At 34.2% G+C, this 72,089-nt stretch overlaps 5 protein-coding genes and 2 non-coding genes across 14 annotated transcripts in view; 4 read left to right on the top strand and 3 right to left on the bottom strand.

The window, feature by feature from the left end:
• The window catches only part of MS2 (Jojoba acyl CoA reductase-related male sterility protein), a 4,594-nt gene extending 1,398 nt beyond the window's left edge, over positions 1–3,196 (bottom strand). The window contains exons 1-8 of one of the 2 annotated variants that reach the window (XM_020373752.3): positions 2,914–3,196; positions 2,385–2,783; positions 2,057–2,160; positions 1,552–1,751; positions 1,368–1,468; positions 1,054–1,267; positions 707–868; positions 141–222 (exon numbers count right to left, since the gene is read on the bottom strand). In XM_020373752.3, the coding sequence (XP_020229341.1) occupies positions 141–222; positions 707–868; positions 1,054–1,267; positions 1,368–1,468; positions 1,552–1,751; positions 2,057–2,160; positions 2,385–2,781 (1,260 nt within the window). In that variant the 5' untranslated portion in view covers positions 2,782–2,783; positions 2,914–3,196. Of the gene's footprint in view, positions 1–140; positions 223–706; positions 869–1,053; positions 1,268–1,367; positions 1,469–1,551; positions 1,752–2,056; positions 2,161–2,384 lie in introns of both variants that reach the window. The other variant, XM_083059414.1, reaches the window with a different exon arrangement.
• A 4,103-nt stretch (positions 3,197–7,299) lies between these two features.
• Positions 7,300–7,371, top strand: TRNAG-UCC (transfer RNA glycine (anticodon UCC)). The gene has a single exon. It is a non-coding gene; the product is annotated as a tRNA-Gly (tRNA).
• Positions 7,372–44,350: 36,979 nt separating this feature from the next.
• Positions 44,351–44,854, top strand: LOC145949881 (uncharacterized). Its single transcript, XM_083060783.1, has one exon. It carries the CDS (start codon positions 44,351–44,353, stop codon positions 44,852–44,854), a length of 504 nt encoding a protein of 167 aa, XP_082916909.1.
• Positions 44,855–45,070: 216 nt separating this feature from the next.
• Positions 45,071–53,233, bottom strand: SDG38 (SET domain protein 38). Of its 4 annotated transcripts, XM_083059419.1 has the most exons (8): positions 52,820–53,233; positions 51,227–51,282; positions 50,526–50,652; positions 49,273–49,342; positions 49,001–49,180; positions 48,657–48,728; positions 46,031–46,133; positions 45,071–45,362 (listed from the first exon to the last, which is right to left on the bottom strand). In XM_083059419.1, exons 1-7 carry the CDS (start codon positions 53,123–53,125, stop codon positions 46,072–46,074), a joined length of 873 nt encoding a protein of 290 aa, XP_082915545.1. In that variant the 5' UTR covers positions 53,126–53,233; the 3' UTR covers positions 45,071–45,362; positions 46,031–46,071. The 4 variants fall into 4 exon arrangements, 2 of the variants coding, with proteins under 2 accessions (XP_082915545.1, XP_082915544.1); XM_083059418.1 differs by lacking the exon at positions 46,031–46,133 and having other exon boundaries at positions 52,820–53,227; XR_014427677.1 differs by lacking the exon at positions 46,031–46,133 and having other exon boundaries at positions 45,284–45,362; positions 48,657–48,914.
• Positions 53,234–53,290: 57 nt separating this feature from the next.
• Positions 53,291–57,689, top strand: LOC145949471 (serine/threonine-protein phosphatase 7 long form homolog). Of its 3 annotated transcripts, XM_083059416.1 has the most exons (3): positions 53,291–54,142; positions 54,457–54,624; positions 54,870–57,689. In XM_083059416.1, exons 1-3 carry the CDS (start codon positions 53,855–53,857, stop codon positions 55,503–55,505), a joined length of 1,092 nt encoding a protein of 363 aa, XP_082915542.1. In that variant the 5' UTR covers positions 53,291–53,854; the 3' UTR covers positions 55,506–57,689. The 3 variants fall into 3 exon arrangements, 2 of the variants coding, with proteins under 2 accessions (XP_082915542.1, XP_082915541.1); XR_014427676.1 differs by having other exon boundaries at positions 53,291–54,624; positions 54,736–57,689; XM_083059415.1 differs by having other exon boundaries at positions 53,291–54,624.
• Positions 57,690–62,561: 4,872 nt separating this feature from the next.
• Positions 62,562–62,633, top strand: TRNAG-UCC (transfer RNA glycine (anticodon UCC)). The gene has a single exon. It is a non-coding gene; the product is annotated as a tRNA-Gly (tRNA).
• A 3,354-nt stretch (positions 62,634–65,987) lies between these two features.
• On the bottom strand, positions 65,988–69,459 carry LOC109810282 (lipase (DUF620)). 2 transcript variants are annotated; one of them, XM_020373707.3, is made up of 3 exons: positions 68,944–69,459; positions 67,990–68,301; positions 65,988–66,744 (listed from the first exon to the last, which is right to left on the bottom strand). In XM_020373707.3, the coding sequence occupies exons 1-3, from the start codon at positions 69,163–69,165 to the stop codon at positions 66,202–66,204; spliced, it is 1,077 nt and encodes a 358-aa protein (XP_020229296.1). In that variant the 5' UTR covers positions 69,166–69,459; the 3' UTR covers positions 65,988–66,201. The 2 variants fall into 2 exon arrangements, with proteins under 2 accessions (XP_020229296.1, XP_020229295.1); XM_020373706.3 differs by having other exon boundaries at positions 67,990–68,319; positions 68,944–69,455.
• Positions 69,460–72,089: the final 2,630 nt, after the last annotated feature.

Here is a 72,089-nt window from a genome sequence, read left to right as displayed (position 1 = left end):
ATGATGAGGCAAATGAGCAACTGTTTAGTGTGAGAAATGAGAATTATTAACTAATCCATGGAGTTGAAGAATTGTTTAATTCTCTTATGCTTTTCAGGTAATGGATTGTGTGAAAAATCTAATACTTTAATGTCACTTACCACATCTAGTACCCCATTTGGGTCTACCAAGAAACCAGTTAGCTGCCCTTTCCCATAGCATAGAACTATTGGATCCATCATCCTGGTAAAAGAAAAACTTTTAGTTCTATCATACAAATTTACAGTGCAAGTTGTTTAAGATTTTTTTTCCCAAAAAAAGAATTTTTTTTTTGCTATAAGAGATTAAGAGACACTTTTGAAATATGTTAATGTATTTGGTAAGCATTTAAAATATAGTTCAGTAGACATGCCCTTTTCGAAAAAAAAATTACATTTTCAATTAATCAGAAATTATTTTTAATATGATTTTTAAAGTGGTTATATAAAAGTTAAAAAACTTATTATATGGTTTTACATTATCAATGTACATATTATTTATTCTTTAAAGTAAATTAGAATTTGAAAAAAAAAATCAGATCTTTGATTATTTTGAGAGGTAATAACTAATAACTTCTGAAAAGTATGTAAAATAAAATTACTTTTTGTTCTATCTTAAAATCATATTTTTTAAGCTTAAACAAATGTTCCTAAGTTCTTTTCCTTTTGAGAAAGAAGTGCTAAGTTACCTATTTCCTTCCATCCACCCAGGAAATGGTTCACTGAAAGTGCTCTCAATAACACTTGGTCTCATTACAACAACTGGAATATCCCCTCTCAATTTGTCAATCATCATTTCTCCCATAGCCTTTGTGAACACATAAGTATCCTGCCACCCATATCTTCTGGCCCTGTATAAGAAGAAATAACTCAACAATCAAATTAGATAATGAATTTTAAGATCAAAATCTAAATAGGAGGGTGAATCTTTGTGTTTCTACAGTTTTCTTGATCTTTTTACCAAAAGAAGAAAATCGATATTAAGGATTGCGATATGGTAACCACAATTTAAAACCTTAATAAAGACACTCAATACCTCTCTAGACCAATCTCCTTCATCTTCTGAGCTAGTAAGTTGTCTTCAATGTTCCCTTTGTAATTTGAAACAAGATTTATTTCTCCTTCAATATCCAATGTAGGAAGGTATTTTTTTGGTGAAACTTCAGATATAAACTTTTCTTTTGCTATGCAATCTCCAATGCTAAATGGTCTTTCCATGATCCTACCTTGCCTTTGTCCATTGACATATGCTGCACACATTACATGCAAGGATTTTTTCATTTTGGTATACAATGTAAATCACACTTGGCACATTGAATTGAGTTTTTAAACCCATTCTTGCATTTTTACCTGTGGAAACATGCAGAAAGAGCTTAAGCATCTTGCACTTTTTGGCAATGTTCATAAGGTGGCAAGGCCCTATGGTGTTTATGTTGATAGCAGTATCATATCTGATCACATTAGTCAAATGATTACACAGAAAAAATGGGAACTTATCATTGATGGAGAAGCTTTTGGAGAGTTAGAAGCTAACCTTTCATCAAATGTTGTATTAGCTGCAGAATTTACAATGACATCTACCTCATCTGCAATAACATTAGATATATCTTCATCTAGTCCAAGGTTGTGTTCACAAACATTGCCTACAACAGGAACTAGTTTGCTCAACATAAAGGCTTGGTATGATTTTCCATGGATTTGTTGAAGGCATCTGAAAAGTTCTGTGTCTATGATCTAGAGCACACACAAAATTTTAATGAGATCAAGAAATAAAGCCATGAACCTTCACGAATTCAAACTGAAGAAATAAGGGTTTGTTAGCGTGAGAAAACATTTCCTATTAATTTCTATTTCCAAAATTACAAAAATATCATCTTATCTTCACTTTGCTTTGTATTTTCAAAGATTCGTATAAAAACAGTGCAAACAAAAGAAATCATGAAGAAAGTGAAACTAATGTGCCACTTTTGTGATTATATGTGGAAATATAAAAAAATTTCTCAAACCAAATAAGCTCTAAAATTTCATAAAAACCATACTTCATTTTGCAATCTCTCCATTGCAGTTTGCTTATTCTCTGCCTTGATCAAAAGGTACATTTTCCCCACATCTGGTTCTGTCCTTAGAATCTTCTCAATAAAAACTGAATTAATAGCAAATAAATGTCACTATATATCATAGTCAAAACCAATTAAACCGTTGAGATGCTTAGAACCTGTTTGGATACATATTTAAAAGTTCATATACAAAAAATAGAGAGTATTTTTTAAGTAAAGAAATTCTCAAAAATTCTTTTAAGTTTGTATCCAAACATACTCTTGGCATATTATCTCCATTCTCCACAAAATGACTGTATTATCTAGATACCTTTAGCTAGAAAGCCAGTTGCCCCGGTAATGAAAAACTTTTTCCCTCTCAGAAATTTAACAATGCCTATTCCATCTTCCAAGCCTATCAATGTAGAAGATGTTGGTCCACCATAAGGCACCAAATCCTTCACCACAATCTCAGCCTGGCTTTTCCCATTTGGTGACAAGACCAAGCTTCCAGAATCCATTTGAGTTGCAGCTGCATGATCTGTGCCAACCAACGATGATCTTTCTGTCAACACAGAAGACAAGCTTGAGGACTTGATCACATTACCACCCCCTTGGCAGAACACAACATTGGTATTCCTCCTTGCAAGGTGCCACTCATTGTTTTGTTGCACTCCAATGAGTTTACTAAGCAAACTTGAGGAATGGCCTATGGACAAGACCCCCATGACTAGCAGGAAAAATGAGAAACAAAGTTAAGAGAAAAAGGGTAGTGCTAACTAAAGGTGGTGCAGTTAAAATTGGTTGACTTAGCTAACTTCTAGATGAACAAAAAAGAAAAGCAAGTAAACAAACTCAACTCTATAAGATAAGAGGAGGGTGTGGTTGGTTTGGTGCACAAAGAGAATGAATGAGGAGAGGAGTATGAAGGGGAAAAGAAGGGTAGGGTGGATTTAAGGGTGAAGGAGATGAGGGTTAGGTGCTTATAATATTGTTTTTGTGAAATGTGAGAGTATATCTCATGACAAACTCTCTTTTTGCCACATTTGTCACACCTCACATGAAAGCATGCACCTTAAGCTTAGATAGCGGGAGCTCTCTTTCTTTCTCTTGTTTGATTATTCTCTTCTTGTTGAGTGGTGGTTTCCATGTTCTATTCTTTGCTAGAAAATATAGGGGAAGAAAGGGTGTGAGAAACTGGTTGGTTTTGGTTTTCCTTGAGATGCAACTTTGGTTTAGCCACCTCTGATATTAAGGTTAGTCAACTCAAATTACAATCTTTTATTATTACTAATAAAAAAAGTACTCGGTGTTTGCACTGTATCAAAAGAAAAAAAATTAATCATTTTTATGAGTAGTTATTTGAGTATAGTTTCACAATAAAATTAAAAAAAAAAAAAACTGAGTAGTTATTTGTGAGTGATTTCAAAATAAAATAAGAAAAAAAATATTAACATAGAAAAAGGTAGTTTTAAGATGTTGTAGAAAATAAATAAGAGATGAAATGGTCATATAAAAATGAAAATTAAAAATAATTATAAAAGGGATATTTTTTATATAATGGTATAAATTATTTTACAAATTTGGTCGTCTATTTTTTTTTCTTTTCATAAATTTTATTTAATTATGTAATTTTAATTTATTATCTATTAACTTAACAGTTGACAATGTTATTTAACACAGCAAAGATATTGACGTGGCATGTTGATGTGATAGTGTATAATATTATAAGAGTATTATCACACTAAAATTTCTTAGATGACAGATAAGAAGCTTCAAATGCGATAATCATAAATATCAAATGATACATTCTTTTTAGTGCATGATAACTATGTGACATTCACATGTATCATGTCACATGCATACATGTGATATCCACATGTATTATATGACATCCATTTAATGTGTTTAAGTGTATTTTTATAGTTTAAATTCATTATTGTTATTTTTTCAGCAAAAAAATTATTATTATTTTTAATTTATAATAAAAAATTGATTTTAAAAAATTTATAAATTAATACATACGATAACGAATTTAATATATTTATTGACTTTATTTTTTGTTTTAATACAATTATTTATCTTATAACTAATGTAAATGATATTTGAGGTAATTACATATTATTATTTTTTTGTCTTATTGACTAATGCTAATATATAATATTTTTCTATTAAAAATTTATTATTTATTATAATTTTAAATTATTTTCATTAAATAATTTCATGTAATTTTATTCAAAATAATGTTATTGTAATAATTGGTTTATAATATATAGTGTGATAATTGACTGGTATTTTATTTTTACTCCACTATTTATCTAAATTAACTCATTAAAATGTTGGTAGAAAGATATAAAAAAGATAAATGAATATATTTGTTCAATTTGTTTGGATGAAGTTTTGTCCAAATTTCCAATTGTAAGAAAATTGTAAAGGAAAAAAAATAGTAAAATGTATAAATATTAATTAGCAATGTGAATTAAGGTATGCCAATAAAGTGTACACGAATGATGAAGAAAAAAATTTAACTAGTCAATAAATATGTGATAGGAAAGATGAATCTAAAAGGGAGTGGCAAGAGTGACTAAGAAGAAAATTTTGTAAAGGATTTTTAGTAATTATCTGTTGTTAGGGATGACAATGGGCGCCCATGGGGTGAGTAATAGTAAACCCCCCCCACCCCGCTGAATGAAAATTGGCCCCATACTCACCCCATATCCGCGCGGATATCCATTAAGCGGATATCCATGAATTTCTTGAATACCCACGAATATCCACGGATATCCATGGATATGTATAAAATTTTTAAGAAATTAAAAAAATTATATTACAAATAATTTTAAGTTTATATTTTAATGTCATTGAAATATTAAAAATAAAAATTCAATGTTAATTTTGAACTTTTATTTAACGTTAATTTTGTTGAAATAATAATAAAAATTCAAGATAATCAATAACTTAAAATATATCAATCTCACAAGTAAGTTAAAGTCTCATCACAAAGCTACAATAATTCAATCTCATAATTCCAAATGAAAGTAAATAACTTAAAATACATAAATCTTATTGGTCCAATCAAAGCTAGAAAATTAATCAAATTACATCCAACATAATTCTATAACATGCTTAACACATGTCGGTAACTTCATTAACCTCACTTTTGTAAGAAAATAAGATGAGAGAGTGTAGTTTTAGGGTTATGTGGTACAAGGATAATTAGGATATTTAAGAAATAATATTAATCGGGTACCCGCGGGTATGGATATCATCATACCCGCCCCTGCCCCATTTATAAACGGGTAAAAAATTATCCGTCCCCATTATTTGCGGGTACCCAATTAGCCTATCCATTTATTATCCGTAGCGGGTTTTATCCACAGATACCCGCGAGTGCGGGTATTTTTGCCATCCCTATCTGTTGTCATTAAAGAAATGTAAGAGAAGAAGAAATAAAAGAGTGAGAGAAAAAGTAATTCATTATATCATATATGAAAATAAAAACAAATAATGTGTATAGCCAATATTTTTTTACAGCATAATAGTATTAAATGTGTTATTTAATTGTGACCTACAATAATATTGTAATTCTAAGAGATTATTCATAGATAATAATATATAGATATAGCCATATAGGTAGGAAGTATACGAATTTTAAAGATTTGAAAATTTTTGGAAAAAAAATGGGCCAAGATTATTTAATTTTGAGAGAAAAAAATCAATCTATTTAATTTTGAGTGGAAATTTTTTCAGCACTATTCTAACTTTAATATAGATATATAGATATAAATAGAAAGCGTTTGAATTTTAAAAAATTGAAAAGTTTTAGATAAAAAAAAAAAAAAAAAAGTAGGTCCAAACTATCTAATTTTGAGTGAGAAAATTTTTTAAGAGACTATTCCAGTGTAGATATACGTATAGATATATAGATAGGAAGCATTTGAATTTTAAAAGTCTAAAATATTTTAAAAAGAAATAGGTCTATAATTTGAGAAAAATTTGTAAGAGATTATTTTATTTTTAATTTATTAATTACTAAGAAATTTGTTTTATAATTAATAGGAAACGTTACACTTTTAAAATCCTGAAAAGTTTTTAAAAAATTGACCTAAAATATTAAATTTTGAGTGAAAAAAAGTTTAAAAAACTATATTCTAATTTTAATAAGAGTTAATCACCTATAAATTACCAGTGTAAAGTTTTTTTACACTGACAACCAATTGTATCATTTAATTGTGTTATGTCACTGTAAACACATTTACTTTTAACAGTGACATGACACAATTCAAAAAATATAAGGGAACTGTTACGGTAACCATGAAAACTGAAGGATTTTGGTATATCACATTATGTGAACAAATAAATTTTAAAAAATAAATTTAAAATAACATAAATTTTAAATTAAAAAATTGTATAAAATAAATCAATTAAAAAGACTAATTCAAAACAAAATAATCAAAAGGTCAATTTTCATAACAAATTTTATCTATATGTGACCAAATTAAAAAATTAAAAACAAAAAATTATAATAATATTATAAAAACATTAAAATAAAAAAATAAATAATATAACTGAAAAACTAATTTATACTATAAATTTAAAAAAGTTATCATCAAAGAAAAACTAAAACATATCATCAAAGAAAAACTAAAACATATTAACAAAATATTAATATTAAATTTTTTAATTATAATAAATGCTATATTAAGATATAAATTAAAAAATATAAAAATAATATAAAGATATGGATAAATTATTAAAAATATTAAATTAAAATAAAAATAAAACAAGTAATTACAAAAATAAAAATAAAAATAAAACGACTGTTCCGGTACCCCATAATTATAGTGGGTACCATAGAATTTCTCAAAATATAATTGGTTGTCAGTGTAAAAAAACTTTACACTAGTAGTGTATAGATGATTAACTCTTTTAATAATATGTAGATATATAAGATGAAGTCAAATAATTACATAAGAATTAAGAAAATTTAAGTAACATTTGACATAAGAATAGTTTAATATGTTTTGTTCTCTTTGATTTCATCCTTTTAATGAGAACTAAGATACACCATTTTTTTTTAAATCTTTCATCCTGTTCCTCACCATTTACCAAATGCAACCTTAGCATCACAACACAATCACATGTTTGAACGCAAGTAAGTGCATCTTTATATTTTAGCAGAATTAGAACAAAAACGTTAATTTTTATTTATAACTATAATAACGTATAAATTGAGTTAAGAGCTCGCGTTTGTAGTCCAACGGTTAGGATAATTGCCTTCCAAGCAATAGACCCGGGTTCGACTCCCGGCAAACGCACTTTTATTTTGATTTTTAACTTTTTATGCTATTTTGTAATTTCATGTATGGTTCTTAGAGCAACTCCCAATCAATATTTGCTCCAATGGAAATTGCTTCCCCTCTCTCTCTCCATTGGAGGTGCTCTAAGAGCACTACCAATGGGGATACTTATTGTGTATCTTAAGAATAAGCAACAATGCTTACAAAAAACTCCCATTAGAGTGATCCTACGTGGCAAGACAATTTCTTAAATTTTTAGCTCTATTGCTTGGAGAAGCAACGGTGCTTAGCACTCAGAAATTTGAATTAGAGAGGTTCAATTGGTTGACGTTGATCCAAGGTGGAACATGGACAAAGGTTTTGGAAACCAGAAAAATAGATAAATCTTCCTTCACCTAGTTCTCCCTCTGGTGGCCATGTTCTCAGTCGCCAACGCACGTCCAGGCGGAGGGTTTTCGACGCCGGCCGCGCGAAGTCGACCGGGCACACGATGGTGGTGGCGATAACTGTCTGCGTCGCGAGCATCTCCGGGAACCTCTGTCGCGCGTCTACATGGTCATCTTTCGCGCGCATCTCCGAGAAGATCTCCTCAGTCATGCATCTATGGCCGACCAGACCCACTTAGTCGCGCGCGCATCCCAGGCCCACTAGACCCCCATTGACGCGCGCGGCTCTGCCGACCAGACCCTTTCTAGCGTGAGCGACACCACTGACCAGACCCCTTCCGTCGCACGCGCGTCTCCGTCGAGACCTCCTCTAGCACGTGCGCGTCTCCACCGACCAAACCCCCACTGGCGCGCGGCTTCGCCGTCCAAACCACCACCAGCACGTGCACGTCCATCGAGACCCTTCAGTCGCCCGCATCTCCCCCGACCAGACCCCTTTTGCACTGAACTTCGGCTGACCAAACCTCAACCATCTCCAGGGTCACTCATGGTGAAACTTTGAGAGAAAGAGAGAGTGAAGAGAAAGAGAAAGATACGTGAGAGATGTGAGAGACAAGAGAAAGAGAAAGAAACGTGAGAGATGTGAGAAAAGTGAGACTTGAATGAAAAATAAAAAGAGACGTTGATGTTAAAAAATTATCATAAAATGTAGTGTGAGGTGTCAAAAAGTGTAGTATGAGTTGTAAAAAAGTAGGGGTGCTTATAAGCAATTTTCATTGAAGCAAAAATTGTAAAATTATAGTATGAGTTGCTTATGAATGACGTGACACAGTAGGACCCATTTAAAGTGGTTGGGAGTTGCTTATACGCAATTCCCATTGTAGATGCTCTTATAGTGTAGCTTAAAAATAAGAATCGGTGCTTACAAGAAACTCCCAATGGAGTTATCCTACCTGGCAAGAGAAGATCCAAAATTTTTGGCAGAGTTGCTTGTAGAAGGGAGGGAGCTTAACACTATGAAATGTAAAAATGAAGAGTTTTGATTGGTTTTTCCAGATCCAAGGGGGAAACAACATATTCATAAAAAGTAAAAATAAAAAACTCTGTTTCTCACCCGCGCGCACGACTACGCGACCGGACCCCCTCCCCCGCGCCGCAACCAAACCCCCCACGTGTCGCCTCCACAACCAGAAACCCCCTCCCCACGCGCACCTTCGCGTCTGGACCACCCCTGCGCGCAAGCCTCCATAGCCAGACAGCCCCCCACCCGCGTGAGCGCCTCTGCGACTGAACCACCCTCGCGCATAAGCCTCAACAGCCAACCCCCTCGCAGGCGTGCCTCTACGGCCGGAACCCCCTCCCTGCACACTCCTCCGCGGCCGGACCACCCTGCACGCACAAGCCTCCACGACTAGACCCCACCCCCTCACGCGCGCGTGCCTCCATGGCCAAAACCACCTCCCCGCGCGCGCCTCCTTGGCTGGACCCCCACTGGCGCGCACACCACCGTGACCAGATACCCTCCCCCCCACGCGCGCTTCCATGACTAGACACCCCCCCCGCGCGCCCAGACCTCCATTCCGGGTGGCCATGGTGAGAGAGAGGGGAAGAGAAAGTGAGAGAAGAGAGAATGAGACGTAGAGTGAGAGAAGAAAAAGTGAGAGAAGAGAAAGTGAAGGAAGAGAGAGTGAAACTTCCGAAAAACAAAAAAAAAGACGTTGAAATTTTGTCCATAATAATTAATTTTATAAAAAATTATCATAAAGTGTAGTGTGAGGTGTCAAAAAGTGTAGTATGAGTTGTAAAAAAGTAGGGGTGCTTATAAGCAATTTCCATTGAAGCAAAAATTGTAAAAATATAGTATGAATTGCTTATGAGTGACGTGGCACAGTGGGACCCATTTAAAGTGGTTGGGAGTTGCATATAAGCAACTCCCATTCTAGATGCTCTTAGTTCTTAGTTCTCACTAATCTGGTTTTATATTTATCTTCATACATGATGTTTATGAAATTTGTGTATTATACTTGTATCTGTTTAAAAAAATTAATAAAATATTTTTTAAAAAATAAAAATATTAAAAGAGTAAGAATTTTAGTATAAAATAATAATTATAAAATTATATTAATTAAATTTTATTTGACATAATTTTAAATAGAGTAATAATTATATAAATATTGAGTCAATTTTTTAAAAAAATTGTTTTTAGAAATTTAAAGTAGGTAAGAGTACAAATTTTCTTGCTTTTAGAATAAGATACTATCAATATTTGATTTTGTATCATAACTTTTTCCTATAAATAGAGATCTCATGAATAAAATTAAATTATGCTCCTTTGTGAAAAATATAGCTTTACAAAATACAAATACAAAATAATTCATCATTAGTATCTAGAAAAGGTTCTTACCAATTATAGATATGGAAGTCAAAACAAACTTTTTACAAATTTTCCCTCTTATTATCTTTGATGAGGCAAACTATAATCTTTAGGCAGTGAGAATAAAGACATATGTAGAAACTTTAAATCTCTGGAGAGCCAAGGAAGAAAATGGTGATGTTTTTGCATTGTCAAACAATTCCCTATAATCCAAATGAAAATTTACAAAGAGAGGAACATCAAGAAGGCAAAGGCAAATAGTTTTCTCTTTGCCTATGTCTCACAAAATGTTTTCACCAAAATCATGACTATCAAACTTCTATTAAAAGAATTTTGGGATTATATGAAGGAAGAATATGTTAGAAAGAATGAAGGAGTCTGAGAGAATCAAACAATACTCAAACAAATTGTTTAGCATTACTCATAAGGTACAATTACTAGAAATACAATTTCTTGATTATAGAATTGTTGAAAAACTTATAGTAACTATACCTAAAAGATACGAAGCTTTAATAACATCCTTGGAGAACATAAAAGATCTTAATAAGATGACATTGGTAGAGGTATTACATGCATTGCAAGCATTAGAATAAAGGAGGTTTATGAAACAAAAAAGAATTGTATATTTAGTCAAATAGAAGAACAACAATGGTGGAAAAAGCAAGAATAAGGAATTATTCCAAGAAAACGACCAAAATAATAACACTTAATTTTTCATCATGTTCTTATTATAAAAAGACTAATCATCCACAACAGAGATCTTAGCGGAGGTCTGACGCAAAATGTTACATGTGTGGGCATTTATGACACATGAAAAATATATGCAAATCTCACGAACAATTAGAAGAAATCAATATTGTTGAAAATCAACAAGAAAAGTAGGAAGAACAACTACTCTCAATATCATGCTTTATGACCAATAAATCAACAAACTGATATCTCTAAAGTTCAAATGGGGAATGGATCATACCTTGAGGTAAAAGGCAAAAGAACAATTGCTTTTATAAAAGTCATTTAGGTTCAAAATTAATATATGATATTTTATACATTTCTGGTATTAATCAAAATTTGTTGAGTATTTCTCAATTATTGGAAAAGGATACAAAATGTTATTTTGTATTTGTATTTTTTAAAATTATATTTTTATCAAATGAGTATAATCTAATTTTATTAATGAGGTCTCTATTTATAAAAAAATAAAAAAAAATAAAAAAAAAAAGTTGTGATACAAAATCAAAATTTGTTGAATGCTTCCGATATTAATCAAAATTTGTTAAGTGTTACTCAGTTGTTTTTGTAGGTTCCTTTTTCTCTCATTGTTCTATGCATTTTTTAGTTTCAAATTTTGGATTTTGTTTCGTGTTGAATGCACAATGAGAAGGATATAGGACAAGAGGCAAAGAAGAATTTGGAGTAAGAATTGATGCATAGTAAAACCTTTTCATACAGAATGGGATGCTTCCGTTCCAACATGTTGCAACTTGCAACCCTTCAATAATCTTCATTTTGACTTTGATTTTTTTATTATTGTTTTATGATTTTTAATTATATGAATTTAAGTGTAGTTGTTTTGATGGCTAACAAGATATTGTGACACCTTTAAGTTATTAAAATCATTCCTTTCTATGTGTAACCTAACAAAATGTAGTTATTATTTATATAATATTATAAAATATAATAATTTCTGTTCCTGCTAAGAACACTCCTTCTTTCCATCCTCTTGACTAGTCTCTTAAGTTTCAAGTGCTGACTGAGTCCTGTCTTCGAGTGGTGGGGAGGGTACCTGCAATGGCATTCCGATGCTCAAGTGAGTATTCGGTACAGAGAAATAAAGGTTATTGTATTAAATAATCATATATGTCCCATCAGTCCCATCAATAACATATTTATAGTGACGTTCTTGGGCCTGGTCAGCTTTTTGGATTATTAGGCTGGTGCACAAGGTTTTGCACACTGATTATAGCTGACATGGATGTGTTTAATGTAATTAAAACTTGCTTTACTTTACCTCATGGATATTTGTTATAGTCGAATACCCATTCGGTATATTCTTCGGCTAAAGGGGTATTCGGCATGTTCATTGGTTGAGGGGGTGCTCGGCCTGTTCATTGGCCGAAGGGGTGTTTGGCCTATTCATTGGCCTGAGGGGTGTTCGGCCTGAGGGGGTACTCGGTCTATTCATTGACCTAAGAGGTGTTCGGCCTGAGGGGGTACTCAGCTTATTCATTAGCTTGAGAGGTATTCGGCCTGAAGGGGTACTCGGCCTATTCATTGGCCTTAGGGGGCACTCGATCTATTCATTAGCCTGAGGGGTGTTCGGCCTGAGGGGGTATTCGGGTATGTTTTGCGTTTTGGGTACTTCTCGGTCTTTTCCAAGGCCAAAGGGGTGTGTTCGGTATTGGTTTTGATCGGGTGGTGTATTCCCAGTACAATTTCGATATTACTAATACTAACCTGATCAAAAGATTTGGCAAGTCACGGAGTTGCAAGAGATTTGGGGGAGAAGTGAGGATAGAATAGCAAATTGGTAAAAAAAAAAGAAAAAAAAAGGAAAAGATAGATAAAAGAAAAAAAGAAATAAAAAAAAATATGTTGGATCTTTGATTAAAAATATAATATATCTAACTGTTGTGTTTTCTTTCTCACGGTGGGAGACTCATCAAAGGCTCTCACCCTAAAACCCATCTATGTTTAATATCATTTTGGCATTCAAGTGTTTCTTGTGTGTGATACTGTTTTGACAATTAGTAATTTGGTTGTGTTACCAAATCCAAATCCTACAAGTATCATTTATTTTGCATAAGAATGCACAAATAAATTTAACTTTTAGTTATATATGAGTTGGGGTTATGAGTGTTAACAATCCTATAAAATTGATGATACAAATTAAATTAAATTAATTAGGTTAGTTGTTTTTTTATATCAAATCAAATGCGAATCTTAAATTGGTTTGAATCACGGATTTACATTTTATAAATTTGATGATCCAACAATAGAATCAATTAAAATTAAAATTATTATTAGTATTATTATAAAATTAAAATACTTTTTTAATCTCTATAATTTTATTAACTTTATCTTTTAGTTCATATAGTTTAAAATAGATATTTTTATACCTATATTTATTTATTTTTTTAATTATCTTTAATTTTTTCTATAAATTTCTTTACAACTTTGTTTTTGTGTAAGTGGTGTGAACTAATTAAATTCACGTGATAGTAATGTATTTGATTTTGTAGATGATAATATGTCACTTAATGGTTTAGGAGGGAAAAATGAAGAATTTAAATGGTTTTATGGACAATCAATATTTATTATGATTGAATGTGATCTAGATGAACAATCAAATTGTTGCTGATTACATAATAAACATTAAATGACACATTATTATCCAAAAATCCAAATACATTATCTTTACACATATTTAATAAGCCCACGTTATTCACACCAAAGTGACACTATAAATAAATTAATGGTAGAGACTAAATTAGTCCTTCTAATATTTATTTTCATATAATATATTGTTTGCATATTGACATACAAATTGAGAAGAAAAAAAATGCATAAAGGTTACCTTAGTTTTAAATGTTATACTACTTTAATTTTAAATTTTAACTATATTTAAATACTTTAATCTCGTATTTTTTATATTTCTGTTTATTTATTATTGATTGTTGTTTAAACACCTAAAAAAATAGGTTTTGATTTAAATTTAAATTTGAGATAAAATAATGTCCCATTAACACAATAAATAATAAATTATAATATGATAAAATAATTATCTTATATTATTATATCATATTTTGACTCATTACTATTTTCCTACGAAGTTTTCCAAAAAAAAATATTCTCAAGAATTGTTTTGCAATTTTTTTTTTGCAATAATAAATTCACTGAAATTTTTTGCAAATTTATTTGCAAAAAATAATTTACAGAAATTTGCTACAAATTTTTTTATGAAGAATAATCTATAAGAAATTTTTGCAAATTTTTCTACAATTTTGATGATCATAAAAAAATTCATGATAAAAATTCATAGAAAATGCGGTAAGAACTTTCTCTTATTTCTTGCAAAAATAAATTCGCAGATAATATTCATTGGTATTATAATAAATGGTAGAAGAATTTCATAAGTAATTTTTCCTGGTAATTTTAATCCACAAGAAAAATAAAAAAATATTTAAATTTATGTTTAATAATTAGAAGTTTTAAATAAATAATATTATTTTACTAAATTGTTTATAGATATATCATTATAATTAATTTTAATTTTAAATTAAGTTAAATATATAAAATTTTGTAAATATGATAAATTAATGATAAGAAGTTTTAATTCAATGATAATTTATAAAATTTTAAAATTAAAAGTATTTACTTAACAAAATATTATTTTACTGAATTATTCATAAATATTTCATTGAAATTAATTTTAATATAAAATATTAATAAATTTAACATTTATTTTAATTAAATATATAAATCAATAATAATGAATTTTAATTTAATGATAGTTTTTAAAATAAAATTATTTAATAAAAAAATTATTTTTAAAACTAAATATTTTAAGAGTTAATATAATTTTGTAGTTCAAAATGATTGAATTTTTTTTTTCTAAGGACGTGATCTAATTAATATTTAAAGAAAATCTTAAGTCCTACATTGATTAGAAATAAGATAATTAAAAGTATATAAGTAGAAACAATACTCACCTTCCAAGTTAATTTTGTATGTTGAGTTAGATCTATAACCTTGCCATTTAATTTTGAGGCCTTGCTTGGTTGTTGAACTTTTTACGAGTGTTTCGTCCTGATGATTCCCTCTTACTGTAGCAAGTAGACACAAAGAATGCAAAAGAAAATGCAAGGTAGGAATGGATTGGATTTCCTTTTTTTCTTTTTGTTTTCTTTTTTTTTTTAATGGAACTTATACCCTCTTGTGCATACTTGTGCCATATGCATGTTATTGAATGAAGCTTTTATGTCAATGCTTAAAATGTAGATTAATTTTACTATCAAAAAATTAATCTATGCGCATTAATTATAGGCGTGGATTGTTAGCCTTTATAGCCATGTCGAATTTATTCTAGCTTTTGTTGTTTGAACTTGAGGTTTGTGTATTTTTCCCCTCTTGTCTGTATCGGATATGACATATTAGCCCTTAGATCAAGTGTACCTAGACTCTATTCTAGGACACCTCCGACTTCTTCCTGTGAGTGTTCACAGTGCATACTCCATATATCTCTTAACATTACCTCAATGTCATATGGATCAAAATAAAAGAAAGGAAGGGGATATATATTTTTTCTTTGCAAAAGTTTTGTTTGAAGAGATTTTTCAAAAATGGTTTGGCGTCTTGATCATTAAACATTTTGGCATTCCTCGCTCTTTACCCACTTGGATTGTAATTGGTTTAACCATGCCCCGCTCCATAATCCAGACTTGATTACTAGTGTCTTACTTTTCATAATTAACGCGCATAGGTCAATTTTCCTTTTTATTCTTTATTTATTTAACAAGAAGGAATTAATGCTCTAGATGAATGTAGGGGTGGCAAAATGGGCCGTGGCTCGCTGGCCCGCCAAAAATTGGCGGGTCGGACCCATCATTTCAGCCCGCCAAGCCCGCCCCGCCAAGCCCGCCAACCCGGCGGGCCAAATAGCGGGCTGGCCCGTCCAACCCGCCAAGCCCGCATAAGTAATAGGCTTAATATAAAAAAAAAAAAAAAAAAAAAAAAAGCAGGCCCAACAAAGCCCATTTCCAGCCACCAAAGAGCAAAACCTAAATCAATTTACTAAAATGAGACTTTACCCATTTGACAACACAATCTGCAATTGGAAACAATCATAAAATTTACTTTAATCAAAACGTGCAAAATAAATAATTGGTTTTTGAGATTGTTTTTGACATATCCAGTATAATTCTCTATATTATTAATTCATTTAATATCATTTTAAGAATAGCTATTAATTAAATTAATTTTTATTATACAAATTAATTATTTTTATCATATGATACTAGCGTAAAAAAAAAAAGAAGAAGACATTCTGTATTTTTATAAAAAAAAATTTCATTTTTTTTATTTAAACATAAAATATATATATATATATATATTTTTTTTTCAAAATATTTTTTGGGTAAACGGGCCGGCCCGCCGGCCCGCCAACCCATCCTTAGGCGGGGCGGGCTAGCATTTTTAGCCCGTTTTTCATTGGCGGGCCAAAACGGGGCGGGCTGGCCCGTTTTGCCACCCCTAGATGAATGTCATGCAAAGAGAGTTAAAATTTAATAAATATCAATCTCATTGATTTGTTTATCGATGAATGCTTAAATAGATTTTGACGGTATTGAGTACTAATCTATAGAAATTTTAAGGTGACTGATGTTTGTGTAAAACATGCCTTATTAATGCTCAAGTATATACTGTATTTTTTGTTCAAGACTTTCGTCTTAGTGCACTCATAATTTGTCCCAAAAAACTTTTATTAATAAAACATTTTTTGTCATAATAGGCTTTTTGTAAACAATGCATATTAGATTCGAAGAAGACTTGTTTTAACAAATGTATCAAAGTAAGGGTTCAACCATAATATTTCTTAAAATCGATTTGGACCTTTCTTTAGAGCCCAGGTACTGTCGTATATTAATTGAAGAAATTAATGGTGATTTAACACTCACAATTATGATAGAATTTCTTGTAAATTTAAAATTTGTAAGAAATTCAACAAAAAGATTTACATAAAAATTACTCTTGAATTATAAATTTGCAAGAAACTTTCTGTAACAATTTCTTTAAATTTTTTTATAATTTTTTTTTACATAATTTCTTGCGAAAAAATTCATAAGAAACTTTCTTGCGAATTTTTTCACAAGAAAATCTGCAGGAAAATTTTTTGCGAATTTTAAAATTTGCAAAAATATATTATCCACGAAAATATTATATGGAGAAAATTTTGCATAAAAATTTGTAAGAATCATGTTTGCTGCAAATTTTTATGTAAAATTCGCATAAAAAATCACATTTAATAAGAAAAATTCTAATAATCTAAGCAAACAATTAAGAAAAAGAATTAAGTCAAAACCTTGTTCACTCTGACCCAATTCTTTTTGAAAAAAAAAATTCATCAGCTCAATCTCTTTATTTTTGAAGCATCTATTTTTCATCTCTTTTAACATTCAAAATACTCTATTATTTAATTCAAAACCGTAAAATAATATTTAATAAATACTAATACACAATTTTATTTTATTTTTTAAGAATTAGAGTGTTACGGCAAGAGTTTTTTTTAACTTATTCTTACCTGCTGAAATTAAAAGAACATTGGTAACAAAAATTGAAGGAATTTGACATATATCAAGCCACATGTTTCAGCATAATTAAGATGTTTTTCATAGTAACATAATTTTCATGTTACTCCCTTCATTTTAAAATCAAGATTAAACGATACTCTCTCCATGTGTTTCGTATGCACAGTAAAAAATCGAATCTCTGTTAGTATTCCTCGAGAACTCCGTTACCTACTAATTATATTAGATCATGTTGATATAATAAACTATTTATTTTTATGTTGTAATAAATTCTAATTTAATGTATTAAAGAAATATTTAAAATTATTTAATATATCTTAACGCTTAAGCTTTAATTTGCTCTTAAATTATTATTAATTTTGTTTGACTAAGATAAAATAATTACAAACAATAAAAATTTAAAACATATAATAATAATAATAATAATTTATAACATCTATAACATATAATAAAGGAGATTATTTCATTTGGTGTATATATTTTTTAGATAATTTTACCTTTAAACATTTAAATAATTAAAAAATAATATTAAAAATTAATCATTCTTACAAGAATAAGACTTGAACTTAAAACATTTAGATTTAAAGATCAAATATAACACTAATTAATCTATAAATATTGATTATTTTAAATATTTTATTAAATAAAATATAGAGACACTAAGCACTTTCACCCGTTAATAATAATAATAATTTGAAGTTACATTGTGTGCATAATAAATTCATGTGAAGTCACGTATAACAAAAGAGAAAAGAAAGTATAATAAAGACTCAAATTTTACCAAAAAAAATAAAATAAAGATTCAAATATATGTAATACAAGAATTGATACACTAATATCATGATATAATAAAATCAAATAAAAAAACAAATACACTCTGCATGAATCATAATTTTAAAAATTAGACCAGTCATCAAATTGATTAAAGTATTAGATCAATGAGTCGAGGGTTGAATCGTGGATCATTAATTAAATCGTAAGATCTGATTTTTATTGATTTTTTTTAAAAAAATATTCATGTTATAAATATTTTATAATTATAAATTTTAATAAGTTCATATTGAATCTTAAATCTCAATTGTTATCTTATTTAAAATTATCTTTATTTTTAATCTATATAGAAAAATACATAAATAAGTTACATGTTGAATTATATAAATTAATATTAATTAAAAATATAAATAATATGTATAATAAAAAAATCTAAATCCAAGCCAAACTATGTAACATCCCGGAATTTCTACTATTACAATATCAATTATTATCTATTTTTATATATTTATGAAGATTATTTTTATAGTTAATTTTAGTTAATTAAAGAGGTTTTAATAGAATATTTTAGAGGTTTGTAACAATTTAAATTATTTGTGAAAGTTTTTATAAAATCCCGTTTCTTTTTACGCCGGAACGGGCTGTTCCAAAAGTGGAACGGGCCGTTCCAAACGAAATAAATAAGTTGTTTTTAAGGTCGCAGAACGGGCTGTTCCAAAAGTGGAACGCGCCGTTCCAAATATGTAAAAAGATTCATTTTTGTTTTCCCAGAACGGGTCGTTCCCAAAGGGAAACGGGCTGTTCCGAGATTCTAAAAGTGCCTAAAAAGTTTAGTTAGAAACGGGTCGTTCTAGTAAAGGTCAATGTGTGTAAAATGAACTTTAGAACGGGTCATTCTGATTTTAGAACGGGCGTTCTGCTTTTTGGAAACGGGCCGTTCTGCTTTTAGAACGGGCCGTTCTAGTTAAAAAATTTACGTATATTTGATGGCTCCGGTACGGGCCGTTCTGGATTCAGTACGGGCCGTTCCGGGAACCCCTGGTTGCCTATAAATAGGAGGAAGGAGGGGTGAAAAATTTATACGGACTAAGAAGGTAAAATCTTAGAGAGAGAAAGAGAAAGAAAGACATAGAGAAAGAAAGAGGCAATCCAGAAGAGGAGGTCATGCTCAAGTTTCAGCTCCTGCTTATCCAGGTAAGGGGGGAGTGGAAAACCTCGCTCGGGGGTTTGGAGATAATTGTTGGATAGTTTGATTGTCGGATTGGCCCCCAATCCCTTGCCTGTTGTTTTGTTTTACTTTCTGTTTGCTCTGCCTTGTTCCTTGTTGGAAGTAATAATGAATATGAAATTAATGTTAAAAATAAATGAGTTTTAATATGAATAAGAATGCTTTTTGTGGATCTCTGTGGATTCCTATGCGAACCTTATGAGGAGTATTTATGACATGACCATGTGAAATATGCACAAATGACATGAGAATAGACTATTGAGTCATGGACTATTGAGACAACTTGTGATTATGAGAATATGAAAAATAATTACATGATGTACTTAATGAAATTCTGTAATAAGTCAAATGTTGAGTCAATGAAATAATGAATGTATGACATGCATCATATGCATATATTACTCCAGGTGTGCCGTTGAGGCCGCATACCAGTGATGCTAACAAGGTGTACCTTAGGGTCACCAGTGATGTAACCAGGTGTACCTTAGGGTCACCAGTGATGATATGTGAAACTTCCTTATGGCGCCACATGCATGCATTTATGAGTCGAGTCCATGACATCATTGCATGATAAATGAGTATATATGTGATATTGATTATTTATGTGTATTATTTACATGTGACTTATATTTGTTGTGCGTGTGTGTGCTATCTAACCTTTATTTCTTCACCTGAAACTGAGTGAGATGTTTCTCACTCCCTTGTTCTTGTATATGTTTAAATTATGTTGCAGGAGATCAGCATCATGAGGATGTTGGTGATGACGCTTAAGGCTTCAGTTGGGCATGCTCTGATAGGATGTGACATCGGGCATAGCTAGGCTTATTTTTGGGATGTTATTGTTTTAAAAGCTTTAATTTCCTCTTCTTTTGTAATTTTGAACGTTCTTGAGAAAAGACCAAAATGTACATCTTTGTCATACTATTTTATTACATGATTTAAAAGTTATAAATTAATTCCTAACTAGGAGGCACTGTCACCTTTGCTGGAATTAATTTATATTTTCCTTTATATGATTTCTTGAGTTTTGATACTTACGTGTTGACCTTTTTATGATTTATGAGTTACGAATGTGAATCTTCTACCTTATGATAATTGAGACAATTATTTTATCCATGAAAGAGGTTGTCAACTATGAAAGATTTTATTTACTCAAAAAGGAAAAGAAAAAAAATTATTGTTTACATTTATTGTGCATTAATGTTGGGGTAGAGGGTGTCACAAACTAAAAAGAATGCAAAATGTTTTCTAGTCCCGAAACAATTAAGTGTAGACCTTTACACAGAAAAAATGAAATAAATTTTTACAATTGTTGCTCTTTTTTTCTTTCTAAGTCTTCAACCTTCTTTCTATAGGTGTTTAATAAAGATGATCGTTACAAATCTTGAATGTCACTCATGAGTTTGTTTCATCTTTCTTCATCTTCCTTTCTTATAGAATAAGATATTTGTTAATGTATTAAATGTGTTTCACCAAAATGTCACTTTTTATCTGTTCAAGGAAATTGCTTATCACTTTTGAGATACAAAACAGGAGGAATTATTGAGTGTGCTAGTTAAAAATGACTTTATCTATAACTTTGCACACTTTGAAATATTTGTTTATCCTTTATCTGACAAAAAACATATCTTCAATCCTCCTTTTTGAAGTTTAAGTACCAAAGAAGTTTTTTTTCCTTCAATTTATCTAGAAATAACACAGACATAGAAGATATGATTACCAGATATAATACTCCCTCCATTTTTTTTCATAGTCATTTTGGTACTATTATTTATTTTTTTTTTCATTTTCACTTTTCTAAAATCAATGACTTATTAATTTTTTTTTTATTTTTACCCTTGATAATTAATATATGTTTACTGAACAATGTGTCTATTTATTTCTAATATACTACCTATTTCTTCTCCAACCACCTATGTGAAATTCATGTTGCATTTATGAGGGCAACATATTTATAGCAATATTATTTATTCATGAATTTTTTTTCCTTTCTACAATATTCATTCAGGAATTAGGATATCTAAAAGACATAATTTACTTAAATGTGTCATTAAATGGCGTAGGTTACAGTTCACATGTGTATTATAATAATTAATGCATTAATTCAAAGATTTCTCAAAAAGCATATAACGACAATAAGTGTACACAAATCTACAGTCTCAAAAATTAAATGCAAAAATAAAAATAAAAAGACAAAAATAAAGGGTATAACAGGAAAGTAAGTAATAAATATTTTTGAAAACTAAAATATCAATCATTTCTTTAAGTCTCGTGCAAAAACCTTCAACGACTATGAAAAAAAATGGAGGGAGTATATGTTATATTTAATACTTAAATAAATGAAGTGTTCCCTATGAGAGACTTTTCTATCAGACATGTTATCAGTGATTTAAAACTCGGATCGAACCGGCTTGTCGAACCTGTTGGACCGGGAACCGGTGGTCCAGCCGGTCTGAATCTTAAGTTAGATCGGTTATGTAGTCAACCCGTTTCAAACCAGATTGAACCGGTCAATTTTCCAGTTCAACCAGTGAACCGGTGGGTCAAACCGGTTCAACCACTTTTTTTTTCTAATTTTTTTAAAAAAAATTTAAGGGACCATAAACCACAAAAATAATAATGAAAATTGAATCTCTTAATGGAAGAGCAAAAAGTCTTATTAAATATAACAATGACTACTTGTTCTAATGTATTTGTTTGTAATATATACAACTTAAATAACTTTTATAGTATATTATTAATTTTAAATTATATATTTAATAATATAATATCTATGTAGATATTACATATATTATTTTGTGATATCAATTGCAAGCATATTATATATGTACATATTATTTATATTTTTAATTTGTATTAATACACAGTTTAACATGTAATTTTTTATGTATTTTTTTACAAAATAAAAATAAAAATAATTTTAAATAAGATAGAAAAATTGAAATTTAAAATAAGATATGAATTTATTAAAATTTATAAGTATAAAATATATTTAATATGAATATTTTTTAATAAAAATAAAAAAAATCGAGTCATGCGGTTCAACTACTGGCCACCGGTTCAACCTTTGATTCACTAACCCATTACCTTAACTAGTTCGATGACCGGTCCGGTTTTTAAAACTATGCATGTTATCATGAATAATCGTTTTATTATATAATTTTTCTTATATGATTATCAATTATAATAAATGATATCTTTAATACATGACTTGTCAAACATTTCTTTGACGGAAATCTTTAAATTTATTATTATTAAAGCATGCATTTATGAGAGATCTAAATTATATATTATTTTACTAAATTATTTATAAATTATATATATATATATATATATATTATTTTACTAAATTATTTATAAATATTTCATTAAAATTAATTTTAATTTAAAATATTAATAAATTAAAATTTTATTTTAATTAAATATATAAATTAATGATAATGAGTTTTAATTTAATGATAGTTTTTAAAATAAAATTATTTAAAACCAAATTATTTTTTAAAATAATAAATATTTTAAGAGTTAATATAATTTATAATAATATAATTTTGTAGTTCAAAATGATTGAATTTTTTTTAAGGACATGATCTAATTAATATTTAAAGAAAATCTTAAGGGTCCCACATTGATTAAAAATAAGATAATTAAAGAGTATATAAATAGAGACAATACTCACCTTGCAAGTTAATTTTGTAAGTTAAGTTAGATCTATAACCTTGCAAATTAATTTTAAGGCCATGCTTGACTGTTGAGCTTTTTACGAGTACTTCGGCCTGATGATTCCCTCTTACCCGTAGCAAGTAGACACAAAGAATGCAAGAATGCAAAAAAAAAAATGCACAGTAAGTATGTATTAGATGTTCCTCTTTTTATTTTATTTTATTTTCTTTTTTTTAATGGAACTTATACCCTTTTGTGCATACTTGTGTCATATGCATGCTATCCAATGATACTTTTATGCTAATGATTAAAATGTAGATTGATTTTACTTTCAAGAAATTAATCTATGCGCATTAATTATTAGCGTGGATTGTTAGTCTTTAGGTGTGTCAAATTTATTTCATGTTTTGCTTTTTGAACCTTAGGTTTGTGTATTTTGGTCCTCTTGTTTGTACCAAGTGTATTCTAATAATCAATGCATTAATTCATAGATTTCTCAAAAAGCGCATAATAATAATAAATGTACACAAATCAATAGTCTCAAAACTTAAATGAAAAAAATAAAAAGGAAAAAATAAAGGGTATAATAAGAAAGTAAGTAATAAATATTTTTAAAAATTAAAATATTAATCATTTCTTTAAGTCTCGTGCAAAAATGTTAAAAGACTATGAAAAAAAATGGAGGAAATATATGATATATTTAATACATTTGTCTTAAATAAATGAAGTGTTCCCTATGAGAGACTTGTCTAACATACATGTTATCTTGAATAATCATTTTATTCTATAATTTTTCTTATATGATTATCAATTATAATAAATGATATCTTTAATACATGACTTGCCAAACATTTCTTTGACGGAAATCTTTGAGTATATATATATGTACTATCCGTACCGCCATGCCGAGCTCGAGCTCGGCAGGGCTACGTGGAATGACCTCGGAACACGCATTTGGAGACCTCGGTCCAAACGAGGTCCGCAATCCAACCAGATCATAACCGATCTCAGGAGATCTCGGTCCAGACGAGACCCGCTATCTAATTAGATCATAACTGATCTCAGGCCCAAGGCCCAACGCAACCCTAACTCACACTAAGGTACATGCATTACTTATACGAGACATCTACTCATACAAACCTTAACTTTAGCATCGGAGTCTCTTTTGCAGGTACCACCCCCATCTTGGAACACCAACATACCAGCGAAGGAGGCTCACTGATGGAGATACTTGGAGAAGAATGTTGATTCTTCAAGCTCTCCATGCTTGGACCGAATGTTCTTGAGGTGTTCTTAGAGACTTTGAAGCTCCACAAAGAAACCTTCCATGGAGGAGAAGTCTTCAAGGTGATTCGGTTACTCCTAGCTTTGTGTAGAAGCTTGAGGAACCAAAGAGAAGGTTGAAAACCTTGGATAAGAAACCTAGAAGAGAAATTCTCTATGGTTTTTGGAGACTCTTGAAGAGAGAAATTCTGAAGTTTATTTCTCAAATTTGTCAAAAGTGAGTACAAGTGAAGGAAATACAAATATATAGGGTAGAGGTAGCTTCTAGGAGAAGCTAACCTTAACCATGGTTCACTAGGAACCATGGTAAGGTATACTTAACTCCTATAGTTTAGCTAGCTTGTAGGAGAAGCCAACCTTAACCATGGTTCACTTAAGAACCATGGTAAGGTGAGCTAACCTTACAAAGGTTTAGAAGCTTGCAAGGCAAGCTTCAAACCTTTGAAGTGGAACAAGTAATTTTCGGCCAAAGAAGAAAGGAACAAGCTAGGCGGCCTTGGATGCATTTGACTCCTTGAATTAATTTGAAAAACTTTGATTTGGTTTAGTTAGGTTCATCATATGATGATGAGACCTAGCTAAATCAAATCTATGAAAAATTAGGAGCAAAATGAGTCCAATATGCAAAATTTTGCCTAGGCCCAATTCTGACCCAATTACTAGTCACACCCCAAGCTTTGCTAAATGACACCCCCTTTTCCCTACTGAAAAAATACAAAATGAATGTATCAACTAGGGAGGTTAAATGGAGCTAAACTCTCCAAGTAACCTACCTTAAAAACAATATACAATCACTAGGAAAAAGCAACTAAAGTGCCTCACAATACAAAGGCAAAAATAACTTATACAAAAGACTATGCATAAACTGTACAATATAAACAAATAGAACTAAGGCCTTCTCTTCATGATAGAGCATTCCAAGTGAAGATTATCTTGGGCCTGACAAGCCCACTAGTCTTCTCAAGATCCAGCTCTTCCTGTATCCTCCTAGCCATAGCTATGGTCACTGGGCCCTTGGCCCATGGTCTATCATCCCCTCCTTCTTGAGAAGGATTTGTCCTCAAATCTGTAGGTTCATCTTCCTCATCATAACCTGCAAAGGGAATAAGATCACTCACATTAAAAGTGTTACTCACTCCATAATCACTGGGAAGATCTAACCTGTAAGCATTATCATTAATTCTTTGGAGGACTTGGAAGGGACCATCTCCTCTTGGGTTGAGTTTAGACTTCCTTTGAGAAGGAAACCTTTCCTTTCTCAAGTGAAGCCAAACCCAATCCCCTTCCTCAAAAATAAGGGTTTTCTTTCCCTTGCTTCTATCTAAAGCAGTTCTCTCATTTTGTTGTTGTATATGAGTTTTAACCTTCTCATGTAATTTCTTAACAAATTCAGCCCTAGATACCCCTTCTTTATGAAAATAATGAGAAGAGTCTGGTAGGGGTATTAGGTCCAAAGGAGTAAGAGGGTTAAAACCATGTACAACCTCAAAAGGTGAGATTTTGGTAGTCTTATGGACTACCCTGTTGTAAGCAAATTCAATGTGGGGCAAGTATTCATCCCAAGACTTATGGTTACCCTTAAGGACTGCCCTTAACATTGTAGATAGGGATCTATTAACTACTTCTGTTTTCCCATCAGTTTGTGGGTGACAAGTAGTAGAGAAAAGTAATTTAGTTCCTAGTCTACTCCAAAGAGTTTTCCAGAAATGGCTAAGGAACTTAGTATCCCTATCTGAAACAATGGTTTTGGGAAGACCATGAAGTCTAACCACTTCCTTGAAGAAGAGTCTTGCTATGTTGCTTGCATCATCTATTTTGTGGCAGGGTATAAAGTGGGCCATTTTACTAAATCTGTCCACTACCACAAAAATCGAATCCATGCCTCTCTGGGTCTTGGGCAAGCCCAAAATAAAATTCATGCTGATATCAACCCATGGAGAGTTAGCAACACGTAAGGGTGTATAGATGCCATGTGGCATTACTTTAAACTTTGCTTGTAAACAAGCTATACATCTAGAGCAAAACCTCTCAACATCCCTTCTCATATGGGGCCAAAAGAATTTTTCTTTTAGAAAGCTTAGAGTCTTTTCAACTCCAAAGTGCCCCATAAGACCACCCTCATGACTTTCTCCAACAAGGAGTTTTCTTATAGATCCTTGGGGTATACAAATTCTTCCTTCTTTATACAAATACCCCTCAGAAATATAGAAACCTCCTTGAGGTTTTGCTAAGCATTGGGTATAATTTTCTTTGAATTCGAGATCATTAGTATACAACTCCTTAATGTGATTAAATCCCAAGATTTAAGATCCAAGGGAGACTAACAAAGTGTGTCTCCTAGAAAGGGCATCAGCCACAACATTATTTTTCCCTTTCTTGTATTTAATCACATATGGGAATTGTTCTAAGAACTCTACCCACTTAACATGCCTTTTATTTAGTTTGCCTTGGCCCCTCAAATATTTAAGTGACTCATGGTCACTATGTATGACAAACTCTTTGGGAATAAGGTAGTGTTCCCAAGTTTGAAGGGCCCTAACCAAAGCATAGAGCTCTTTGTCATAGGTAGGATAGTTAAGAGAGGCACCCTTGAGTTTTTCACTGAAATATGCAATAGGGTGCCCACCCTGTAACAAAACTGCCCCTATGCCAACTCCAGAGGCATGACATTCTAACTCAAAAGTTTTTGAAAAATCAGGTAGAGCTAGAAGTGGTGCATGAGTAAGCTTATGCTTTAAGGCTGTGAAGGCATTTTCTTGTTTTTCTCCCCATATAAATTCCACATTTTTCTTGACTAATTCATTTAATGGGGAGGCTAGTGTGGAGAAATTAGGAACAAACCTCCTATAGAAGCTTGCCAAACCATGGAAGCTCCTAATATCTCCAACACTTTTAGGAGTGGGCCATTCTTGGATGGCCTTGATTTTCTCGGGGTCCACATGAACCCTTTTTTTTGCTAATTATAAACCCTAGGAAAACAACACTATCTACACAAAAGGTACATTTTTCTAAATTTCCAAAAAGTTGATTTTTCCTAAGAATATCAAAAACTTGCCTTAAGTGTCCTATGTGATCGCTTAGGCTCCTACTATATATGAGAATATCATCAAAATAAACTACTACAAATCTACCTATACAATCCCTTAGAACATGATTCATTAGACGCATAAAGGTGCTAGGAGCATTGGTGAGTCCAAAAGGCACCACCAACCATTCATACAATCCAAACTTGGTCTTGAAAGCGGTTTTCCATTCATCACCTTCTTTAATTCTTATTTGATTATAACCACTTTTAAGATCAACTTTGGAAAATATGATGGCTCCATGAAGTTAATCTAACATATCATCAAGTCTAGGGATAGGATGCCTATATTTCACAGTGATGTTGTTGATGGCTCTACTATCATAACACATTCTCCACTTTCCATCCTTCTTGGGAACCAACAACACTGGAACAACACAAAGACTTAAGCTCTTTCGAACCCAGCCCTTCTCCAACAACTCTTGGACCTGAGACTCAATTTCTTTTGTTTCTTGGGGGTTGGTCCTATAGGCAGGCCTATTAGGAAGGCTAGCCCCAGGCACCAAATCAATTTGATGCTCTATTCCTCTAGAAGGAGGAAGGCCCATTGGACCTTCGGGAGGAAATAGATCATCAAATTCTTTTAAAAGTGTTTTTACCCCTTTAGGTAAAGTCTCATGTCCACTAGATGTGGCAGTGCAAGAAAGAGTTCCTTTACAGAGAAGGATATAAGAGGGTTGTTGAATCAAGAGGGTTTGTTTGGAAATTGCATTCTCTTGAGTAACAACCTCTAGGGAGGGAACTCCTTTCTCCCTAGATTCCTCTCTATCCTTAGTTTTCACGGACTTTTTTTTTTCTCTTTTTTCCTCTTTTTTTTAAATCTTTTTTCTCTATCTCTTTTGAGTTTCATTTGTGCTTGATCCTCAGCCACCTGTTGAGGAGTAAGAGGATGAAGCACAAATTTATTTTCTTTATGTGTAAAGGTAATCTCGTTAGTAAGGCCATTATGCATGGTTTTCTTATCAAATTGCCATGGCCTTCCTAATAAGATATGACAAGCTTCCATTGGTACTACATCACATAGCACCTCATCTTCATAGTTCCCAATAGAAAGCTTGACCTTTACTTGTTGGTCAACTGCTAGATCACCATCCTCATTAGTCCAATGGAGTTGATAAGGTTTAGGATGGGGATTAGTAGTTAAATCCAACTTCTCAACCAGCCTAGTGCTACAACAGTTGCACCAAGAACCACTATCAACAATGAGAGAACATGCATTGTTTAAAACTTTGCATCTAGTGTGAAAGATGTTCTATCTTTGTGATAAAGTATCACTAGGTTGGTTGTTGAGGAGTCTTCTAATCATTAAGAGCTCCCCTTCATAAGGAAAAGTAGACTCTACACCCTCCTCTTGCTCACTTGCTTCTTCCTCACTATTACTAGAGGAAGTAGTAGCCTCATCTTGGCTACTATAAATATCATGCCCCTTCATGATCATGACCTTCTTTGTGGGGCATTGGGAGGCAATATTACCCCTCCCTAAACATTTAAAGCACTTAATATCACTAGTCCTAGAACTAGTGTGTGTAGTGTCCTTTACCTTTCCTTTGTCTTTTTCTGTAGCTTGATTCTTGGAGGGTTCAAAAGTTTTCTTCTTTTCAAAAGGTTTTCCCTCCTTCTTGGAATCTTTCTTTAGAAATGAAGAGTGGGAGCTATCTTTTTTGTAAGATTTTCTCATTCTTTGTTGTTCTACCCTTACACAAAGTTGGACCAAGTCATTTAGGTCCCTGTAGGGTAGTAGCTCCACTTGGTCTCTTATTTCTAAATTAAGACCACTTAAGAATCTAGCTACAGTTGTAGCTTCCTCTTCCCTAATGCATGCCCTCATCATTAAAAGCTCCATTTGTTGCCTGTACTGTTCTACAGACATGTCCCTTTGTTGGAGCCTTTGGAGCTTATTCATAAGCTCCCTTCCATAGTAGGTGGGAATGTGCCTCCTTCTCATTGCACTCTTAAGATCATTCCAATATTGAATTGGAGAATCATTGTGGAGGCGTCTCTCTCTCTCTAGAGCTGTCCACCAATACATGGCATGCCCTTGGAAGCTAAGGGTAGCCAGAGGGACTTTTCTCTCTTCACTTACCCTGTGGCAAGCAAAGAGTTGCTCAACTTTCATCTCCCAATCTAAATATATCTCCACATCATATTTTCCAAAAAATTGTGGGAGGTCAACTTTGACTTCCCTAGGTCTTGTGGACCTTCTAGGTGGAGGTTGGTAGTGATCCCCTTGATTCATGCTTTCACTAGGGGATGTATAGTGGGATTGTGAGCTCCTACTCTTTTTCCTATGTTTCTTCATATCTTCTTTCAATTTTTCTTCCTCTTGCCTTAAAATTCTCAACTCTTCCTCAAGATAAGCAAGTTGTCCTTCTCTTTCAATTCTTTCCTTCTCTCTTTGAATGGACTCTTGCTTTTTCCATAGTTTAAGTGATTTAAGCTCTTTAGTAATATAAGAAAGACTTTTTGGAGAGCCATCACTTTCACTATGGGAGGAATTTTGAGACATTTTAAATCAAGAAGATTTTTCCACACAAAAGTAGTTTTTATGAAAATAGTGTTTTTATGGAGTGCTTTAGACTTGGCACTTGGAGGTCTAAGAGTACAAATTGAACATTGGAGGGAGGTGAGCTACTAAAGAGCCACTTAATAACCAAGCCTCTTCAAGTAAAAATCTCTAAACCCCCTTGTACTTTTGTCTTGCATAAAACAATTTTCACAAAGAACTTTTTTTAAAGAAAAATAACAAGCAAGTGTCTATGTGTACAGTTTATATAATGCTTGAAAACTTAAATGACTGAAAACATAAATTGCTTAAAACATAAAGTGCTTGAAAACTTAAAGACAAGAAAACATAAACTAGGCGTGGTAAGCAATTTAAACCTAGGTGAGAGCTTGAAAGGCACCAAATACCTTCAAGGACCACTCTCACAAGTACTACACGAAATTTACTATGAAAGTTCTTAAGGAGAGATGGAGATACACCAAAGGCACTCAAGGACACTCCTTAATAAAGGCCTTGTACAAAAGTTTGAAAATTAAAATTTACAAGAAAATGAAATTCAAATTTTCTTCAAATGAAATGCAAATTCACACTCCAAATGAAATGTAAATTCACAGTCAAATGAAATTAGTGGCTGCACTTTAATTTCAAAGAAAACAAATTTCCACTAATTTAGAAACAAATTTAGTAACGGATTTTGTGAGGAAAACTAGTTTTGGAACCAAAAATTCCGTCACTAAATTAGTCTCTAATTTTCACAAAATTTTTACAAATGGTATAACTCCTTCTTGCTCCAATTCAGCCACCAATTGCAGCCTCTCAAGGTGTTTCACTCCTCTTTTTAGAAGCAACCTTGATGTTAGTCACTTCTAGATGTTTTCAAGAGCCTAGCCACCAAGAGAGATTAAACTCCCTAAGCAACCACCAAAGCCTTCAAGTGGATGTCCTTTGCCTTGGCCTCCTACACCTTTTAAGAAGCACTCAACCACCTTCAAGACTAGAATATTAGTGCTAAAACTGAAAAAGAACAATTTAGAATAGCTACACCAATTGGTAGAAAAGAATGAGACAAGACTAGCAAGAGTTTCACAAAATTGACAAGCAACAATTAAAGGAAATTTTGAAAGCTAGCACACAAAGATTAACCTAGGAAAGGCACTAGAATGGATTACAAAATTAAAAGCTAAGATTATAAACCAAAACAAGACACAAAGAAGTGGCTGGATCAACAAAATATGTAGACAAAAAGTCAACAAAACCGAGAGCAAAGTTTGCTAAAATTTTCACTCCTTTGGCTTTTTCTTTTGCTAATTTCTTTCTTTTTCTTTTGCAAAATATTTTTTCACTTATTTTTCTTTTGATGTTCAGGAGTTTCAATGCCTTTTAATCACTTATAAGTCTCGGTTTCAATATAGAAAAACTGCAGCAAAATTTTTACACAAAACAAAGGTGTTCACATGCATGTTTCTTTTCTAGTGCTTCACAATTTTGTAGTATTTTAGGTCAATTTTTTATGCACTTTTTCCTTTGTTTTTCTCATGCAATTAGGACACTCACACCTCTATTTTGGCTCTGTTTTAATGCTTATAAAAGTGTATTAGGTTTCAGCCACAAGAAGACTCAAGGAAAAACCTAATAGGAAAGTGTTTATATACTTCTCTTGACAAAACTTTTTAATATGACATAATAGAAACCTAACTCTAGGAAATTTGCTAGAACTAAAAGCAAATTAGGAACTCAAACATGTAAAGTAAAAGCACATATAGGAAGGTTCAGATTTAATAAGAAAAATACACAAAGATTTCGGACACAAAAACACAAAACAAAAATTAGGTCAAACAAGCTAGTCTAGGAAGTTTTAACATACAAAGGACTACACATGACTTTCTAGGACAAAACAATTGATTCAAAAGCAAAATCTAAACTCAATGCATGTTGTCCAATCACGGACACATGTGAATAAATGGAGAAGACTAAAGCAAAAATCAAAAGCACAAGCATAGGAACCTAAAGCACAACAAAACCGGTTTGATTCAAGAATTAGGAGAACAAGCAAATATGAATCAAACAATTATTATGTGACATTTTGGATCCATCAAAGTGTGAATAAAATCTAGATCCATTCAGCAAACATAAGAAGACATGTAATAGAAGGAAGATACAACATGGATTCAAGTAGAAAAGTTTGGAAACAAAACCTCAAGAGCACTAGGCTCTAGATACCAAAAATGAAGGAGATACTTGGAGAAGAATGTTGGTTCTTCAAGCTCTCCATGCTTGGACCGAATGTTCTTGAGGTGTTCTTAGAGACTTTGAAGCTCCACGAAGAAACCTTCCATGGAGGAGAAGTCTTCAAGGTGATTCGGTTACTCCTAGCTTTGTGTAGAAGCTTGAGGAACCAAAGAAAAGGTTGAAAACCTTGGATAGGAAACCTAGAAGAGAAATTCTCTACGGTTTTTGGAGACTCTTGAAGAGAGAAATTCTGAAGTTTATTTCTCAAATTTGTCAAAAGTGAGTACAAGTGAAGGAAATACAAATATATAGGGTAGAGGTAGCTTCTAGGAGAAGCTAACCTTAACCATGGTTCACTAGGAACCATGGTAAGGTATACTTAACTCCTATAGTTTAGCTAGCTTGTAGGAGAAGCCAACCTTAACCATGGTTCACTTAAGAACCATGGTAAGGTGAGCTAACCTTACAAAGGTTTAGAAGCTTGCAAGGCAAGCTTCAAACCTTTGAAGTGGAACAAGTAATTTTCGGCCAAAGAAGAAAGGAACAAGCTAGGCGGCCTTGGATGCATTTGGCTCCTTGAATTAATTTGAAAAACTTTGATTTGGTTTAGTTAGGTTCATCATATGATGATGAGACCTAGCTAAATCAAATCTATGAAAAATTAGGATCAAAATGAGTCCAATATGCAAAATTTTGCCTAGGCCCAATTCTGGCCCAATTACTAGTCACACCCCAAGCTTTGCTAAATGACACCCCCTTTTCCCTACTGAAAAAATACAAAATGAATGTATCAACTAGGGAGGTTAAATGGAGCTAAAATCTCCAAGTAACCTACCTTAAAAACAATATACAATCACTAGGAAAAAGCAACTAAAGTGCCTCACAATACAAAGGCAAAAATAACCTATACAAAAGACTATGCATAAACTGTACAATATAAACAAATAGAACTAAGGCCTTCTCTTCATGATAGAGCATTCCAAGTGAAGATTATCTTGGGCCTGACAAGCCCACTAGTCTTCTCAAGATCCAGCTCTTCCTGTATCCTCCTAGCCATAGCTCTGGTCATTGGGCCCTTGGCCCATGGTCTATCACTCACCAATCTTACTCGGCAGATCATCTCTACGGCGGATCTCCGGTAAGAACATTTGGCGCCCACCGTGGTACCGATCAAGACAGCTCTTATCGGCCATGCTTATGGTATTCACCAGAAGCCATAACAGACGCGCAACAGACGACGCAGATCACTCAACTACCGTGGATAACGAAGCCACATTGAGGACACTGATCGACCAGGTCGAATAGATGCGGCAGCAACATGACGCCGATCTGCGAAACATGCGTGCCCAGCACGAAACTGACCTAGCGGCGATGTGGACCGCCAATGAAGCTGACCTAGCAGCGCTACACGCTGAAAACGAGCGGATTCGCGCCCAGCTCCCTCGACGCCCCTCTGATCATCCTCTTGAGGCGAGCAACCTCCACGAGGAAGAAGGGCACTCGGTCTCTCAGCCCCAAACTGCGACTAGGGCACTGACTCCACGACCTGCCACGCATCGGTCTCATGTTCCGACGCACAAGTTAGCCCATGAAGTCAGTAAGGCCCCAACTCATGTCACGGGGGGTCAAGCAACCTTCCGCCGTCATCCCTTTGTGGACAGCATCATGGAGACACCACTCTCTCAGGGGTGGAAGCCTCTCCACCTCGATCGCTATGATGGCACGACGGACCCTGATCAGCACATCGACCTGTATACGACACAGGTAAACCTCTACACTAACAATGATGCTATTTTGTGTAGGGTTTTTCCGACCTCACTGAAGGGGGTCGCGCTCAACTGGTACACCCAGCTTCCCGCTGAGTCAATCGAAAGCTTCAACACTCTGGTCAGGCGATTCACGGCGCAGTATGCAACGAGTCGACCTCACCACATCACTTTAGCCGCCCTGGCCAGTCTCAGACAGAACGACGACGAGCCACTCCGGGCATTCATGGAGCGATTTTCCACCACCTCGGTCAAGATCATAAATCTGAATCCCGAGGTCGTCTTGCATGCCATGCTCATGGTACTCAAGCCCGGGCCATTCATCGATAGCCTATGTCGTGAGGCTCCTCGCGACATGGACAAGCTCCACGCCCGAGCTGCGGGCTACATCCAGATGGAGGAACACTCCGCATTTCGTGATCAGGTTCGTGGAAAGGGACCAATGAAGCCAGAACAGGGTCACAAGGACAAGGTCAAAGTCAATAATGACAGCCAGTTCAAGAAGTCGGCTAGGGCGAATAGAGGGGGGAGATATGACTTCTATACTCCCCTGAACACGCCCGAGTACATATCCTGGAGGAGGCCAGTAGCAGCAACCTGCTTACCCTGCCACCACTAGGTCACGCCCCCAACAGTGCCGACAAATCCAAACACTGTCGATACCACATGAACCACGATCACACCACTGAGGAGTGCGGCACACTCTGAGACCGTATTGAAGAGCTCATCCAGGCAGGCCACCTCGGCCAATATGTCCAGCGATAGCAGGGTCACCAAGGAGGCTATGGTGGACGAGGACGAGGCAGAGGTCGCGATTCAGGAGCTCGCACGGACCAACCCTCTGGCTCTCAGCAAAATGTCGGCGGAGCAGTGCAAGCTGAGGTAAGCCATGAAACAGGATCAGTTCCCCTACGGGGAGTAATCAATACAATTGCAGGTGGTTTCACAGGGGGAGGTGCCACCAGCTCGGCCTGGAAGAGACACCTGCGCAATATCAACAGTGTCCATTCTGCTACCTCGGCTTCGCACCAAAGTTCACCGCCAATCACCTTCACCGACAGCGACTATGCCGGCGTCAGTCCCAACCAGGATGATCCCATGGTCATAGTCGTGGAGGTAGCCAACTGGGAGGTGCACAAGACACTGATAGACCAGGGGAGCTCGGCAGATGTCTTGTATTGGCCGACCTTCCTCAAGTTAGATATCCCCCACTCTCTCATCCAACCTCACACAGAGCCCCTAGTCGATTTTGCAGGAGAGCGAGTACACACCCGGGGATACGTGGACCTGCTGACGTTGAATCAGCTTGGAGCAGTAGTGTCCACTCCACACCTCACCATGAAGTTCCTAGGAAGCGACGGTAAGATCATCTCCGTCAAAGCAAACCAGAAGACAGCTCGACAATGCTACGTCGAGAGCCTAAAGATATCCTCATCCGGCGAGCAAAGCAAGAAGGATCCCCCCACCGTGACTCACATCACCCACGTGGAAATCACCGATCTCAATCCGAGATCCAACTCCCATGACGAGAGGCCAAGCCCCATCGACGAGCTTGACGACCTCCAAATCGGGAAACTCCCCAGACAGTGCACAAAAATCAACAAACAGTTGAGTGCAGATTTGCGGCAACAGCTCGAAGCTAAGATTCTCCAGAATGCCGACCTCTTTGCCTGGTCCAGCACTGACATGCCAGGTATAGACGCTGACTTCATCTGTCACAGGTTAGCGATACACAAGGAGGCAAGGCCAGTCACCTAGAGGAAGAGAAAGGTCGGCGGTGAAAGGTGGGAGGCCATCATCACCGAAACACAGAAATTGCTGAATGCTGGCTTCATCCATGAGGTCAGATACACCACATGGTTGGCGAATGTGGTCCTGGTGAAGAAGAGCTCGGGGAAGTGGCGCATGTGCGTCGACTACACGGACTTGAACAAAGCATGCCCCAAAGACTCATACCCCTTGCCAAGCATTGATAGGCTGGTTGACGGAGCTTCCGGGCACGCCCTCCTCAGTTTCCTTGACGCCTACTCCGGGTACAACTAGATAATGATGCACCCACCTGACAAAGTGCATACGTCCTTCATCACCGAAAACGACAACTATTGCTACCGGGTGATGCCCTTCGGTCTCAAAAATGCAGGGGCAACCTACCAGCGGCTGATGGATAAGGTTTTCCACCAGTAGATCGGGCGGAACATGGAGGTCTACGTCGACGACATGGTAGTCAAGACCACCTCGGCAACGGACCATGCTACCGATCTCGCCGAGGTGTTCGCCCAGATCAGGAGGCACAACATGCACCTCAACCTGGAGAAGTGTGTCTTCGGCATCTAGGGAGGCAAGTTCCTTGGTTTCATGATCACTAGCAGAGAAATCGAGGCCAACCCCGAGAAATGTAAAGCCATCATCCAGATGCAGAGTCCGCAAACGGTGAAAGAGGTCCAACACTTAGCCGGACGGTTAGTCTCACTGTCCCGTTTCATCCCCAAACTCGCGGAGAAGGCAGGGCCGATCTTCACTCTCCTACGGAAGCCAAAAGACTTTTAGTGGACAGATCAATGCGAAGAAGCTTTCCGAAGCTTCAAAACCTTCCTCACGACTCCGCCAATCCTACAGAGGCCGGATCACAAGACCGACCTCCTCCTCTACTTGGCCATAGCAGAAAGCGCCATCAGCGCAGTTATAGTACAAAAGCACCAAAAAGTGCAGACACCGATCTACTTCATCAGCCGGGTCCTCTAAGACGCGGAGAAGCGGTACCAAATGATCGAGAAGCTCGCACTGGCACTTGTCACCGCAGCTCGGCGCCTCCGACCCTACTTCTAGAGTCAGCAGGTGGTAGTCAAAACCGACTACCCCATCAAGCAAATTCTGCGAAAGCCCGAGCTCGCCGGACGAATGATTGCATGGTCAGTAGAATTATCTGAGTTCGGTATCCAGTACGAAAGTCGCGGACCCCTGAAAGCTCAATGCCTGGCCGACTTCGTAGTCGAGCTCACGCCTACTACTACCGAGGAACCCCAGGTATGGACTTTACATGTTGACGGGTCCTCCAACTCTAAGGGTGGTGGTGCAGGTATCATTTTGGAAGGGCCAAACCAAGTCACCTTGGAGCAATCCCTCAAGTTTAGCTTCAAGGTGACCAACAACCAGGCAGAGTATGAGGCACTTCTCACAGGATTAAGGCTAGCCCGCGACCTCGGAGCTCGAAGAGTGAGTTGCAACAGCGACTCAAAGCTCATGGTGGAGCAACTCAGTGGGACGTACCAGGCAAAAGACACCCTTCTACAGCGGTACTTCCATGTCGCGTCCCACCAGATCTTGTCCTTCGACGAGTTCACCATACAACATGTGCCGCGAGAACAAAACACCCGAGCTGACCTTCTATCAAAGCTCGCCAGCACCAAAAGGCCTGGACAGCATCGAACTATCATCCAGGAGACCTTACACTCACCCAGCCTGGACGACAAAGTCGTCAACGTCAGTGAAAATGAAGACCTGGGATCGATGACAGGCATCTGGGGTTACTTGAAAGAAGGAATCCTTCCCGAGGATAAGGACGAAGCTCGGAAGATGAGGATGAGATCGGCTAAGTTTGTCATTATTGGAGATGAGTTATTCAAACGTGGCGTTTCTACTCCACTACTAAAGTGCTTGACTGCGCCTCAGGCGGCCTACGTCATCGAGGAAATTCACCGGGGCATATGTGGCATGCATTCCGGAGCACGCTCAATGGCGATCAGAGTACTCTGAGCTGGGTACTACTGGCCCACTCTGAAGTCAGATTGCCAAGACTACATCCAAAAATTCAAAGAGTGCCAGCAATTCGGCAACACACATCGGCAACCGCCCGAAGCTCTCCACCATATGATGTCGGCGTGGCCTTTCTCCCAGTGGGGAATGGACATCCTCGGGCCATTCCCCCCTGCGAAAGGTCAACTGAAGTTCCTCCTAGTGGCGATCGATTACTTCACCAAGTGGATCGAGTCATGCCCACTCGCCAAAATCACCACTGAGAACGTGCAAAGATTCACCTGGAGGAATATCATTTGTAGATTCAAAATCCCTCACACCCTCGTTACTGACAATGGCCGACAATTCATCGCACAAGGATTCGAGGACTTCCTCCGCAAGCTCGGTATCAAGCATCTTCCGACCTCGGTGGAACACCCCCAAACCAATGGCCAAGCCGAAGCAACTAACAAGGTCATCCTCCGGGAACTCAAGAAGCGGCTAGGGAACGCGAAAGGATAGTGGCCCTACGAACTTCCCAGCATCCTCTGGGCGTATCATTGCACCCCAGTCAACCATGCAAGAAACGCCTTACAGGCTGACTTACGGAGCTGACGCAATGATACCAGTGGAAGTCGAAGAGGCAGCCCACCGATGACAGGTTTTCGATAGTAAGCAGAACGCTCAAGAGTTGGCAGCTGACCTCGACTTGGTTGACGAGCTTAGAGACGAAGCTCAAATCCATGAAGAAGCCTGCAAGCTCCGAGCTTCCTAAAGGTACAACACACGAGTGCGACCTCGCTCTTTCCGAGTTGGTGACTTGGTGTGGCGATTGCTAGGCGAAGCACGGAAAGACACGTCAGATGGGAAGCTTGTGCCCACTTGGGGTGGCCCATTCCGAGTTACAGAAGACTTGGAAAATGGAGCGTATAGGCTGGAAGAACTCAGCGGGAAACCTATACCGCGAACTTAGAATGCTACGCATCTCAAGTTTTATTTCAGCTGAATTTTGTACGAATGAGTTGTGCACTCTTTTCCCGCCTCAGTCTTTTGTCCCAAAAAATAGAAAAATGGGTTTTGGCTGAGAGGGTTTTTAACGAGGCACATTTACGTAATCAATAAAATGACTCATTCTGTTCAATTCACATCCTTTTCGCATTATTTTATGTTTTACGCTAAATAGAGGTCGAGTCCGAGCCAACTTATTTCGCCCCCACTTAAGGTCGAGTTCGAACCTTCACAACGTGTTACTTGACAAAAATACAAGGTCGAATTCGAACTTCGTACAATTCACTCTACTTTAATCCGAGGTCGAATTCGAACCTCGGTATGATTGAGGTCGAATTCGAACCTTCACAAAAAATTACTTAACAAAAATCCGAGGTCGAGTTCGTACCTTGGCATGATCAATTCGAGGTCGAATTCGAACCTTCACAAAAAATTACCCAACGAAAATCCGAGGTCAAGTTCGAACCTCGGCATGATCAATTCAAGGTCGAATTCGAACCTTCACAAAAAATTACTCAACGAAAATCCGAGGTCGAGTTCGAACCTCGGCTTGATCAATTCGAGGTCAAATTCGAACCTTCACAAAATATTATTTAACGAAAATCCAAGCTCGCATTCGAACCTCGACATGATCAATTCGAGGTCGAGTTCGAACCTTCACAACAAATTACTTAACGAAAAATTGAGGTCGAGTTCGAACCTCATCATGATCAACTCAAGGTAAACTATCGCCAAGTATAAAAGTATACAACAGACATCGAACGCGTGTCTCAAAGTGTGCAAACAACAAAAATCAAGCCTAAACGCAAAGGCAAAGGAAAGCGCAAACGCAAATAAACAAAGAAAAACATACAAGCAATGTTTCCAGAGTTCTACACTTGAATTCAAAATAGAGAAATAAAACAGAAAAAATTTAGCTAAGCTATTACAAAATTGGCCTACGCGGAGGCATTCTCGCTGGAGCTGTCCTCGACATCGTCTTCCTTGACAAGCTTCCCGAAGCGGATGACTTTCTCCACATGCATGGTGGAAAGGTTAAACCCTGACGCGAGGAGCCTGGCCTGGCGGGTAGCCTTGAGGAAACCCCTCATATGCTCAATCACAACCGAGCGCTTGGTCTCCTCAAACTTCTTCTCCAACGCTGCCTTCTCCGCCTCCAGCTTCGAAAGGTCCATTCTCAAGGCGGCAATCTCCTCTTCTCTGCCACCGAGAATGACCTCGTCACGGAGACGCTCCTCAGCCGCCACCACCAGCTCACCCCTCAGAAAGGTCACTTCGTCCTCCAAAGAGCAAACCTGGCCCCGAGAAGACGTCACCTCATCCTCCAAGCTCCGTACCTGACCTCGGGACGACGCGACGAGCCCCCGCAGCTCGCTCACCTGGGAGGCATAATTCTCATTGGAGCGCAGGGCAATCTCCAACGATTTCTGGACCCTGGCGAGATCTCCCTTCGTTATTTGAAGCTCGGCACCCTGCATCTTCGCCTCACCGAGGGCGGCACTCAGCACCTTGTTCTCCTCCTTCAGGACCTTGTTCTCGTCCTTCAGAGGTTGAACTTGGTTCCTCAGCCTAACCAGATCCTCCTGCTGTTTGGACCACTTATGCTTCCAGTGGTCCACAATCGCCATAGTTCTCTACAAAAAGACCTAGGCAGCGTCGAAGCTTTCCACGGGCCCAACCCCGTTGATCAGTCCCTGATCATCTGAGGTCAGCGAACCTTGGGGGAAGAACTTCTCGGCAGTCACCCCAGCGCTCCACAGCGAGTTCATGTCGGCCGAAGCACTCACATGGTCCAATCGCACCTGGGTGAGGCCCTTCCCGAAGCGGTGAGCTATGTACTGGCTCCGGGAAGCCCCCTGCGATGAACCTGACGGCGCCGCCGAGGTGGCAGGCGTGGCGGTAGGGACCTCGAGACTCAGCCCCTTACCGCGAGCCTCAACAGAAGCGGAAACGGGCGTCCCCTGCTCGGCAACAGGGGGGTCCACGTCTGGCACCTCCGACCTCAAAGGCATGTGGACCTCAGCAGCATCCCTTGCCTGCAAAAACCAGGGCCATGTCAGAAAAGAAAAAGGACAACAGACAGGAAAAATCAGAAAGTGAGGTACTCACCATGGCGGCTTGGGCGACCTGCTCAGCAACCTGGACCTCCAGTGATGTAACTTGCTAACGAGGTGTACCTTTGGGTCACCAGTGATGTAACTTGCTAACCAGGTGTACCTTCGGGTCACCAGTGATGTAACCAGGTGTACCTTAGGGTCACCAGTGATGTAACCAGGTGTGCCTTAGGGTCACCAGTGATGATATGTGAAACTTCCTTATGGCGCCACAAGCATGCATTTATAAGTCAAGATCATGACATCATTGCATGATAGATGAATATATATGTGATATTGATGATGTATGTGTATTGTTTATAAGTGACTTATATTTGTTGTGTGTGTGGGTGCTATCTAGCCTTTATTTCTGCACCTGAAACTGAGTGAGATGTTTCTCACTCCCTTGTTGTTTTTGTATATGTTTTAAATTGTGTTGCAGATGATCAGCATCATGAGGATGTTGGTGATGAGGCTTAAAGGCTTCAATTGGGCATGCTCTGATAGGATGTGACATCGGGGCATAGTTATTTTAGTTTAATATGTTATTGTTTTAATAATTTTAGTTTCTCTTCTTTTGTAATTTCTAACGAAGAGATAACGTAGATAACATGTATAATTCAAGGAAAATATATGTTAAGAATTGTATTTTGAACGTTCTTGAGAAAAGACCAAAATGTACATCTTTATTATACTATTTTATTATATGATTTTAAAGTTATAAATTAATTCCTAACTAGGAGGCACTGCCACCTTTACTGGAGTTAATTTATATTTCCTTTATTTGTATATATATGATTTCTTGTTTTCCAATAAATTGTATTGAAAGTCTTAACCTCTTTTCTTTTATAATTTCTACACTGGAGTTATGATTTATGAGTTACGAATGTGAATCTTCTACCTTATAATATTGGAAACAATTATTTTATACATGAAAGATGTTATTAAACTATGAAAAATTTTATTTACCCAATAAGAAGAAAAGAACTATTTTATTGTTACATTGGTTGTATATTAATAATGGGGTAGAGGGTGTCACAACCTTGGGTGACATTACATGGAACTTTGATAAATTAAGTATGCATTTTTATGCACAAGGCAGAAAGCATGTTTTACGAAGTGCTCAGCTACAAGGAATGAAGACCATGAGAAGAAAACAGTTAGGAAGAATTCTTAAGGAAGGAGTACATATTTCAATGATACAATTATGCAACCAAGAAGGTACTTTGTTAAACACTCTGACAACACACGGCCAGCTACCTGTGCCTACACCAAAGATACAATACATCCTTGGGGAATTTGAAGATGTCTTCCAAGAACCAACGCAATTGCCACCTGTCAGATCAGACCATGATCATAAAATTCCCCTCATTCAGGGCAGCAACCCTGTAAACAAAAGACCCTACAGGTATGTGAAATAGCAGAAGGATGTCATAGACAAGCTGGTCCAGGAGTACTTGAATACAGGCATCATTCAAGCTAGCAACAGCCCTTATGCTAGTCCCGTAGTTCTGGTAGGGAAAAAAGATGGAAGCTAGAGACTTTGTATTGATTATAGGGAACTCAATAAAGCTACTGTTAAGGATAAATTCCCAATTCCCCTTGTGGAAGACCTCTTGGATGAATTGCATGGATCCACCATCTACTCAAAAATAGACCTACGATCAGGTTACAACCAGGTCATAATGCACCCTATGGACGTCCACAAGACTGCATTTAAAACTCATGGGGGCACTATGAGTATCTGATGATGCCATTCGGCCTAACCAATGCTCCAGCAACCTTTCAAGGCCTTATGAATTCTGTTTTTCAAGAGTACCTGAGACAATTTCTCCTAGTTTTCTTTGATGATATATTGATATACAGTAAGAGCATTGAAGATCATATGCAGCACTTACAACTGGTACTCCAAACTATGAGACAGAATAACTTGTTTGCAAGGAAGAGTAAGTGTTATTTTGCTGTCACCAAGGTAGAGTACTTAGGTCATTTTATCAGTGCAGAAGGCGTGTCAACTGATCCTTCAAAAATAGAGGCTGTTAAAAATTGGTCACTTCCGGCAACTCTCAAACAACTCCGAGGGTTCCTTGGTCTAGCAGGCTACTACAGAAGATTTGTAAGAGGTTATGGTGGCATTGCAAAACCACTCACTGAACTATTGAAAAAAGATAACTTCACTTGGATAGTGGAAGCCAAGCAAGCATTTCAAAAATTGAAATCTTTGTTAATTCAGGCTCCTGTACTAGCATTACCTGATTTCAACATGCAATTTGTCTTGGAAGTGGATGCTTGTGGGTACGGAATAGGAGCAGTCTTAATGCAGGCGCACCACCCAATTGCATTCATCAGCAGGGCCCTCAGTTCACAGCAACAGGCATTATCTACATATGAGAAAGAACTACTTGCAGTGGTGTTTGCTGTCCAAAAGTGGAGACACTACTTGCTGAACAAGCAATTCGTCATTAAAACTGACCACCGAAGCTTAAAATACATACTAGATCAAAGATTAACAACATCATTCCAACAGAAGTGGCTGATTAAATTGATGGAATTTGATTTCATCATCGAATATAAAGAGGGTAAGACAAATATAACAGCAGATGATTTATCCAGGAAGGAAGATCCTACATGTTGTTTAGTCAATATTCATACTATGAGTACCGACCTTCTAGATAAAATACAGGCTTCATGGAGAACAGACCTATCATTGCAAAAAATCATAAACGACGTAAAAACCAACCCTGATTATCACAAACACTACACTTGGCGAAACGAAGAATTACGAAGAAAAGGTAGACTAGTGAAAGGCAATAATGGTGATCTCTGGACTCAAATATTAAATTGGTTGCACTCTTCTTCCACAAGGCCACTCTGGTAAAAATGCCACAATTCAGAGAGCTAAGTCAGTCATTTACTGGAAAGGACTAACCAGAGATATCACAGAATACATTAGAAAGTGTGCAACCTGCCAGAGGTGCAAATATGAGACTACAGCCTCTCCGAGTCTCCTTCAGCCATTACCTATCCCTGATCACATATGGAAGCATATCAATATGGACTTCATAGAAGGACTACCTAGTTCCACAGGGAAGCAAGTCATTTTTGTGGTTGTTTACAGATTAAGTAAGGCTGCCCATTTCTTTGGATTATCCCATCCTTACCAAGCATTTGATGTAGCACAGGCTTTCCTGGATAATATATTTAAACTCCATGGGTTCCCTGAAACAATTACCAGTGATAGAGATCCCATCTTCATCAGTAACTTTTGGCAAGAATTCATGCAATTACAAGGAGTGGAAACGCATTTGTCTTCAGCATACCATCCACAAACGGACGGGCAGAGTGAGGTAGTTAATCAGTGCTTGGAGACGTATTTAAGGTGTATGTGTTCAGACACTCCAACAGAGTGATTTCATTGGCTTCCATTAGCTGAATGGTGGTATAACACCACATATCATTCCTCCATAAAGGCAACACCTTATGAGGTGGTCTATGGGCAACCACCGCCAACATTTCTCTCATACCTACCGGGTGAATCCAAAAATGTCGTGATCGACAGAAGTATGTCTGAGAGGAGATGCTAAAGGTGCTTAAGTTTCATTTACGAAGAGCACAAGATCAAATGAAGCAAGTAGCAAACAGGCATAGAACAGATAGACAACTCCAAATGGGTGATATGGTATTTGTCAAACTTCATCCTTACAGGCAAGTGTCCATGGCAACTAGAAGCAATGCAAAACTTGCTCCGAAATACTTTGGTCCTTACAAAATAATTGACAAAATTGGACAGGTCGCTTATAAGGTAGAACTTCCAACTTCTGCTAGGATACACAATGTCTTCCACGTATCACAGTTGAAAAAGTATATGGGGGACGCACCAACGTCGACAGATCTACCGGTGGAACCAGAAGTAATTCCATTGACACGTGAACCTGAAGACATTCTGGATCGGATAACTGTCAAAAGGCACAGGCGCGTAGTGACTAAAGTATTAGTGAAATGGAAGAACCAGGTGCCAGAAGATGCCACATGGGAGTATTACTATGACCTAAAGCAGAAATATCCTGAGTTCAACCCTTGAGGACAAGGATTGTTTTAAGGGGAGGGTAATAATATGATGTAAACAGAATCAAGTCCTTATTAGTAATTTTTAATATACTTTATCTACAAAATTAGAGATAAGATAGAATAGTTAGTAATTTTAAATATATTAGAGATAAGATAGAGTAGCGAGGAGGATTGGTTATAGTCAGTTGGCTATATAATGCATTTTAATCCTGCCTTAGGGGCACAGTAATTCATTCACAAATTGGTATTCTCATCTTTCTTCTTCAAATATAACATTCGGGTTCTTTTCTTCACATAGAGTCCCTATTTTCTATTAGTCCTTCGAATTCTTATTGAATTCCTAGTTCTGGTCATAACACATTAGATATTGCAAAATCCAGGAGAAAACATACAGAAGAATAACTAATCGCCGTGCAAGCACCTACGACAATTGCATTGAAAACCAAAACCTCGAAATAGCAGCTCCCGTCGGGCATCACGGTCCAAGCTGGCATCAATATAGCAGATTCTGAGTTCTTCACCTGCAGTTTACCAAAAGCGAATTGCAGTGCATTAATGTTAATATCATACACTACATGTGTCGTCTAGCTTTAGAAAATTAAAATATAAGCTATATAACATTATAATATCATCCACTTGATTTTCCTTCTTTTTGGACCTTGTAAGACCCATCCTATCATAGTACTATGTTACTATTTGTCAACTACTTTACATTGTTTCTGAGTGGTAAAAATGTTAGAAACCGAATGTGGATATTTATTCCAGTAATAAAACATGATGATATGTTCATAACACTTGCGTTTCCCAAATTAAATCCTATAGTTTATTTTCTTATGAAAGAAGGATTATGAATGATGCATGGAAAATTTTGATGGATAACCAAGAATGACAAAAACGTGTACAAAACTATTTTTTTTTCTGAGAATGATCACATTATATAACTGAATAAACTACATTCCATGACGAACCAAATTGGCATCTGGTCAATCAAAACTGTCGTATGTCCTTTAGGCTCACTAAAATTAACTTTTAATTCCATTTGTTTCATTAATGTGACATTGATTTTCTTCTTTACACTTTAACATACTTCACATCTAACTCATGTAAGACATTATAGTGACATTTGATAGTAAACAATGTCATTTTACAGCTTGGATGGAGCCAAATCTAAGAACTTTCCACCACTTACATCAAGAAAATTATATAATAATATAGGCCAGGTACCATCTATCACCATGGTCTCTTCCCAGGCATGGTTCTCAATCCTAGATTGTGGCATAGAGTGACCGACCCTAAAAATGTTATAGCGGATAACAAGATTACCACTACTAAAAGGTACAGATACAAGATAAATAATTTTTAGGTTAAAACCCTTATTTGGTCTCTTATAATACTTTTTTGTTTCAATTTAGTCCCACTTTAATTTTTTGTTTCAATTTGGTCCTCAATAATTTAAATTATTGCAATTTGGAACTTCCGTCCAAATGATTTAAACGGAGTTAACTATTGGCTACGTGAATGCCACGTAGATGCATAGGTAGATGCCAAATTTCTTGAATACACTTGGAACCAGAACAGCAGAACCAGAACAGCCCGTTCTGGTTGCACTCTTGGTGTGTTAATTTTGTATCTGGAACGGGCAGTTCCAGATGCAAAATTAACTCACTAATAATGTAACCAGAACGGGTCGTTCTGGTTCCAGAATGGTCGACGACTATAGTTCACGTTTGTGAATCGTACAGGGAAAAAGACCCAAGGTACAAAACATTTCAAACACTAGATTTGGTAATATTGTCAATGGGGATTGATAACTTCAATTGCTAAACATTTGGACTATACAGTGTATCATAAAGGACGATGCAGTGTATCACTAAGGACAATGGTAGCAGGTTTTATTTCATTATTAGTCAAACTGGAGTGAATCACTTACTACCAAATTGACACTATATAGTCAAGGATGAAACGAAACGATGTTTCCCCTTGAAGTCATTGACGATGTACCCCAATAATAACAACTTGTTCTTGAGGAGGTACAACCTGAATTTTTGTGGTTTAGGATTTTCCTTCAGCGTTACCCGGATGATTTCCTTTCTCAGTAATTTCTTTGAATTTTTTTAGTATATGTTATGTTCTGAATTTTTGTTTTCAGTTTCTGAATCATGTTTCTGTCTTTGAATTTATGATATGTTATGAATTTTTATTTTCAATTTTTGAGTCACATTGTGACATTTTGGTCAACGCATGCATGAAATTGGCATTCTGGAATGGGCCGTTCTGAACTCTAAACCCTGAATCCAGAACGGCCCGTTCTAACACCAGAACGGCCCGTTCTGATGCACTCATGGTGTGTTAAATTTGCATTTGGAATGGCCCGTTCCAGTTGCAAAATTAACACATAACATGTGCAAGCAGAACGGGTCGTTCTGGTTCCAGGTATATTCATGAAATTTGGCGTCCACCTATACATCTACATGGCATCCACCTGACATTCACGTGGCCAACAGTTAACTCCATTTAAATCATTTGGATGGAAGTCCCAAATTGCAATAATTTAAATTATTGAGGACTAAATTGAAACCAAAAATTAAAGTGGGACTAAATTGAAACAAAAAAATATTATAAAAAACCAAATAAGGGTTTTAACTTAATTTTTACTATTCACAACATAAATGCTAAAAAAATTTAAAAAAATAAAATAAAATAAAAACTTACAATTAAAGATTTTCATTATTAATAATAATAAGGCATAATCCTATTCTAAACAGAATCATCCTCAATCTAAGGTATTATTATTAACAAAGTCAATAATAACAAGTAATGTGGTTGTGGTTGAGTGATGATGCCAACAAGAACATAGGAATGGGGTAAAAAGTGATGGGATTAATGAAGAGAAAAACACAACGCATCAAATACATGACAGACCTTAGGAGTTGGAAAAGAAAAAACAGAACTGATACTAATTAAGGGAATACATACAACAAAGTGTGAAAAGAGAAAACAAAACGACAAAAAAACACTACACAAGAAGACCAAAGAGTAGTGCCATAATGCATGAACAGAGGGGTGGCCAGAAATGATGCTGAAGAATTGTGGGTTGGCTAGAAACAATGCCAGAAAACTGTAGCATGTCCCAAATCGAGGAAAAGAATCAACTGTTTAGACTCTAATCAGAAACCCAAAGCATCTCTAATGTAAAACAAGGGGAAATAGCAAAAGTACCCATAAAAACAGCTTCAGCATTGCACAACAGCAGGGTAAAGAAGGGGTTTCCCACTGTATAAAAGAATGGCCACAACAGATTTTGTGGGATAGGAGATGCAAAACATTATGCAACAACCATATTCTTGAAGCAACTGTAGGCTGTTCTGCACCAGTCCACCGTTACAGAATGCTATTGATAACTATGTTCTCAGGATTGTCAAATATATACAAATTTCAAGATGGATATTTTAATGTTCTTTTTCCTTCTCAGTCCAAAATTGTGTTTCAATATACAAGAACACGAACAATAACAATTAAGCCTTTCAATATAGAATTGACAACATGGACCCATGAAACCATTTTGACCATTTTGAGAAATGTCATTATTCGATGGTGTCTCCTAAAGTTTTCTATCACTGATTGATGTCATAAAAGTTATCACTTGACAAAGGTTTGCATTGATTGCCAACTACTGTCAGAAAAACTCAGAACTGTCACATTAAAATGAGGATTTCCTAAAAAAATCATCAAATGTACTACTCACTAGAAGAGTCAACCAACAGAATTACAAGGAAAAAGACATTAAATTAAATAAAATAGAATTTAGGACAAACCTTCATCAATGTCACGGAGTGCCTTCAATTTTGCATCAGCACTATCTATCCAAATGATGTGTACATTTGGATCTGCAAACCAATTGAGTTAGATTGCTCCTTTCTTAAGGTAAAAAGACAAGGTTTAGGGCGGTCAACTATTTGTGTTTGTGTGTGTGCATGTGCATGCACATGCACAAAACATGGAATGCAAATTTTGATAAAATTGAACTTCTCTTGTTTTCAGTCATCTGTGCTTGATGAATAATGTAAAGGGATCTGATCCAGTTGGAAATCTTGGTCAAGCAACCAAAAGAGAGGAAAGTAGAGTCATAATGAGGAATATAAGAGAAAATTGTACTCACCACAGTCATGATTGTAGAAGGATGGAAGTATATACACAGCATTTCCAACAGCAGCTTCAGCTTCCACAGATGCAACTGCTGATGAAAGAAGATCTTCGTATAGTCCTCCAGCCAACTCAATGCGAAATGCATTGATTCGGATTCGTGCCAAAACATTAATGTACCATTGCTTAGTTAAAACTTGAAATGTTAAGAAAAATAGTCTCTAAACATATATCTAATGTACGTGTTGTGTATCTATATACAAAATATTCCTCACACAGTAAGGATACAGGCAATATGTTCATCTGCCACAAGTGCCTTTGTGAAGGCATTCCTTAGCAAGAGAAACCCCTCTTCCATCTGAAAAAGGATGCTATGCATAAACAGTTCACTGCAGTAAAAAACTGATGCCAAAGCTGTCCAATTATAATACTTATCAGGTTCCAATTTAAACAACAAAAATTGTTTCCTTCTGCTCTAATGAATAGTTTATATAAAAAGTGATCACTTACAGCAGAAGGCTGTGCTAGGCACAAGTAAAAGAAGGAATACAATAACTGAAACCCATTTAGACATAGGTTCTGTATGGACAAATTTTTCCACAAGCACTTGTAGGAGAAAAATAAAAAGATAAAAATGAATTGAGTTTCTCCCATAAGTTAAAATTAACTGATGTAATTTAACTTCTATACAAACTCTTTCATATAAGCACCTATTCTTGAATTTGCTTCATGTATCTATATCCGGTACATATTCAATACCAACACTCTTGGATACTCACTGATATGTACTGGTGAAGCATCCAATACAGCACACAAGACATATAAGCATGTATAAAATGGAAACATAGAAGCATTGTCTGTTGATGAAGCAAAAATAAAAATTATCCTCTTAATGGATTATTTCAAGAAAAGAATGAGATTGCTAGTACTATTTCTATTTCAAATATTAGGAAGTAATTTATGATGATAACAATAATTTATGATTTTCTTTTTAATTTTTAGTAATGTCCAAGAAATATGGTTTTAATTTGGAATTGCATAATTGCAATTATATATTTATTATGTTTTATGAATTATTTTTCATATCAAGATATGTATCTTACACTTATGGTATCTTATATACTTTGAGAATAATCATATCGTTGTATCACATATGTATCATAGCTCTCATCTAACTTTCCCAAAAGCCAAGGTGATGAGTTGATTTTAACACAGAAGCTCAATTCATTTTATCTACTTATTTTCTTCTCCTTTAAGCGTTTATAGAGAAGTTTAATCAAACAAGGTCAAAAAATAAGTCTATACACAGTTTCCACCTCTAATGTCTGCCTTTGCATTTTCACTTTTACCAACCATACCCTACATTTAAGAATAATTATGAAAAGCTACAGGCAAAGAGGATCGTTCATTCAAATGTTCACAAGAAAGCTAATAGACTTCCATTCATAATATGGTTTTCATTGTTTTAGAAGAAACCTGCTAACTAAAATAATCATAATCAGAATTTTATTGCCATTGTCCTAAACTTCTAAATGTCTCACCTCTAAAACCATCTCAGGCGTCAAATTGGTTGGCTGAAGTATGTCAAGAGTGTCACTTGTGGCATCTCCTGATATGACCATGCAAGCCAATCGCTTTACCAACAAGGGATACTTCAAACCATGGGTCCTTTGTAAAGAGATCATGAAATTGTCACTTTAAAATAGTATATGATAAGTTAAGGTGTCAAGTATTGACAAACACAAATGTTTCAATAGTTTATCATAAGGGCTATCCATTACATTCAGTTCAGATCAATTATAATTTCAGAAATGAAGTTGTGCAAAGGCCCACAAGACAAATTATAGAATTTTGTATGTTACATTAAGTTTCAAACCACCAACACAAGTGACAAAAGCATTCAATAAGGTTAATGAGGGATGGACGTATAGCTCCTCTTATCTGTTTTCTCCTTTCCACTGTGCTTTCTGTATTGTACTTACCCTGGTGAACAGACACTTAACATAGGGGAAGTTTGCACTTTGCATTGAAGATTAAAGGGATATTTCTTGGAGGGTTGAAGAGTTGTCATACATAAAATCCATTTGGTACTTACAAAACCATAGAGAAAAGTTAGTTTCATTAACACTGAAGAAAAGAAATTTTATATAAATTTATATTCACGTGACATGTTTAAAAGATTGTTGAACCCATCACAATTGAAGATGTCAATCTTCTGATGCTAGAGAACAAACTCTTGTACCGGCAATAGTCTTCAAAAGCCACCCAATTTTCCTTCATCTCAACATTGTAATATCCCTAAGTAACATTAAAATTCTCAAAATAAGTACACAACTGCAAAGAAGCAAAAAAGTATGTTCACCAAAAAAACTCCTACATTGCACTTTACAACATGGGTTTTATTTGATTATGCGAGTATTGTTGACCAAGCAACACATGAGAGAACAATAAGTAAAAAAACATACTTTTGACTTACAAGCACAAGTCAGATATTGAATGTGGCCTTAATATCATAGATAATAGAAATGAGGTTAAACTATTCACTCGATCCCTATAGTTGTCTTCATTTTAAGTTTTAGTCCATATCCAAGAAAACAATAAGCTATACTTATACACAAAAAAACTCTATATCCTTAAAAGTTACGTTTTGATCCTTTGTGGCTAACATCAAAGAATTTTTTCAACTATGAAACCACTACAATTTTTTTTACCGGTGATATCACTGCTAACAAAAAATTATTGTAGGACTAAAACTTACATGATTTCTCGTATTAAGGACTAAAACTTAGAACGAGGACAAATACATGGACCTAATAAGAGTTGTTTAACAAGGCACCGGAAGAACTTATAAGCTAGTTTGATCAAAATTAGCTTGTTTGGTATGCAAGCATATTCTAGTATCTTATAGCTCATTGTTCATAGGCTACTACATGTAGCTTATGAAAATAAGCTAGCTTACAAGGTACTCGTTTTTTTTTATGTTTTCATTTTTATCCTCATAAATTTATTTGGAACATCTTTTTACCTCAATCAACTAAATATGTGTTTTTTAATCCATTTAAGAGTTTGTTTAGATAAAATTCTTCAGAAATATTTCTAAGAGAAAAAATAATAGGAAGCAAAATCGAAATAACCTTCTTTATAAGTTAAAATTAACTTATGCATAAGTTAAAAATAAGATTCATGAGAAGCTAATAAGAGAGAACTTTTAAGCTTATGGAGAAACTTATTTCTTCCTATTTTTCTCTCCTATAAGTGCTTCTAGAGCAATTAACTCAAACAGACCCCTAGATTTATCACCTATCTTATCCGTTAATCTTACCAAACACTCTCAATTCAATCAATAATCAATAGCTTATAAGCTTTCAGGTTTTCAGTTTCTAAGTTGGGGCCTTTCTGAGTAATTCTCCAAAAGCACTTAAAAATAGGAAAGAAAAATGAAATATGTTTTTCCATAAGCTAAAATTAGCTTTAGCTTGTGCATAAGTTAATTTGTAGAAATTTTCTCTTGTTAACTTCTGCAAAATTTTATTTACTCATGGAAAAAATTAGTATTAACTTACGAAAAAACTTAATTCAATTTTTCTTCCTATTTTTTCTCTTTGAGAAGTATTATTCAAACATAGCCTTAGTGTTTATGAGCTATCAGCAGCTGACTTGTAAGTTAGTATTACCTAACACACCCTAAATACTTTAAACTAGGGGCAATTGAACACCTTTCTAATTTGAAAAACAAAACTAGACTTAGCTCCTTTGCTTTATTGTTATTTCAAAGGGTAAGGACTAAGGAGAGAATGTGTGTGCATAAATAGTGAAAAGGCGAGAGAAAGGGAACCTTGGAGCGTCGGTAGCAGTATTGGCTGCAGAAGGTCAGAGGCTGCCGAGGTCCGGAGTTGGCGAGGCAGAAGTAGCAGGCGCCGGGAGCGGAGGGGTGGCAGACGGCGGGGCTGGCGGTGTGGATGAGGTCTCCGGAGGCGATGGGGCGGGTGGCGAAGACGGCGCGGCCCACCGACTCGGTGAGGGCGACGCGGATTGGAGGCGGTGGTGAGGTGGTGGTGGTGGAGAATGAGGAATAGAAGGAGGAGAAGGGAAACAGGGTTTTGAAGAAGCGGCGTGAGAGTGAAAAAGGTGGCGCACCCATTTCTTGTTTCTTCTTCTGTTGCTCTAATGTGATCGATACCTCTGCCAATTTGGAACCAATTTCAAATTTTCTGAGAAACACTTGCAGAATTTTTTTCTGAAATAATATTTTTTTAAAAAAAATTTACAAAAAAATCATCTATTACACTATATTTATACATATAGACTCATTTACTGTTCATCTCAGAATTCGATTACCAGAAAATCGAATTTTGAGCAAGGTTAAATTTTTTTTTTTTTCGTTTTCTTTTTGAGGAAGGGGAAGAACTAGATTCGGACCGTTCTGAATCAGAACGGCCCGTTCCGGAGTAAAAAATATACCATTGACGAATGGACTAGAACGAGTCATTCTGATTAAGAACGGGTCGTTCCAAATTCAAAATTAACACATGACGAATGGAATCAAAACGAGCCGTTCTGAATCCGGAACAGCCCGTTCTGGAGACTTCTGATGTCTATAAATACCATATTCCCACATTGTTTTTTGGTTCAATTTTCACTTATCAAGTACCAAAATTCAGACATTATTTTTTTGTTCGATTTTCACTTACCAAATACCAAAAATGTTGTTGTGGAAGCAAAGTGAACATAGGTCTGCGTTTATTGGTACAACGGTATGTTGAACTCATCGTTATTTACTTTAAATTTCAATGAACTTGTAACATATTAGTACTAATTTTGTTAATCATCGCAGGAAGCTGATAATATTATTTACTCTTATTGTCATTCAATGCCAAAACCTCACCCTCTAATTGTTCCTATATTAGAGGAAGTTGGTTTTTTTGGGGTTGCAAATCTCAAACATCTAAAGGTGGATCACGCATTAGTCACAGCTTTGGTTGAAAGATGGAGACCTAAGACTCACACATTCCATTTTCCAACAGGGGAGTGCACGATAACACTGGAGGATGTTGCACTTCAACTTGGCCTAAGAGTTGATGGTTTACCAGTCATTAGCCCAACATTATATGACTGGAGGATATGTGTTCCACGTATCTCGGAATCGTGTCAGTTAAAAGTGAGTCACTAATTGGCTCTATGATTAAGTTAAAGTGGTTAAGAGAAAATATGTTACAATTACCAGAGGAACCATCTCAAGAAGAAATGCATGCACATTGTAGGGCATATATATTAGGTTTAATAAGAGGTGTTTTGATGCCTGACAAAACAAGAAATAAGGTACATCTTATGTATTTATCTTTATTAATAAATCTTAGAAGAACAAGGCGATATAGTTGGGGGTTTACTTGTTTGGCTATGTTATATAAGGAAATGTATAGAGCCACAAATGTTACCAGCAAAATAATGGGTGGTTGTGCATCTTTGTTACAGTCTTGGGCATGGCATCGTATGCCATATATTGCGCCTATTTCCAGGGTACCACCAACATTCCCTTTGGTCTGTAAATGGAGCGGAGGTAGAATATTAAACTTTCGAAGTGTACCTCATAATGATGTTATCGGATACAGATCAAGGTTTGATCACATTCAAGCTGATCAGGTAACTCTTCAAAATCAAAGTTTTATTTGTTTCGTATTTTCTTTTGTTTAGCATATTATCTTAACTAAAAATGTTTAAATTTTTTGTAATTTTTATGGACTCCATATCAAGCCTTGGAAATAACAATACCCATGCAAGCATATACAAATGCTCAACTATGGACATCATGTACCTCCATCCTTTGTTTTTCAATTGTTGAATGGCACCAATCCGATATAGTGAAATTGCAATTTCGTCTCTTCCAGGATGTCCCTTCTCCACTCAATAATTTGGATCACCTGCACAAAATTGACATGAGGGGAAGACAAGATGAAAATTGGGTTACAAGACATGCTCAATGGATCGACATATGGAATAATAGACGTGAGCACACATTGATGGGTCATCCAATGCAAGGCTCATTGTTTCACACACGAGAATACATGGAATGGTACATGGCCAATTCCATCTACTTCCTATCTGTGCCACAACAACTACAAGATCCAAGGAATCATCAACAACGAAGGACTTCCACAATATTTGAAACTGGTGCAACTTCCATGCGATCGTATGAAGAGACTGATCAGCATGTATCAAATCCTCCACACATCACCCAACAAGAAAACATAATTGATAGAAGACATTCATTTGCAACAACTTCAAAGGATTTTTTTACAAATTTATTTGGAGTAGATTTAAGAACTCCATCTTCAGCACAATCATACATGCGATCTCTTTACCAATCAGAATTTGCTAATGAATCTGGTAGTTCTTCAACAGTATTTCAACAACCAGTGCTTCATGATGAGTCAAATCCTTCTGAGCAACAACTTCCACGACGTAATCCAGGTCGTAACAGACGTCGCCCTCGTTGTGGAATTGGACACCATTACGAAGACTAAAAAACATATATAATTCACTTTATTTTAATGTTATCGTTTTTTACTTTTAATGCACTATGTCTCTTTATCAATGTAATATGATTTTTAATGTTATGCATTTTTACTTTTAATGCACTATGTAACTTATAAAATATTATAACTATAAGCATTGCAGCGAACACAATCAACCCTTTCAACACAAACACAACGTAGTCTCGGAGACTAACATCAAGTAATTAAATTTATTGAATAATAACATTATACATTTAACTAAATAAATTTATTAAAACTCATTATAACAATAAAGATCAATGGTGGCGGGAACTAAATTCATGACTAATATTTGGACATGTCTTCCTAGTGTGACCAGCAGTGTGACAATAGGAACAATTTTTTACACGATTATGTTGTTCTCTAATGTCCATCTCTGTTCTAATCCTGCTGGACTTTGGCCGACCCTTGGACGTTCTCTTGAGTTCTGGATTTGGCCACAAAGTTGAACTAGTGTAAGTAGGTCAATAATCTTCATATCGGAGCTCTCTAAATTGTCCTTGGTATACCTTTGCAACTTGTTGTAAGGTATATGTGGGAGATATGTAGGTTTGATAGTCGTGATGTGCATGTAAGCATGAAGCGAGTACATGCGAGCAAGGGATACGAACTTTCTGGAACTTGCCATAATCACACCACAATTCATCTAGCCTTACTGTAAATCTCCTAGCGAGTCGAACTTCTCTCGAATGTTGCATTTCTTCCACTAGAAATCTAGTGCTTGATTTGTCAAAGTTGATAACTCTATGAGTATTTGCCTTGGACTGTGCATCTTGAATAGCTTTACTTGCAATTTCCGAGTAGACATGTCCAGCATTAATCATTGCATCCACTTCCCTGCCTCTTTGAATAAAAAACTTGTTGCAACGAGTGTATGTAGCCATTACCATGGAACAAATTGACAGATTTCTTGTTTTCTTCAATACGGAATTAACAGACTCGGCTAAGTTTGTTGTCATGTGTCCCCAACGTCGTCCATTGTCCCATGCCAGTGTCCATTTTCCTCTAGGAATGTTGTCTAACCATTGGGCTGCTTCAGCATTAGTATCTCTTACTATGTTGTAATAGTAAAAGAATATAGGTCCAGTCATCCCATAAGCTGCAAAAAAAAAAACTAATTAAATAATGGAAAAAATAATTAAATAATTTCAAAAAAAAAAAAATTAATGATAAAATTACTTATGTTGACGACATCCTTCTTCAATGCTGCATTTTTGAATTGTCGCATGAAGTTTTGTGCAATGTGTCGAATACAATAGACATGGACAGAATTGTTTTCTGTCCAACCACTTTCGTTTCTTGAGTATGCACTTCGAATAGCCTCATGACGATCAGAAATAAGACACAACTCATCTTGCGGTATTACATACCGCCTTAAGTTATTAAGAAGAAAAAAAAACCATGCATCTTAGTTTCACCTTCAACAATAGCAAATGCAATAGGAATTATGTTGTTGCGACCATCTTGCGCAAATGCAACCAATAGCGTACCTTTATATTTCTGGTATAAAAATGTTCCATCGACTTGAACAATTTGTTTGTAGAAGGCAAAACCATCAATGCATGGTTTAAAGGTCCAAAATAACCTTTTGAATATAACACTCCCCTCATCCAATAAGTCACCTTGGTAAGTCGGTTGCGTATTTAATTTTCAAATAAAACCTGGAACATACATTTGCATTGCTTGCAACATACCTGGTAAGTGCAATGGTTGATAATGTGAAATCTGTTTATGTCGTCCTGCATTTGTTCTTTTGTTTCGAAGCGTTGGCCAACAAATAGTGTTCCAGGTGGATACACAACCATTTCACGTTCCAACAAATGGCTATACTCACTGTCTTGTTGTTGAATTTCATTGGGAAAGTTTAAAAAGTGTGATGGTGGGTTGTATATGGGTAGTGGTGGATTATTTGGAAATGGGAGGGTTTCTTCATCATCATCATCATCTTGATGTTCAGAAAGCATTTTGCCTTCGTCCTCGTTAAAAGGATCAAAGACATTTTCTGTTAGAAGACCAACAAGAAGATGATCTCCAATGTTGGTTTGAACATTGGGTTGAGAGGCAGGAGGTGTAGCTTGGTCAAATGGCTGAGAAGGTATTTGATTAAAGCCCATGAATGGACCAGTTAAAAGCTATGTGTATGACTCAATGTCGTGGTTGGAGGGAATATTATAAGAAGGGGCAGATGGGTTAAGGTTTTGGTAACTTTGGTAAATTTCGTAAGGTGAAGGTGAAGGTGAAACTTGTGGTGAATGTGATTCAATTATAGTAAAGGTAGCATATAATTCAATACCTGATTGAAGTTGATTAGAATCGTGAACATTGAAAAGTGCCTCAACATCTTCATCATCAGTCAGCTCAACACAGGTGTAGTTACTAACCCCTAGGTCAAGTCTAATAGGGTAACAAAAATGTATGCTAGCCACCCTCTCAGAATCTTGTCGATGCAACTTTGTGTGGATGACTCTCTGTAGCCTCTGTAGAGTAATTCCTCTCTTGATACAAACTAATTTTGCAGATGTAGAGGAGAAGGTGACTCCTTCATTCAGACATTGGTTAATGAAACCATCTGAGTGAACAATAACGTAGATTGAAGAAGCCATTTTATGAAAGGTTGAAAGGAAATGAATGTAATTCAGAGAAAAGGCTTAATATGGGTAGAGAAAACAAATGAGATCCTGAAGGTAAGGTGAAGCTAAATGAAGAGAATGAAGGGAGGGTGTATTTATAATGGGAGCATTGGATTCCCTGATAGACCAGAACGGGTCGTTTTAGGCTTCTAAAAAGGCCTAAAACCCTAATTTAGAACAGCCCGTTCCAAACTAGGATATAAGGCCTTTTTAGTAGCCTAGAATAGCCCGTTCCAAAATCAGAACGACCGTTCCAAACTAGGGTTTAAGGCCTTTTTTGTAGACCAGAATGACCCGTTCCAAAACCCGAATGACCTGTTCCAAATAACTAAAAAGGCCTTAAATCCTAGTTTGGAATGGCTTGTTCCAAAATTCAAGTTTTGTTCAAAAATGTAAGTCTAGAACGGCCCGTTCTAGTTTAAGAATGGCGATTCTAGATTCAACTTTTACACATTACGTATGCAAGCAGAACGGGCCGTTCTCCTTGGAGAACGACCTGTTCTAGTTGCAAAATTTACGCATTGCTGAGCCTAAAACGAGAAAAAAAATTTAAAAACTACTCAGAATTTGATTCCCGGGAAACCGAATTCTGAGCATTAAAAAAAATTAGACAAATTAGAATTCGGTTCCCCGGGAACCGAATTCTGAGATGAACAGTAAATGGGTCTACTGTGTAAATATAGTGTAACAGATTTTTTTTTTGGTAAATTTTTTTAAAAAAAATAATATTTCAGAAAAAAAATTTGCACTTGCACTATATCCGTAATTGAAAAAAATTGAAAATATTTTATAAATTTTAACAACTATTACATCCTTCAATAATTTTATATTAAATATAAATTTTATAAATTTAATCATTAAATTTAAAATCTTTTTCTCTTAAATCATATATATATATATATATATAATTTTATATTAATTTAAAATAATTTAATACTTCATTTTTATAAAACAAAATTAATGTAATATATATACATTTTAAAATATACTAAAATATGAATATTTTTATTACCTTTAAATTATTGTTTAATTTTGTTTGGTATTTTATTCTTATAAAATAAATTTAATGTAATATATAAATTTTAAAATATATTAAAATATGAACACTTTGATTACATTTAAATTATTGTTCAATTTTAACAAAATTCGATATAGACATATAAAGTAAAATGAAATTTTCCTAAGTATTACACTGCTCAATTACTTTATATTAAATGTAAATTTTGTAAATCTAATCGTTAGATCGAAAGTTTTTTACTCTTAGATCATATATACAAAATTTTAAATTAATCCAAGATAATTTGATACTTCATTCTTATAAAATAAAATTGATATTATATATACATTTCAAAATATATTAAAATGTGAACATTTTGATGACCTTCTTATTGTTCATATTTTATTAAATTAAAATTCAATTATTATTTTACACTTATATATAATACATGGACGTAAAAATTCGTTTAATTAATTAAGATGTCCATTTAATTGATATGAATTATATATTTATATGATAAAATTAAGAAGAAAAAAAATTGAATCATGTATTTGCAGCACACAGAAACTTCAAGCCTGATTAGTTAACATTTTAAATTAATCAATTAATTAACATGTTTAAATTAATCGATTAATTAACATGTTTAAATTAATCGATTATGATGGTAAAGAAAACAAGTACTCTCTATATATAATTTTATATAAGTAAAAAATACTTAAATTTTTTAAACTAAAATATAAATAAACTTTATTGAAGTCAATTTTATTTAATATTTTTAATTTAAAATATTCAATAATAATAAATGATAACATTATCTATCATGATGTGGTTTAAGATATTTTAGAAAATGTGATATATTTTTTATGTGAAATTATAAAAATTTAATAATTTTTCTTAATTTGTGTGAAATTGTGAAAATTAAATATATTTGATAAACATTTTTAATATATGTAAAATTCATTTTACTTACTTATATATAAGTTCAAAAAAAAGTAGCAAATTGACATAATAAGGATTTTTTTGGTCACAACACACTTTACAATGTACTAAAGGACTAATGGTAATAAAGGCATATAAAATGTACTAGTGATAATAAAAATATTATATGCCTCCACTTGTATACACATGATACTAAGATACCAACTCCATCAACATAAGTAATCTTTCTAATCGTAATCACAACACAAGATAAATCTTAAATCTTAAATCATAAACATAGGAAAAGAACTTTAACATTCTTGCTTTCACATCACATTTTTATCGATTCAAATACTGCGTTGTTTTCACTCCTCTTCCCCCAAAATTGAAACTTGCTCTTAAATTAAGTTTAGTACTTTCTTGCCTATTATTAATTAGTAGTAGAAAGTTCCACTCTTAAAAGAATAAATAAGGTAAGTTAGTGACTACATAGACCAAATTGATTGTCACTAACTAGCTTCCTTAGGAAAGAATGATAGAATTCTAGTGGTAATTAAAACTAGATCATGCTTGTATAATGCCAAGAATTCGACTTAGGGATGAAAAATATATCTATACTCGCGGGAAATACTCGAATCTGTCCCGACTTTGACGGGAAATACCCGGTTTGACCGAGTACGGGTACGGATATGGGTAAAACCCGATATATTAAATCAGGTACGAGTACGGGTATGTACTTACCTGCCCTGTTCCCACACCAGTACCCGTCTTCGTTCCTATTTTTAATTTAAGACTCACTTTTAATTTAATTATATTAAAAATTTTAATATTTTTTTATATGTGATTATTTATTATAGTATGAAATAGATAAATAACTTAATTATAATTATAATATAATAAAAAAATAATTTAAAAATATCATTTTTTTTATAAAAAATAAAAAATAAAAAATTGACAGGTACGAGTATATCCAATACTCGACGGGAATGGAAATGAGGATGAAAATCACATACCCAACAAATATGAGAACGGGGACGGAGATGAATTTGACTTGCGAGGACGGGGCGGGTATCATGAAACCCGTACCCGCCCCGCCCTGTTGTCATCCCTACTTGGGAGGCTTAAGATGAATGAAACCCATGTAGGATGGGATAGTCACACTTAAAAAAGTAGTGATTACCGTGCAATTATTTTTTTTAACAATTTTTTTCAAAATAAAATACTTTATAACCTTTATTAATTATTATTATTATTATTATTATTATTATTATTATTATGTAGTATTTTATTTTATTTTCATCTAATATTCTCAACCCGCCAATCTTTATTGAAACAAGAAACATTAAGCAATGAATTTATATTAGCCCACCATGTATCACATCCTTATTCCCTTTAACTCCCAACTTCCATCTTCAGTTTATATTTGACTTTAATAACTTTATACCACAAAGTATGGTATTCTCCAAAATTTGTCACTTCCATTTTCCTAAGAAAGCATAATTAAAAGTCCTTATATCCTTAATCTCCAAACCTTCCTAATGATTTACTCCACCTCTCCCCCAACCCCCCACAATAATTTTCTTTTACAAATAAATTCAAGAGAAGAGATTATATCATTCAAAACCTTGAAGAAGGAAAAAAAAAAAAGTAGATTAAAAGAGATGACAAGACTAATTTAATCAAAACAACTCTTCCTATTAGTGCAACGTGCATACTTTCCTTTGAGTAAAGTATAATTTTTACCACTTCAATTAGTGGTCTACATATTTCCTTCTTTTTCTGTTGGCAACTCAAAATATTTAAAAGTAAAGGACCATATACTATGGTTTAAATTTTTTGCAGTCTTATCTAACCAAGTTTTTCCCACATTTACTCTCACAATATAAGTTTAAAGGGCCTTTTTTTTAATAAAAATTAACTACCTTAATTATTTTTATTAATTTTAAAATTATTTATTTATTTATTATATAAAAAATTGTATGAAAAATAATATAATGTTTATATTATATCATTGTTTTATTTCAAAAAAAAAGTGAGAGACAAATGCATGGAAATAAATGAGAGATCAAAACTTTTTAAAAAGTATATTATAATAAATTTTACTCCAATTTTCACAATTTTATGAGTTATAAAACTGGGATATCTTAGTGAAAACTAAGATATATTATCATTTTTATAATATTTTGTTCTTCTGCTTTGTAATTTTTTTTTAGTTATACATTATTTATTAAATGCTACTATATTTCGACTTGAACGATAATAATAATAATATTAAAGTGATGTTACAATTTCTGAATCGTGATTCAAAACGTTAAAATATTAATATTTTTTTAATAATTTTATAATAAAATAATTATTTAATTTAATATTTTATAATTTAAATTATTATTTTAATCATTCGGAATGAATTTTGGTACATGTGTTAGGAGACTCAATCATTGTTTTATCTATTAAAACACGTACAAGGTTAAACAGCAAAAAGCGTTTGTAGTCCAACGGTTAGGATAATTGCCTTCCAAGCAATAGACCCGGGTTCGACTCCCGGCAAACGCAATTAGTTTTTCCTTTTTCTTTTAATTTTGCAATTAAGTGCATGGTTCTTAAGTTTATTTATTTTTGCCAGTTACGTGGTTCTTATGTTTGATACTATTATTTTTTAAATCGGTAATTTTGAATCGTGTTGCTAAATTCTGAGTATTTATTTTATATTAGGGAGGACGAAGTTAGTGGAAATAATTTATTTAAAAATATATAAAAAAATTATTATAATTATAATTGTAATTATTATTATAAAAAAATTTAGAGTAGTATAAAATAAAATCGGGAGCTTCAAGAGTATAATAACATAGGTACAAAATATTAAAAATTAATAATCAACTATTGGTTGGTCATTGTATAGAACAAATTTTACTACATGTTAATTTTATATAAGTGGTCATCATAAATAAGTAGTACAAGAAGTAGGAATGTAATTGATAGAGTCAAATCGAGTTTAAACTACTCTTAAATAAAAATTCTTGTGTTAAGACAAAAGACGATTCCTTAAATTTTAATGATGATAAATAAAAGATTTTTTTTTAACAAAGTTAGCATTCTTCAAAGATATATCATACAAAAGAAATGTGGAATGAGGAAATCAAATGAAGCATATAATCTGTCTGAGGACATTAAATTGAGTACTTCCAAATGATACTAACATTAAATTCCATTTAATGTGTTATTCTTTAATAGATTGAATAATAAAGAAGCTTTAGAACTCTCAAAGTTTATTAAAGAAGAAATAGATAAAATATTCGTAAGAAGCAAAAAGCAAAATCCCCGATACCATGGAAAAGGTTTTGCAAAAAGATTGTTCTACTTTGCACTAACATTACTTTTGTCATGCTCATCTTAAAAGGAAATGATGATAATTAGTTTGCAAGATCAGACAAGAATGCATGTCTTATTGAAAGACATTTAATGCTTGCATTAAATGCATATCAACAGTAATCTCTAGGATCAACAAAGAAGACAAACGAAGCAACTCGTGAAGAAAATTGAAATGTTTAATTCAAATTTGTTGTAACAGTCATCTTCTCTAAAGTTATTATAAAAGGATCAAGTCTTCAAACAATAAACATAGAGAGAAGCATTGTAAATCAAAAAGATTGACACATACTGAAAAATTTGTATTAAGAAGTATACTAAAACATACAGAGCTAAAATACTACAAAGAAATTTTTCACTATAAATCTTGTAGATAATTCTTTATAGACTATTTTTGCTTAAGTTTCATAGCATCATGTCTATAAGAGATGAAACTATCCTTGTAACTCTTTTCAAATCTATTTATAAGGGTTGAGCCTGGAGAAGCTTATTAAAAGAATACTTAGTGTTTGAGCCTAGATAGGCTTGGTTGAAAAGAATAATTGGTGTTGGGTCTAAAGAGACTTGTTCAAAAGAATACTTGGTGTTGAGGCTGGAAAGACTTGTTGAAAGAATGTTTGGGTAGTTGCTTAAATAAGCAAGTCAAAGACTACTTAGGTTGAGCTAGAAGTGACTTGTTGAAAGAATACTTGTATATAGTAAAAGATGGTGAAATTCAATATGGTTAGATTGAGTCTCTGAGTTTGAGACGAACCAGTATAAAAAAATCTGTATTCCTTCATTTGTTGTCTTCTAACACTTTATTTGTCAAAGTTTTTACTACTTCACTGCATTTCAAAAAGTGCAAGTTTTTAATATATATTATTCAATTCCCCTTCTAGTGTGAATCTTTTTTCCAACAACTACTTTTATATCCAAACTAATTAAATTTATTCAAGTTAGATTGAGTTAAGTTTGTGAAAATAATTTTAAACAACACAAACTTCTCTAACTACAATCAGGTTAGGTCAAGATGGATCATCAGGTTGAACAATTAAAAATTAAATATATTTTAAATAATTGAAACAAATAAAAAATAGAAAAAAAAACTTAATTCAAATTTTAATACATGATTCAAAGTAAAAAAAATAATATTATAATAATTAATTATACATAAGAAATCACAAATATCTTAAACAAAAAAATATTATGTCACTTAACAAATTTTGAATTATATGATAAGTAATATTAAATTATTCTTCTTACTTTATACCTTCTTCAATTAGGTCAATTCATTACAAAAAGATAGAATTAAATATATGCAAAATAATATATTATGCGTTGTATTATGTATAGTATTTTTTTAATTTAATTTTATAATTAATTATAGGTTATATTAGTTTGAGTTCATTGGCAGCAAACTTCTCAAATCATTGCCCAACCCAATTATAATTGGGTAACATAAAAATTACCCAACCTAAGCCGATGACTCAATTCAACTCGCAAAAATATGATTGGGTTGGTTTGAGTAGCTTTGATCCACAAGGGGAGTTGCTTAAAAATCTTCACTTTTCTCATTAGTTTTTTTTTTGCTAAATTGTATTTTTGGTCCTTTATTTTTTATCAATTCGTAATTTTAGTCTCTCTATTTTAAAATAGAGACATTTAGTCCTTCTAATTTTAAAAATATAGAATTTTGATTCTCTCATCAAATTAATATTCATTAATCATTCATTTTTAACATCTAATGATACTAAAATAATGTGACATTTAGTATCATGACAATTGAAAATAAATAAATAAAAACTAAAAAAATCATACAAATAAGATTTATTAATAAAACAAACACTTATTGTTTGTTAAAATAGATACAAATGAAGATTTTGTACGTTATTTTTAATTTTTATCTTTAAATGTTACATCATTAACATGTCACTTAACAACATCAAAATTTAATAATAAAAAAATTTCAAACTGATAATTATAAAAATAGAAAGACGAAATGTCTTTAATTTAAAACAGGGATCAAAATGTACAAAAGAAAAAAAAATAACAAATCAAAATTGTAAATGGACAAAAATAAAAAAACAAAAAATACAATTTAACCTTTTTTCATATAATTTTGCAATTGGTAATTTGATCACTATGACATGAAGTATTATTCAATATAGTCAAATCCTATATGACACATAAGCATTTATTTTCCTAAATTATATTTTTATTTATTTATCTTATTTTTTATATTTATTTAATCTTTTATTTAAAATATTTATTTTAATTATTTATTTTTATATTTGAAACAATTTTACTTTTAAAATAACGACCAAGTTAACATTTATTTTTATTAGTTTTTTTATCAATAAAAATTACAAATTCTGTACCCAAAAGAAATAAATAAATAACCTTCAACCTTTATATTACTTTGGTATTATCGTTTTTTTTTTTTTTCATTTTAATTTTTTGGTCTACTAGATGTAGTTACCAACCCACAATCTTCTCCAACACAAAAAAAAGAAAAACATGGCTTTACACACAAGTCAACTTCTTATCTACACAACACGCAAAACAAACTCAAAAATCAAATTTCATATCAACAACAACCAATAGCTGTCATCTATTACCCCAGAATGTGTGACAGTGTAGTAATACAATTACAAAAGCATTATACATGTTAAGTAACAATTAGCATCATCAACCATGAACCATGAACCCTTTGTTTAGCCCAAAAATAAAACCACTAAACAATTACAAGTTTCCATATGTATACAACTATATATCATCTATGCAAGGGTGATGATCTCCAATCTAGATCATCTTCTGAAGAAGAAGAGGAAGAATCTCTCAGTAGTTCCTGAGGGGGTATGAAACAGTCCAAGGACAACCCTGCCACATTGAATGCAACATCATCAATGGTCCATGACTCTTCCAACCTTGTGGTGGCTGGTCCAGCCTTAAGGTTGTCCCCAAACCTGGTGATCAACGCCGTGGAAGAGCCAGCGTGTGCTATCATCACACCATCAACAATTCTGTAGTCCTCAATCTTTGTTGACATTGTGGTTTCCCAGTATGTGGGGTGAGAGCCTGGTGCTTGGATCCTGGTGAGGTAAGAGTCCTCTAGGTGCACCAGAAGGCCACTTCTTTGGCTGAAGTAGCCGAATATGGCGTGCTTGATCATCTCGGCCGTGTTGTCGCTGCGTTCTGCAAGGTCCTTCTGATCAGCTGAGAGTTTCAGCACAAAGCAATCTATGCCTGAGATTTGTTTCTCCCCCATGTATTGTGCTGCACTAAATACAGCAGACACTGCCAAAGGGTCTAGTCCCTACAAAAATATTAGCAACCATGGTGTCACTTAACGTAACAAAAACAAAACCGCTAAAATCAATGACAAATAGTCGAGACACCAAACACATATGTCTTCACATTGATATGATATTGTTCATTTTAGTCTAAACTTATTGAAATCAATGCCAAATAGTAGATACCAAGTGTTGTGAACCAAGAATTTACACGTACACGTCTTTACATTAGTATGATATTGTCTATTTTGATCTGAATTCATTGAAATCAATGCCAAATAGTAGAGACACCAGGTCTTGTTCATTGGGAGTTCACATATGCATGTTTCCACATTGATATGAATGTATGATATTCTCCGCTATGGTTTGAACTCCCATAGATTTAATTTTGGTAATCAATCAAAAAGGCTCATACCAATGGATATTTTGTGTGATTTATAAACTCATGTTCCATCTCCTATTCTAATGATATAGGTATTTGTTTGTACTCCAACACTAACATGGATAGCATTATAGATATTGATTAAGTCACTCTCAGTCTCACTGCAAAGTGGTCCCTCTAGGCTAGAAAGTCAACAATTGCATTCATATTTTGCGTGTGAACATTAAATTTGACTCTTTTAGTCTTCTTAGGCTATGGTTTTGAAGAATCTTATATTAAAAGGTTAAGCCAAATTAATTACATGTGATGGTAGATGATCATTTTGTGTAGTGGCAGGAAGCTGAGAAATAAAGACAGGAATGTGGTTAGATGGAACAAATGAATGAAATTATTAGGGAAACAGAGATCCGTTAACTTGGCTGGTAGCATATGGATATATTGAAAGCCTTGTATTAATTAAAATCAACAATAGCTGTGGTGTTAACCCGCATTTATGACCATTTAAACAAAATTAAAATGCTGGTCTACATCTGTTACTGATCTGTGTCAATTTAACTCATTCCAAAAGGGGTCACATTTTATGTCATAACACTATACCTCACCAATTCATGGAGCCAGGGATTAGGTCACAAGTCATAACACTTCAATTTCTTTACAATAGGGAGAGTGATACAATATTTTCAAACTCAGAATCATTAGGTACTAACATTAACAATCACATTTGCTGTCAATTATAACTCAGCTCTAAAACAAGCTTCAAGGTTCCACCAAATACCAATGAATAGCATTACACCAACCAACATAACAGTACTAATAACAAACACAACACCAAATCTGTTGGAAAATTTAAAACAAGACATGGTGATTATGATGATGATGAACTTGCCTGAAGGGCGCGGCGAAGAGGTCGCACACCGCCTTTGGCGGCGTGCACACCAAGCCAAGGGGTGTGGCGCCAAGCAATGGCGCCATTGCTACCGGCCACAACCTTTTGGCCACTCAGAACCAGCTCTATCTGCCACTTATCAGGGACCATTTGCCACATCACAAAGCACCCTTTCTCCAAATTAACACCACCACCATTGGATCCAAGCTCATCCACCACATCCATTGTCACTTTCCCCGTTGTGAACACATTTTTCACTGTCCCCTCCAACTTCCTACACCCTGTTGCTGCCCTGAAGTGTTGTATGATATACTGTGCAGAGGATGACACCTATTACACACATTGCAACAAATGAAGAAACCAAAAAAATTCATTGAAACGCCTTTCCCTTTCACCTTTCTCTGTGCTAGAAAAGAAAAATACAACAACCTTTTATATTTTAACTACAAACTCATTACAGTAATCACATGGTAATTAACGTGATAAAATTGGTGGCACACATACATAAAGATTAAAGAGGTTCCATGTATAGAGAAAGTGATCTAAAGTAACGCTTTAAACTAACTTTTTAGCTTTGATCAAGAAAGAACATCATTCCACTCATAATCACCATGATTCCCTTAAAAAAAAAAACACCCAAAATTTTATTTTTCATATACACAAAACACAACAAGAGAAAAAAAAAATGGTACTGTTTTTTTCCTTCTTGTAATTATGCAGGGAAACATATCTGTGCTTGCTTATATTTTTTCTTTTTGGTTTGTGACATGTATCCTCTAAAGAGATAATATGTTAAAGACACATTATGTTTTTTGTTTATGATATTAAATATGAAGACCCCTCTTGTAAAATATGAAATATAGAAGTTTCCAAAGAGCAACACCACCACATTCTTTTGCATGGTGATGATGCATTAGAATTTAGAAAAGAAAGAAAGAGAAGAGAAGAAGAAACCTCATTGAAGGGTAATAAGGGGTGGACAGGGAGAGGGAAGAGGGGGCAACCCAAGACACTAAGGAGGATCTTGAGGTTGGACTTCTTGTTTAAGACAAGGCAAAAGTGGTTCTTGATCCAGTTCCACTTTCTCCATGAATGAAGCCTTTTCTTTGAGTTGTTGTTGTTTCCTTCATCTTCTTCGTTTGTGGGTTCTTCTGACAATGGTGCAAGTCTTCCCATCACACACAGCTTCTTCTGGTTGTTGTTGTTGTTCAGACGTGAGAAAGAGGAAAATGCCTCAAGACAAACTTCAAAGGATCCAACACAACACACTCTCTTGTTGCTGTTGTATTGTGTTTGGGGTTGAGCACGCGCAGGGCCAGCGCGTGGGAAACACGAGGAAGAGAAAAAGGTTGCACCAAAGTTAACTGCAAGATTGAATGTGGTGTGATGTGACCCCAAAGGGTCCAATTTTAAAGGGAGGGTGTAAAAGAAGTGAGAAAGATAGAAGTTTGATCCACCTTTTGAGCTTTTAGATTGCATTATTATATATATGGTGTGGTGATGAGTGATCTAATACACCTGTTTTTCAGAAAGGAATCCCTAACTTTGGTAAAATTAGAAGTTTCTAGCTAACACACTAATATATTTTTCAATTTTTGAGTCCTTAGAATTTTCAAATTAGAATCAATTATATAACATAACTGTTAGTTCTCTAACATTTTTTTAGTAGTTAAAAATATAGTAAATTTGGTGTACTTTTTTCACTAATTAAGAAAAAAAAACTTGTTAAATAACATATAATATTTACAAAATTTATGATTTTAATAAATTTAAACTAATAACATAATAAAATATTAAAAAACAATTAATAGAAAGTATGCTACTAACATTTATGAGTGTAATTTATTTATACTATTTATAGTAATAATGATTGAAATAGTATATACAAGATTTTTCATATAAATTTTAGTGTTGTTATTATAATTTATATGAATAAAAAATTAAGAAATTATTTTCTAATGAAATTATATATGGATTGAATTAATTAATCCATTAAAAAGTAAGAGGCAGCTTTGTTAGCAGATTATTCATTCACTGAAAAACACTTTCAAAATAATAAATTGTATATTACATTTATTTATTTCAACTAAAGGCAGTACTCGAGCATCAAAGACACACTCAAAAGGAGATTAAGAAGCCTTAGCCAACTCATTATCATTTGGAATTGAAAATTATTAAGAATTTAAAACATAAAAAACCATATCATTTGGACTTTCAGAGTTCAGTTTATACTTTATACATTATGATCTGCTTCCAACAGGTCTTTGCACAATGTTCTATGAAAAGCATTTCACTAACATTGGTCGCACGTTGGCCAACAACTTTTCACCCAAAGTTGGTCCATGATTTCTTTATCTTTAGATTGGAGGGTTACCCTTCGATCATGTGATAATAATAAAATAATAATCATGTCAAGAACAATAGAACATTGTTGTTCAACTGCCACCATTATTATTATTGACCAAAATAACTTCCACCGTTATTTCTTAATAAGAGTAACGTTATTTTTTATTTTATAAATGTATTTTGTTATAAAATAGAAGAGATAAGAGAAAAAAACTGGAAAATAATAAATAAAAAAGATAAATAATACGGTGATCGAAAAAATGTAAAAGGGTAAATATGAATAAAAATAGCATTTAAAAAATAAATAAATAAATAATCATGCACATGCATCAGGCACATTAGAACAACTTTGCATGTCACGTGCTAGGCATATTTTCTTAAAGAAGTCACGAAATGTGAAAAGCGTCTGTACGTCAAAATAATAGAAATGCAAATTATTTGAAAACTATTTTTTTCTTTTTTATATTTAAGAAAAAAAAACACGTGGAGGATTATTCTAAACATGGTAATTAAGAAAGTCTAATTAATTTAACAAGTGTGTGAGTGCCGTAAATTATCTTAATTATTATCTGTTTAATTTCTATGAATATAACACATGACAAATCTAAATTCTGAATTCATCCTCAAGTGATAAAAAAGCTAATGCTACTATTGTATTTTGTTTTTACGGTAGGAACAAAAGTTCTTTATTATTTTGTGATTTTATTCCAAATCTCTATTGAGACATTTTTATTAATTCATTTTTTATTATCAAAGAGACACCAAAATTTGATCACCATGTAGTATTTATTTATAAGTCAAATAATGGAGATCGATTATCTATTTTATCATTAAGTCTCGCTAAATCTTAATTTTAAGACAATTCATATTATTTCTAGGCTAGCTATGAATTTTTATCCTTGAACAAAAGTAGTATTTTTATTTAAAATATTACTTCTTGTTTTCACTTCCTAGAGGAGTATTGTATAATAATTTATTTAAAATCATGGAACCACTTTTATGAACTATATGAAAAATTTTAAGCAAAATTTCCTTTTTGAAACAGAAAAGTTACTAGTGTTGATAAGGGAAAATTAAATTAGAAAGTATTGTATTAGCATCCATATAATCATAATAGTTATAAGTTTAAGTAATAATTATAAGTTTAATTAAGGAGAAAATTGTCTAAAGAAAAAAATCTTGAATTTATATAAGATATTGGTTATGGTCTTTAACTGAAAAAACTTTAAGATATTTGTTTTATATCATAATGTTTTGAATTGTCATGAGATTTCTATCGAAAATATATCTATTAAAATGAATGTATAAAATCAAGATTGATTTATACAAGTGATAACGATTTGTATTTTTTAACTAAATTGTTAAAGATTTGAATTCTAACGTTAAATATGAAATAATACACACTTTGTATGCATTCAAGATCTCCAAAAAAAATTAGCACGATAAATACTTCATTCTAATATCATGGTTATCTAGAAAAATAAAACAAATGCATAAAAGTCGTTCAGTTTGTAAATTTCATTTGAAATGTAACATAATTTAGGAAGGAAAGTTTTGACCGGTCTTTTTTAGTTATCACTATTGGAATAAACTCTCTCTTACACTCAACACCATTTGACTTTATACGTGTATCAATGATGGTGACTCCTTTTAGAATAGATTTAGATACTTCTAATACCATATTAAAAAAGTAAGTTAAGAGTTTAACTCAATTTTACAAAATTGTGCTTAACTTGTGTATCAATAATGGATGA

The sequence above is a fragment of the Cajanus cajan genome, chromosome 7, assembly GCF_000230855.2.
Source record: "Cajanus cajan strain Asha chromosome 7, NIPB_CcT2T_4, whole genome shotgun sequence".
Taxonomy (NCBI): domain Eukaryota; kingdom Viridiplantae; phylum Streptophyta; class Magnoliopsida; order Fabales; family Fabaceae; genus Cajanus; species Cajanus cajan.
The sequence above is the reverse complement of the archived record's forward strand: the minus strand, read 5'-3'. Positions and strand labels throughout refer to the sequence as shown.

Bases quoted from the DNA above. Each gene is read 5' to 3' on its own strand.
- SDG38 (XM_083059418.1), bottom strand. From the start codon at position 53,125: ATGGGTGCGCCACCTTTTTCACTCTCACGCCGCTTCTTCAAAACCCTG. The intron at 50,653-51,226 runs GTACAAGAGTTT...CTCTTTACAAAG, and splicing joins GCTTTTGAAGACTATTGCCG to GACCCATGGTTTGAAGTATC. The intron at 48,729-49,000 runs GTGAGTACAATT...ATTGGTTTGCAG, and splicing joins CTTCTACAATCATGACTGTG to ATCCAAATGTACACATCATT.
- LOC145949881 (XM_083060783.1), top strand. From the start codon at position 44,351: ATGCTAAAGGTGCTTAAGTTTCATTTACGAAGAGCACAAGATCAAATG.
- LOC109810282 (XM_020373706.3), bottom strand. From the start codon at position 69,165: ATGGGAAGACTTGCACCATTGTCAGAAGAACCCACAAACGAAGAAGAT. The intron at 68,320-68,943 runs GTTTCTTCTTCT...TGTGTGTAATAG, and splicing joins CCTTATTACCCTTCAATGAG to GTGTCATCCTCTGCACAGTA. The intron at 66,745-67,989 runs GCAAGTTCATCA...ATATTTTTGTAG, and splicing joins CTCTTCGCCGCGCCCTTCAG to GGACTAGACCCTTTGGCAGT.
- LOC145949471 (XM_083059415.1), top strand. From the start codon at position 54,106: ATGTGTTCCACGTATCTCGGAATCGTGTCAGTTAAAAGTGAGTCACTA. The intron at 54,625-54,869 runs GTAACTCTTCAA...CGTCTCTTCCAG, and splicing joins ATCACATTCAAGCTGATCAG to GATGTCCCTTCTCCACTCAA.